General features: G+C 43.4%; 1 long non-coding RNA gene across 1 annotated transcript; it reads right to left on the bottom strand.

Annotated features, from left to right (window-relative positions):
• Nucleotides 1-16,618: 16,618 nt before the first annotated feature.
• On the bottom strand, nt 16,619-47,622 carry LOC142600761 (uncharacterized). Its single transcript, XR_012834322.1, has 3 exons — nt 47,530-47,622; nt 27,846-27,968; nt 16,619-16,776 (listed from the first exon to the last, which is right to left on the bottom strand). It is a non-coding gene; the product is annotated as an uncharacterized LOC142600761 (long non-coding RNA).
• Nucleotides 47,623-72,089: the final 24,467 nt, after the last annotated feature.

The following is a 72,089-nucleotide window of genomic DNA, read 5'->3' as shown; positions in this document are numbered from 1 at the left end:
TCTGAGAATGGAAGTGCTTTAATTTAAAGCAAAACCAACAAATTGTTTGCACAGATCTGCCTTGTATTTTTTCTGTTAGGAGCAGAAGTAGCATGCTGCTTGGGGAACAGTTATTCTGTAATCTTCCTGACTCTCTGAAAAAAGAAAAAAAATAAACAATATTTACAAATTTCTGAGAACCATGCTGGTGCTGATGCTCTTTGGGTGAGGAGAGAGGGAATAAGAGATGAGCTGCATTTCTTTTGCATGAACTGAAGGAAGAGGAGGTACTCATCAAATAAGCATAAAGGCATGAAGTGGCATTCAGATTAGTGAGTTTTAACTTGAGCCAAATTAATCAGTTGGGGTGTCCCTTGTGAGCCAGACTGGAAGCATGTCATGTCCCACTGCAGAAGGTTCCCGTGGGGAGCTTTTGGAGAGCTCTTAGTGGCGTACCCTAACTTTGCGCAAGAGTAGGGGCAGTCCTGCGGACACCAACACATTAACAGTGAGGGGGGGTGGCAGGGTGCAGCGCTTATCATTAATTTCATTGTCCTCTCAGATTCTTTTGCATCTCTATTAGTGTTTTGGGGTGGGGTTTTTTCTGTTGTTTTACTCTTTGAAGTTATTCATGGACATAAAAATGTAATATTTTTTATCAGGTTATAAGTACATAAAAATGTCCAGTGTTATCTATCTCTGTAATCCATCTGTCAGTTTCACACATAGCCATTAATGGAGTTTCCAGGCACTGCAATATATAACATTTAAAAGAGATACTACAGCCAGAACAAACATTACTTGCCTATCCACCAAAAAAGACTTGCACTAAAGTGCACTAAAGCTGAACAAAGTTTTTTTTTTCCTTCTGCTTGCAATAGCAGTGCTGAGTGGGATGCACACACAGGTTCTATGTAGCTTGCAGGACAGTGGCATGCTGCAGAGGCTTATGAAGCAGGACATTAAGGACTGAGTATGGTACCACTTGTTATCAGTGCTAGAAAATCTTTGCTTTACAGTCTGGAGACTCCCATAGTTAAAATACATTTATTCTACAGGGCATTTGCAGAATGTTTATCATTCTGTCACCATTTTGCCCAAAATGTTACATATCCCTTGAAGGACCCAAAGTGAAGTTGCTGGATTTTGGTTTGTAATTAAGTTTTGAATTAGAGACAATGTGGAAAAAAATGCTGTCTTTCTGTTATGTTTTATGGGCCAGTCTAACACCTTAGAGAACTGGTGCAGGTGTTTGAACTTTGGCATATACGTTATACCCAACCACAGCCGTGCCTTTGGATTTTCTGAGTAGTTAAAGTTATCAAGAAAGATATGAAATGTGAAGCATAAGGGCAGAGCACTACCTAGTATTGTCTTTTTATCTAACAGTTTCATTTGCCTTTATGAGGTCTTAAGCATATGCCTCATACATACCCCTCAGTATTTGCGTACAGCAGCAGAATTCATTTTTAATTACTGATTTTCCAGCTTTCCATAGTCGTGGCTCACATTACATGGAGGTAAGTAAGGTGAGAACCACTCCTCTCTCTTTGGGTACGCTTGCAACCCTCATGCATAAGCAGGCTGAGCAGACACTTTTTGTTAAGATATATGTTCCCATGGAATGCAACCTGTGAGGGGAAGTCTTGGAGCAGCTAGACTCCTTGTATGTTTGTTGACTGTAAAATCGAAAAGTACCACTGGAACCATTTACGTGACTCAGGGCTCAGTTTTCATGGACATGAGCTGTAGCTGTCACTCCCACTTTAATCCGGAGGTGAGAGATTTTTATAAGCAACTAAATCGTGCAAGGCAAGAAGGCAGAAACAAAGGGAGACCACGGAGGTAAGCTTGTTCAGTCAGTACCAGTTAGTAACAGTTTGAGGCAAAGAAGTAAAATCATCAGAGATTCAGCAGGGGGAAAAAAGCAGAAAGCCATCATTGACTTGACAAGATCTAAAACCCCTACGAGAAGAGGCAGAGAGGGGGAAGGCGGTGCATCAACAGGACTGAGGATCAGCCTGTTCTAAGGAGAAACAGAGGTTGACAGGTCTCTGCTTGACTGACAGCACCTTGGCCAGCAGAGACTCACAAGGTGACTGCCCTGTGGATACTGAGCATATGAATGCTTAGCCTAATAATGTCAGTCCTGGCCCACTGCTCTGTGTGTTAGCAATAAATAAGCCTATTTTTACATACGTACAATCCTGCTTTTGGGCCTCAATGCCAGTAAAAGATGGCCAAAACATTGAGGATTACATTTAATGGGATCTCCTGTATTGTGCAAACTGCAGTACTGGCCTCAATTAATTCCTCATTGAATTATAGCATATCTGGTTTTTTTTTGCGGGGGGGAAGCATTCTCTCTTGAGTGAAAAGTTTTCCAATGATGTATACTCTATTGTAGCCCTTGGGAAATAATTACAGTGTTTCATTATCCTGAATGTTAAAAATCTGCATGTCACTTTTATTCTGAATTTGACTGGTTTCAACTTCCAGCCAGGGAATGTTGTTATATATCTGCTAAACTGAAAAGCCCACACATTATCAAGTTTCTGCCTCCTTTTTTTGATGGTGATTAAGTAAGTCTTTCGCCTTCTTCTTGACACGCTAACCACACTCTCACCTTCAGGTCTGTACCCTAGTCATGTGCCCCGAGACCACCACTCCCCTGAGTGGGTATTTTCTGAATGCTCATCAGCGCCTTGACACCCAGAAACAGACACAGTACTGCAGAGATCATGCCAATATCAAACACACAGGAGACCCATGAGTGGCAAGAGAAACAGTATTTCCTGTTCATGTAACTGAGCACTGCAATGGCTGATGCATCACCCTGAGATGCCACCTACTGTGTCACCTACCGCTCCTCTGGGCACTGACTGCTGGGGTACCCTGTGCACCCCTTCAGTGTGAGGAATTCTCTATTGGCAAGTTGGTGTGGTTTAACCCAGCAGGCAGCTAAAACAACCACGCAGCCATCCGCTCACTCTCCCCACCCCAGTGGGATGGGGGAAAGAATTGAAAAGAAAAAAGGTAAAACTTGTAGGTTGAGATAAAGACAGTTTAATAGGACAGAAAAGGAAGATAATAATAATCATCATCATCATCATAGAATCATCATCAACAACAACAATATACAAAACAAGTGATGCACAGCACAGTTGCTTACCACCCGGAGCTGATGCTCAGCTAGTTCCTGAGCCATGCCACCTCCCAGCCAACCCCCCCAGTTATATACGGAGCATGACATCATATGATATGGAATATCCCTTTGGCCAGTTGGAGTCAGCTGTCCTGGCTGTGTCCCCTCCCAGATTCTTGGGTGCCCCCCTGCCTTCTCATTGGCAGGGCAGTATGAGAAGCTGAAAAGTACTTGACTGCTTGGCAACAACTAAAACATCAGTGTGTTATCAACATTATTCTCATCCTAAATCCAAAACAGAGCACTAAACCTGCTGCTAGGAAGAAAATTAACTCTACCCCTGCCAAAACTAGGACACAGATATCGGCCTGTATCATCATTCGCTTGTGCCCAATTTAGCAAGTGCTCCAGACCAGTGATCTGCGATCTTTATCACTCCCACTGACTCTTTTTGTCAGGGTAGGCTTTGTAATGCAGTTATGTTTCCATCCATGCCGTTGATAAAAGTGTTTGATAGCAGAAAGGCAAAAATGAATTTGTAGGGGACTTTGCCCAAGTCTCACCTCCTTGACTGATGTTACTCCACTTTAATTCTTCTGAACTGACTCTCGTAGTAGACAGTGCTCTGCTTACCTGGCTTTTATACAGCATGTCTCTTGACACCTGTTGAAGCGAACTTGGAGCCATGACAGGATAGTCCAGTCAATGCAATGCACCACACTGTAAGACAGGTGAAGTCCTGCCCACCCCTCACACCAGACCAACACGCTGTTATTGGATCTGCTGCTTCTCACATCTTTGATGTTGCTGCTCTAACCCTTAGATTGAAATAGGGCCAAGAACTGATCCTTGGAGACTGGCACTCATAACTCATCACCTAAGTGACTCCTGCTGCTCTTACATTTGCTGGTGCCAACAGGCTCACTTCAAGGTTGCCGGCTTATGTTCATGGGGCAAACAATGACTTTGTTTAATGTCTCCTGACTTCCCACTGCTTGTTCTTGCAACATCTATGTTGTTATGACATCTGTTGTAAAACCAGAATGATACATAAATGTGAAAATCATTCCTATAAACCAGCAAGCAGTATAGCAGACAATGAAGTACAGGGCATTACATGTGTATCATACAGGGAATAAATTGTATTAACTAAATAGAAACATAAATTTTCTTGGGTTTTGTCTTTTGGAATGAGAACGAAGGGGACAAATCAACAGAGCAGGGATACCCCAGTGAAACTTCACCAAAGTCAGTAGAGTTACACCAGGGATACATTTGGCTGATTCTTTTGCTAACGGCTGTATGAAAGCCTTAATATAGAGTTTCTGCATGTGTGAAGTGTATGCCAAGACAAACGCAACGTGCTAAATGGAACCTCTTGATTTATTTAAATAAAAAATATGTTACAAAAAAACAGTGGATAATTGGAGTGGAATGGATCCAGACTGGAATCGTCTGTCTCATGTCTCCAGAGTGTCTGAGGGAGGAGCGGTAAGGAATATATACTTGTATACCTAAGCAATGTAGAATATGCAGATAGCAGATAATTTCTTGAAACTGCTAAGATCCAGCAAGGGACTCAGAGCTCTTTAGAAGACAAAGGTTGTAATCAGATGTAAAACAGCACTTTTGGCTGCAGTGGATATGGACTAAGAGATTACCAAATACAGCCTGTTCTCAGCAGTTCATCAGTTATCTTTCTTATAGGCATTTGCCTCCTTCTCCCCTTCTAGTTTAGATCTGCCAGTATCATTGTCACTCCCTGCCTGACCAAAATGGTGTAAGTATTAAAAAAAAAAAAATCCTATCAAAAGCATTAAGGCTAAACAAGCTTGTTTTGCCTTTACTGGGTTGGAGTATAATCCTGGAGATGTGCTATGGATGTGGTAGCCAAGCAGTCATGTCTGGGGCTGGGCTAGAAGAAGCAATATTTTGGTGTGGATCAGCAACAGCCTAAACAGTATCTCTGAGCACAGTCTAAGTTCAGTGTTTGAACATCATGGCCTTTTTCCTTACAACCCCTAATTGCCTGCTAGCTGTGGAGGTACCCAGAAGCCTCCAATGGCCACCCTTCTGCTTATGCTGACCTGCAAAACATTTAAGCCATGTAACTATCAAGCTGCTTGGAGACCTACCTCACATCAAAGGTCTGGTGGGTTTCTCAAGCTCTGGTTTTCCTCTGACTTTAATACCTGTTACGCCCCACCAAACAGGCGCTCCCAGAGCATACCTAACTTGCACTTGAGGGCTAATGCTGGGAGGAGGGAAGAGGAGAAGTGATCGTGTATCCAATAACTTCAGGTATGAGATACACAATTTTGAAGGAACACTAGAAGGAAATCTAGTGCTTCCATGTGCACTGTTGGAAATGGTGCAAAGAAGCTTCTTCAAGACAGGAAGCTGTTCTACTTATCATGAAATAATTACGCAAATGCCTCTAGGAAGAGGTCAGAGTAATCACAAAAGCTGATGCCCATATTAGCAGCACATCAGGAACACTGAATGTCTACAGCTCCCATGAAGGAGCACAGTGGAATAAAAATCCTCAGCAAAGTTCTCAGCCAAGACAGGTCACTGTTAGGAATAATAAGGCAACTTTGTGTCTACATATGCACTCACAGCTGGTGGCAAATTATTTTAATTTTAAGGGACTGTCTGTGATAAGAAACAACCAGCGAGAGGAGAGCAAGAAACTGGAGAAAAGCTAGAACGCTCCGGGAAATTCCATCAAATCCCTGGAGAGACGGTGTCTCACGTGTTGAGAAGTGTGATGCTGCAGCTCTGGAGGAGTTATCTTGGTTACGTGAGTATTGCGGTATTGCTGTGTTTGGTGAAAGTACCTGTTCAAAGAGCAAGATGGAGTGGCAGTGCTTGCATAAATGTATTGGGATGGAAAAATACTAAAATATGGTCCATAGAAAGGATTAAAGGTGAGATTTTCAAACTAGTTTTAGACAGTTGACACTCAATCCTCCTTCATTTCTAGGGGGAAAAAGGTATCAAAATTGGACACCTTTGAAGATGCCTCCTTTTTTCAAAGGGATGTAAATTCATTTTAATTGGTTTGTATTCTTCAGCTGTTTAAGCACTTTAGAAAATGTCACCATGAGTCAACAAAGATGTGCTAATCGATTACCTCAGTGAGTTTAACATTACCATCCCAGTATTAAATTAATTCCTCAAGGTTTATTATATGACTTCTAAAAGAAGTTGTCTCCTATTAGACTGAGTTATATGAAAAATAGTAGTAACCTCGGTGCTATCAAATCCAAATGCCTTGGGGCAGTGTAAATAGCCTAACTTTGACATCCTGAAGTTTGAATACTGACATGTGAAATCATAATGTTCTTTCACAGCCTGATCCAGTATCCACGCAAGTCAGATGATAGAAAATTTCTGATGACTCCAACAGGTCTTGACTCAGGCTTTTAATATGGCTTTTTCCACCCTATTTGATGTCTGACCTCATACAGCTTTGCTCCTGTAACAAAACTCCTAGGGAATCTCATTCTGCCCAGTACCTGACTTCTGCCGAATTTCTTAGAAATAGCAAGGTTGTTTGCTAGCACTGTTGAACTCAGAACAAAGCCTAAAGGCTGGTGAATATGTAGCTTATTTAAACACATACACATCTAGACAATAAGGTTTTATAGAGTACAGGATTCATTGTTTTTTGGCTAATACTAAGAAATTCTGGTGAGGAGGTGAGAGTTCTCAGTTCCATTTCCAGTTTGTGAGATACAAGAGTTACGCACATCTTAAAACACTAAATAAGGGTGGTGCAGAATGAGGCCTGTAATAACTTCTGATTTTGGGAGCCCATCATGCAACCAAGCTCATCCATGGGAGGGGACAACATTGCAGTCCATCAGTTAATGTGCTGGACTGGGCCCTTGGACCTGCGTACTTTACTCCTGACCTACAAACCACGTTGTACGAATGACTACAACTCTGCCAGCCTGAATTTCCCTCTGTTTAAAGGAAGAGAATGATAATTTTTTTCACAAAATGCTTTGGTGCTTGCTTTGTTTGATTAGGACCAGCTTGCTTATTATTACTCAGATAGCAAGAAAAATTTGAAGAAGCAAGAGTTTTTTACATGGTGCCATTATTTTTTTTATGGCATGTTTTGCATTGGTAGCATAGCAAACTGAAAAACCACAGCTCCCTTTGAATCTCACTTTCTTCCTGCACAGAGAGTTTTTCAATTTCACAGCGCACCACTGATTCCAAAGGGGGGGCCGAGGGGAGAAGAGAAGTGATGATTTTGGCAGCGACACCGTTATGATTTGCTAAAATAGCAGCTTGGCAAATCTGGTTTCTCAAATATCTCATGTTTTGTTAATTACTGACAGCTTTGTTTTTAACTGAACGTGAAACAATGTGGAGAAATGGGCAAGTGTGGCCCCTGACTCACCACTGCCCAGCTGAGCTCGGCAGGTGGGAACAAGCTGTCTCCAAGAAGGGGCCCAAGCAGCAATTGCTGCCCCAGTTCAGGAGGCTCAGCAGATAGATGCAAGAGGAGAGGTCCTGGGACCCAGCTATGGGATGCCCAAAAGGGGCTGCTTCCACCCTGGGCTTGCTGGGCCAGAAGAAGGTTGGAAATCTAGCCAAAAAGGAATGTGAAGCAGGGTGCTCAGCCCCCAGGGTTTCCTGGTGAGGTACCCCTTTCCCCAGATGTGGTTTGATACAAGTAAAGATGAAGCATGGGATGGCTTGGGGGAACTTTGGCCTCAGTTCTGTCCTATGTGGGGAATTTGGGGGATCTGGCTGCTCTAGACCACCAGTGACTGGAAGCCTCCCTTCAGTGTGTTTACCTGGGAATACCTCTTCAGGGTAGGTGGAGCCAGGTCACCTTACCCATGTTTACTTCAGACTAGGGACCACATCTCATGAAAAGCAGCAAAGTGTGAAACGGATGTCTGAAGTAAGTGTGGGCAAAGTGGGCCAGAGCAGACACTCTTCTTGTATTCATCTGTCAGCATTTCCTAGCCACCTTGAAGTTCACATAGAATCATGGAATAGAATCACAGAATGGTTTGGGTTGGAAGGGACCTCAAAGACCATCTGGTTCCAACCCTCCTGCCACGGGCAGGGACACCCTCCACTAGACCAGGTTGCCCAAAGCCCCATCCAACCTGGCCTTGAACACTTCCAGGGAGGGGGCATCCACAGCTTCTCTGGGCAACCTGTTCCAGCGTCTCACCACCCTCACAGCGAAGAATTTTTTCCTTATATCTAATCTAAATCTACCAATTTTAAAGCCATTACCCCTTGTCCTATCACTACTTGCCCTTGTAAACAGTCCCTCTCCATGGAGCAGTATCTCCACATACTTTGATCTCCACATACTTTCAGTGATGTTCAGTCTCCCTGGGTCACCAAACACAGAGCACGCACAAAGCATGGCCCCATTAGGCAAGCTTGAGAGCTGCACTTGGACTGGGATCTCCTAGGCAGAAACATGGGAGCTTTGCATGAGCAGCTACCTGGTCTACAGCTCCTGCCCTCCCTGCTCCTCTCCCAGTGAGTGTGATGGGACTCTGGTACCACAACATGGGGAAATTCAAAGACATAGGAAAGTGGAAAATTCAAAGCTAATAATAGACAGATGATTTTTTATGCCTGCATGCATGTAACTAATCTGTTCACTGCTCCAGATCTCAGGGGCCAAGAACAGTACAGACTATTTTTTTAAAGGACCTGATACCTTACAAGATAACAAAAATATCCAGCCAGGTTAATGAATTTGACAAAAGCAAAAGAAACTCCTGAACTTCAAGGTTTATACTGATTTCTAATAAGTGGAGACTAGGATTAAAATATTCCTAGGGTGCACCAAAGGGTGCTTGTATGATGACAAGATTCTGGACTAGCAAGACTGCTGGCCATGTAAAGCTATTTGTGCATGACTATGCTCTTAATGATCCCATGGCAACTTATTTTTTGACCTATGTTTATTGTATTGGGTAAATGTCACATCCACTTTTTGTCTCTTTATTAGCATAGCTCATCAGGCACTCTGTGTGTGTTGTTGTATATGCACAACACATAGACATAATTACACATAAGCCCTTTGGTGTCACTTTTCCCAGAGCAGTGTAACACTTTGCATATGAAATGAATTTTTATAGAAATAATGCTACAGAGATAATTTTTTCCAACCATTTTTTCCTTTTTACTAATACATAAGAGAAATGGAAATAGTGAGTCAGAATATATCTGTAATCACATGGCATGAAGAGAAATTCAGTTTCAGAAATGCTGAGCTTGGTGTCCCAGTGAAGAAAGAATTCTGCAAACTTGGGCTGTGCAACACACATCACAGATCTGGCATTTATGACTGATAAACTGTTTTGAGAAGCAGCAGCATCTCAACTCTGATTAGTCAAATATAATTTGCAATTGTCCTCTCACTGAAGTTAACTGGGGCTAAGGAAGTGTTCTGAGAAATCGAGCCTGTACAGTGAAAGCAGAGTGCTGGGAATACAGGCTGCTAACTTTGGCTCTTCCACAAACTCATTGCTTGACCTTCAGCACATTATAAGAAGGACAGGAGTTCAAGCGTGATCTGGGGCTGCTTTTCCATCATTGGGCTGTCCCTCTTTAACTAGCCCTTGTTTGTCTTGCTATCCATCTGGATCATATTTCCTCAGCCCAAAACAAAAGGCGGGGGGTGGCGGGGTGGGGGGGAAATCCCCTATAAAGAGATCCTGAGTCATGAAGCACAAGCCCCGTTCCCAGAAAACCTCGCTAACAGGTTTCTCCCTTCTCGCACACTGCAGAGGAGGAAGTATTACTCTGTGAACTAAGATTTTGCTGGATGAAGCACTGAACGACGTTTCTGCTGGCAGTCAGCTTCCCCACCCCGCACACTCCCTCCTGCCCCCCCCCGCCGCCGTGCAGAGAAGAAAGCGATCGCTCCTGCCCCTCAGGCGGAGGAACCTCCTCGTCCCACCGCCCCCCGCGCCCCGCCGCAGGCCCGGGGCCGGCGCTGCACCCCCGCCTCCGCGCCCCCGGCCGTGCTCCCCCAGCGCCCCAGGAGCGGGCGCTTGCCACGCTTCCCTCGGGCAGGTCCTCGCCTTGACCTCTAAACAATGGAACTGTATATAAAGAACGAAGGGATAAAAAAAAAAGAAGAAAAAAAAAAAAGAAAAGGAAAAAAAAAAAGAACAGAAACCAAGCGATGGCTGGGATTAAAGCAAAGAAAAAAAATTACAGGAGTGCAAAGTACAAAGGGGGTTAAAAAAGGAAAGAGACAAAAAGAGACGGGAGACTTGAATAGCATTGAATATTTGAATTTCTTTTGTTTGAGAGCGGGTTTTTTTTTAAAGCCGCTTGGAAATGTGGAGAGGTTTTTTTCATACAGGTGTTGTGTATACATTTTTCCAATTAGAAGGATCTCCTTTATATATTTAGCACTATTTAGAGGGGGACGGGGAAGATAAGGCTGCTGAGGAATGCTTCGGGCTAAAGCTAGGTTCTCCAAACTGGCTTTTGTTGCGCCAATGTGAATCACTTAATAATTCATATTTCAGAATACATTAATGCAAATGATAATTTTAGCTTGCTATTGAATTTTTAAATATGCAATACAAGCAATTTATGTTTCTGTTCATTTTCCCAGGTAAAACTGTTTAGACGTTTTTAACATATGCTTGGTTTCACTCATCATATATCATCCCATTGTTTTAATTTGGGGTAATTAAAAATTAGGAGCATCACAAATAATACATGGAGCCCTGTGTTCATGGAAAAAATAACATGGAACTGATACTCAGTCTTACAATTTGAATGAAAGAGATTTTTCAGTGCTGCTGCAGTCACAAAATAGCAGGGTCCTGTATTTATGCAGACAATCTATATCTAAATAGTAATTACTGTGGTTAATCTATCTCTTTCTTTAAATCATTAGGGTTTTTTCTGGAATAATTTTTAGATTTACAAGGAATATTTGGTGTAGGAAGGACAAACATGTTGTTCCTCTCCTACTGGGCTGGCTAGATAATTAGAAGACTGAAAATCAGAGGTTATCGAAGATTCGCTTTCTTTTTTTGTTTCTGAAACTAATTGTCAGCTTTGACCCCACTTTTCAGAAATGTGGTGGGAGCTCAAGTGGCAGGCGAGCTGTGAGACCCAGAGAGCCCACGCTGGGCTTTGCCCTGGGAAGGGTAAGAAGCTCTGTGACTCTTGGATTGCCCCTCACCCCTCCAAGCTCCCCACGAGGCAGAAGCCGGTCGGTCCTGCTTGCCAAGTGACGATGGTCCAGCAATGTGTCACTTCGTAGGAATGTATTTAAAGCAGCGGTTGGGGACAGGGGACGCAGCATCCTGCAGTATCTTGCTCTTGCACGAACAGTGGATGTGCCCTCTGTGATTTGTTGATCAGAAATAAAATGTCCACGGAGAGGCAAGGGGTGAGGAGGACATCCTGAAGCCCTGCTGTCCTTTCTCTCTTCTTCATACTTCTGACAGTGGCCCTCCAGCTCCAGAGTGCCTGTGGGGATGTCAGCTTGGCCCTTGCCATGTTCAAGGGGTATGTAACTTCCTTCCCATTCAACCATGCCTGTAATGAAGGACAAGAAAGAGATTTCCACGCCCTCTTCTCCACCACTGGGGGAGATGCACCACCCCCTCACCTTCCCACTTTTCCCTCCTGGGCAAGAGATATTAAAAAATGTTGCCTTCCATCCCTTTTCAGGACAGCAAAGCCATCCTTTACCACCGATAGTGTCAGACTGCATTCAACAAACACCTTCTAGCCCCTGGCTTCCACTCGGCTGTGACTGCTCAACTGTGATAAAGTGGTAGCATTTCCTAGATATGAGATCTACAGACAGATATGACCCACCTAACTGCTGGACATATCCCTGAGCTCCTGTATGCAAATCTCATCCTGTACTTAATCAAATATCATTCATCCAGGGGGGAGGAAAAATAAAAATGAAGGCGCTATTAGAAAGGAAATGGTAATGAGAAGAAAAGAGATATCAAGGAACCAAAATAATTTGTTATAAATTAATATTACAACCTGGGGATATAAATATGTCTGGTTATTGGAACGCACATTCTCCCCCTTAAACCATTGCTAGAAGCATAAAACTTCCCACGACATGCTGTATTGGTCAATGTATCTCTGTAAGAAGGTGCTTTGTATCTCAGAGGTAGCATAAGAGCCATTAGATGTGGGTGTTGCTATGGTAACTGCTCTTTTTTTTAATTGAATAGCATAGTAAGTAGTCTTGTAAAACCCACCAACCCGTAACTTGCTGGTGCCCTGAGGCAGCATTAATGCAAGCACCTTTTCTTTGTCTTATTTCCTTCCTAGAGAGATGCAGGTATCTCAGGATAAGCTACATTCTTACAAGGGCAGTAACTGTGCCAGGAGAAAAGGTCCAACTGCCTCTTGGTAACGGGATTATAAAGAGAAGGTCAGCTTTATTCCAGGCCACTTTATATACCATGGGGTCAGGTAGACAGAAGACTCTCCCCTTCTTTTGCAGATGAGTTGGGTAGCCAAAATCTTTTGCTATTGTGCCATCTTTCACTTCTTTCACACACAAACTAAGACTGCCTCCCCACCCCAAGCCACAGTGCTGTATTGCAGCCAATTAGTAAACCATCCTAATGAAGCCTTCCAGCACACCAGCCAGTTGGATGAGATTACTTTTGTTTGGTGTAAGATTTACTGGTTTCCTCTTTCTCTTGACATGTGTCAAGTGGCCATGTGTCAAGTGTGATTCTCTCTAAATCTCCAAGACCTTCTGCTTTTATAACCCTCTTCAGAAGAGCAGTGGTCTATTTGACTGCTGAGCTGGATCACCCACCTGGATCTTAGATCCTGCCTGTTCTTACTGCTGATCATGTTTTAAGTCAGTAGCAGAGTATTTTTGTAAGTACAAGAGTATCAGCCCTCCTCTGAGCAGGGAGACTGTTTCCCTGCTTGAAGTAAGGCTTGTTTAATTTGGTGAAACACACGAATTTTTCAGCTTCAGCTCCAGAATTCCCCTGGCTACTGCTGACAGGCATGCCCTGTCACAGTTTTGCTGTGGGATGCTCTGCACGGGGCTGTATCTCCAGTTTCATTGTCCTTGGCACTTGCAGCTCTCTCGTGGAGTCACCACCAGACTGTACTTGACCTGACCAAAGTGTGCTCATATACCTAGTCAGAAAGCTGCCAGCAGCCGGAGGGGAACAGCCAACACCTCCCTCGCCCTTCCCCTCCCAGCCCAGCCCCTTGGCCTCGGCACAGCAGTGATGTTTTCGGTGGTGCTCGGGCAAGTCCTGCTCCTGGCTAACCAGAGGAGCTCCCGTGTGAACCTGGGACTGCTGACTTTTCTCTCTGAGTGTTGTTTCACTTTTTTCGTGTTTCTAATTCCCCATGACCAATCATCCCTATGCTATTCTGTGCAAGCACACTGAATAGAGTACTTCATCATGACGAAGTGGAGATAACTGGCTTTGATGCTGAAAGAATAGCTAACTGTAAGGCTTCTATTGTTTGGGATTTTCATATATATCTTGTCTGGGGCAAAGTCCACAGCTGAGATCTTGGGAATCCCCATTCAGGTGCTGCCAAACAAGGGTGGTGTTGACACAGAGTTTTGAGATAAGCATGCTTTTTTTTTTTTTTTTTTTAAAATCTTAAAGGTTTTCTGGTCATCTAGAAGTTCTGCTTTGAATATTGCATGGTTTCAGTTTTGGCAAGGCTCAAACTGATCAGATCCAGAACGGTGGGTTCTCCTACCTAAGCGTCCCAAGAAGCTCTCAAAGCACCCAACACGTGCCGGCAGGATTGAGCTGCTCACATGATCCTGCTTTCCCAGGCTGGGCAGGGCAGCCCCTCAGTTCTCCTGGCACAGTTGTTCCACTGTGGGACAAACAATTCAGCATTTATTGGGTTAGACTTTGCTCCAAGGCCCCTGCGTATGTATTTTTTCAATGGCATTTTGATGTCAAATAAAAAAAAAAGACAGAAATGATGCCAAATAAAAATCTCAGCTTCAGACAGCTGTAAACTTTGGGTACATTAGAGATAGGAGCCGAGTGGTATGGCCAGAGCCTGTGATGTATTTAATAACCAAAAGTGAGAAAATTCATCCTGCTTCAGAGAACTGAAGTGAACATTGGGTGGCACGTAAGGCTGGTGTTGCTCTGCCACTTGGGAAGTTAATTTCCTCCTAGAAGGAAGTTATGGTCTTTAATAAAAGACATCTGAAAAGTGACTCATTTTGCTAGGGTGGCAAAGGCTTCCTGATTTGTTTTGATATTTTTGGTCCTATCTCGGGAATGTCCTTTATTGGAAAAGGCAGATTAAAAAAATAGATAAAAAAGAGGAGAAAATGCTTGATGTGCACTTGAGGAGCCTGGATTTGTTCAAATACTAGCATGGAAAGTCTGAGTGATCTTCACATTCAGATCACAACTTCACTGTAAAGGAAAGGTCACTTTCGCTTGTATTCTGGGGCACCTTTTTCTCTTTTGTCCCCTTGGTAAGATCTCTCCTTTTGTATTATTATGGATGTACCTTGGTTTTGAACTTTTCCTTTTTTCTTTTTTTCTTTTCTTTCTCTTTTTTTTTTTTTTTTTTGGTACAGAGAACTGATATTTCATCTTTTAAAAGATTTACAAGAAAAAGAAATAATATATGCACCACTGTGGAAAAGCATGTCTCTGTTCATACCTTTGGATTTTACAGGAAAATATGTCATTCTTTTCAGATCCATGAATTAAGATGCACTATTTTTTGCTGAAGGCTATTTTAAATTAGGCTAATAAATTGCTGCTCTCTGCCTTGCGTGATAATGCATTACATTATCTACTGATGTACACGTATTGTTTGACTCTAATGGTGTGGAAATTAAATGTTAGACATGGGCCAGATGTTCCTATAGATGAATATGAAGTATGACTCTGTCGTAGCTGAGTCTCAATGGGACAGAAGGTAGACGGTGAGGTTTTCTGAACAACAGCAACAAAAAATCTTAAGTGGGTCACTCGCATCCACACCTAAGATCCAGCCCTAAAACTGAGCTGCTGAGGAGCATTATCAACCTGAGCTCCATTATTATTCCTCAGCCAGAGCTGGTGCCTTTCTTATTTCAAATGCTTCAGTGCTTATAAAGACACAAAGAATGGCTTGTAGAGATGGTAAATGTTTGCCGTCCCTGTCAGACTGACAGGAACAGCTCAGGGTGCATCCCTGGCTCCCACCTTAGCTACAAACATTTTGAAGCTCTCCCTCTGCCCTTCCCCCTCTCCCTGTGTATTTTCATGCAGTGGCTGAGGGGGCAAACAGATGTACATTACAGTGAATATTAATGAAGGTCCCCCACTGGCATCTCCTCTCTGGAAAAGACAGCGGAGAACAGCTTACAATCTCCCTCGCAGGGCTAAATTACCCAGTGACTCATAATCTAAGTACCAGCAGAATGCTGCTGAACACAGGTATTTAGGATATTTGATAATGATGGACAGGGGCGTTTTTCAAAATTGGTAATAAAGCAGCTTTGCCTTGGGAATGTTCTGACTCGCTACAGCCCACCAGCACCTAAAAAAAAAAATCCTAACCATGATATTAATTGAATGTTTATATTTGTGTCTGCGTATGTGCATGTACGTTCACATTGTGTGTGAGGTGGGAAGGAAGGACAATCTTTGCATTATCAGTAGAGGTCTGTGAGCAAACCAGGAGGACTTTCAGCAGTGAGTTGATAATGCGTGGATCCTTGTTCACCAAAAGGGAGAGATGAACTTACTTTTCTTTTTGCCAGCCCCGCTTGCAGGAGTGGCCCCCTTTGACCACTGAGCTCAGTGCAACTCTGCACTGAGTATTTTTTAACACTGACCCCGCATGCAGATGGCCTCAGACTGGCACGCGGGAGCAGAAAACAGCTTTGCAGCCAGGGAAATTCGGCTTGTATAACTGGAGAAAGGTGCTGTGAGGTGCCCTGAAGGTACCTGTGCTGTGAGGTGAGGGCGAGATGGCTTTGGCCGTACCACAACATTGCTGCTGAACGGGCAGTGGTGCTCAGCTGTGTCCCGTGAGGCGATGCAATGGTCAGTCATTTCTGAGGCAGAGATGCACCTGGCTTGAGAGCTCTGAGCTGCTACTGTGTCCTGACTCAGCCTCCTTTTCTGCAAAGATTTTGGGTATAAGCTTGTTTTTGTGTGCCCAAGCTGACTGAAGGCCAGGGATTGTAAGGAATTATGTTATCCCCCCTGCTGAATGTGGCAGTCACCCCCAAGGAGCACAAGGACCTGACAGCGAGCTCTGTGCTAGCCCCATCCATGCCTCTCACAGCTCTGTGAGCGATGTGGCATTGTGGAGAGAAGATGGGTACATGCAGCCATGGGCATCACCACCGGTGTAATGGGTAGAGGAATCACCAAAGGGACCTGACTGTGAACAAGCCAGAGTCCCTACCAGGGATGATGCTGCAGCGCTGACCCCAGGTGAAAGCTAGCATCAGGTCTTCAGCATATCATCTGCAGAAAGCAAGGCTCATTCCCCATCCAATTGCAGTGTTTCTTGGGCCTCTTCAGTGGCAGGTGCCATCAGATATACTGGAGAATGTTTTCATCACAGCTAACAGAGGGCTATCCAGATTGCTCGTAACTGTTTTTAGCACAGTAAACATGTAAACCGAGTGCCTGGGGAAAGAAAAAAAAAGAAAAAGCCTGTCCTTGCAGTAGCTGATCATTTTTAATTAAATCTCAATCTATCAATCTAGTTACTGTGTGAGAGGGAGAGAACCAGCCCTGAATGATTTAGGATGTGGGTGATCTGAGATGGCTGCTAGCTCTGTGGTCCTGTGCAGCAGCCAAACCCAGCTGAGGCACTCCTGCTGCCAGCACGAGGATAAGGCACAGGGGCAGGATGGTCCCACCAGCCTGGCGTCTGTCATACAGCTTGTGGGCTGAGAGAGTCTGTCAGAGCCCAGAGTGGGTTGCTGTCAGGAGGTGATGTGGTCCCCCACCTCACTGAGCTCCCACAGAAAGAAGGATTGGTAGTGGTTGGGTGTCTTTGACAGTACCACGAGAAGCATAAGCACTTCTGCCTGTGCTGCTGCAGTGCTGGATTCCCCCCTGGTCAGACACGGGATGGGCACCAGAGCACCAGAGGTCCTCCTGAGCACCCTGCACCCTTGACATCTGCAGTCACTCCTCCGTGCTTGGGGACAGAGTGAGGGGGGCGTGAGTGAGCTTTTGGTCTCTGGGCTCAGGGATTTACCCTTTCTAATGAAACTGGTCCAAAGTACTTTAAAATGTGAAGGTAGAGAGGGTTCATTTGATAAAATGTGGTATTTGCTGTCTTCACATCTTTTCTCTCCCAGAGTCAGTGTTAACCATGTTGTTCATGAATGAAGAACAAAAAAAGAAAAGTGAAGACAGTTGCCAGTTTTGATACCAGTTTTGGGTCTGAGTGGAGGCGGGAGGGGGAGAGAATGGCATGCATTCATCTGCGTTTCAGGAACAATGAACCTCAAACCTGAAATTATTTCCTATTTGAAAATAACGCTTAGATAGATTTTTATTGACAGAGTCAATTTAGCTCACTGTATAGTCCCCAGCATCTGAGCTCTTGTACATCACGTACAAGCTTCTCCTCCACCACTTGCATAGCAGTGAAAACTGTATTTCAGATTTAACTGAAGCTGATCACCAGGTCGCTGCAGAAACATCTGAGAGAAAGTGAGGGGAAGAGAGGGAGACTCAGGGACCAAAAACATGCAGAAAAATGGAGAGAAGGGTTTTAAAACCACACAAATCTTTCTTTTTATCTATCTAGCATTTAGACAGAAAAGGCTACCTAGATCAACCCATTCATATACACATGGTCACACATGTATTCACAAATCACCAGAGACAACCTGATCCAGACACTTATCCTCCGTACCATGGATGGTATTAGGTGAGAATTACTTCAGATGTGATTTGGTAGTCTAGTTTTTTTTAGTAAACTATTCCTGCCACTGAAGAGGATCATGACAGCACTAGGGTTTGTACTGAGTCTGTATCCTCCCTCCATAAAAGGAAATTTTTGCCTGTAGGTCTGACACACGTTACTTTTAACCTCTGTGGGTAAAATATATGGTCTTAGCAATCACTATGGCCTACTCACAATGTGCATTACCTCTTTTACTATCCGTTCTCATGAGTGAGCTGGCCTCAATTTCAACTCTTAGTTGTCTGGTCTGGGGTCACCACTAATAGAGGGTATGAGTGAGAAAAGGAAATTCTTCTTCAGAAGTCAGTAAAGTGGCTCTCAGCTCCATCATGTTGTTTCCCGTTCAGGATCTGTCCATACAACCAACCACACACAAGCCTGCCAGAAAATATTTGCCTGGAAAATAAACAAGATTATAAACTTTGATTTAATGTTCACAATTGCTATCTCTTCTTGAGGAGTCTAGAGTGCACGATACCTCAGAGAGAGAACTCAAGAGCTACCTGACCTCATTGGGTTAGTGATGGCAAGATGGGGAGCTCTTCCTTGAGCACTCATTGCAGGCTGCACCATGGGGAGTTCCCATGGTTGCTTCTTTCCCCCCTCCACAAAAGCCTCTCATCAAGGAAGCAGGGTCGATGTTCCCACTTTTTCAGCTGTACAATCCCTGGCACTTTTGTGATGATCTCATCACAGTGGATATTGTGGATATGGTGGATGCAGTGGCTAGTATCTACTGGGGCTTCAGTATGGCCTTTGACACTGTCTCCCATAAGACCCTCATAGACAAGCTGTTGATGTATGAGCTGGATGAGCAGCTAGTGAGGTGGGCTGAAAACTGACTGAACAGCCAGGCCAAGAGTCTGGTGATCAGTGGCATGAAGTCTAGCTGGAGGTCAGTAACTAGCAGTGTACCCCAGGGTACAGTGCTGGGTCCAGTGCTGTCTAACATCTTCATTAATGATCTGGTTGATTGGGCAGAGCGTACCCTCAGCAAGCTTGCAGATGACACAAAACTGGGAGGAGTGGCTGATATTCCAGAGGGTCATGTTGCCATTCAGAAGGAACTCGACAGGCTGGAGAAATGGGCTGACAGGAAGGTCATGAAGTTCAACATGGAGAAGGGCCAAGTCCTGCACCTGAGGAGGAACAACTCCCTGCACCAGGACAGGCTGGGGGCCACCCAGTTGGAAAGTAGCTTGCAGAAAAGGCCCTGGGGTGTCCTGGTGGACACCAAGTCAAACATGAGCCAGCAATGTGCCCATGCCACAAAGAAGGCAAATGGCATCCTGGGCTGCATTAGGAGCCAGCAGGTCAAGGGAGGTGATTTCTCCCCTCTACTCAGCACTGGTAAGGCCACACTTGGAGTCCTGTGTCCAGTTCTGGGCTCCTCAGTAGAAGAGAGACATGGACATATTGGTGAGAATCCAGTGAAGGGCCACAAAGATGATTAAGGGACTGGAGCATCTCTCCTATGAGGAAAGACTGAGAGACCTGGCACTGTTCAGCCTGAAGGGGAGAAGGCTCGTGGGGGATTTTATCATAGTATATAAATACCTAATGGGAGGGTGCAAAGAAGTCAGAGCCAGGCTCTTTTCAGTGGTGCCCAGTGACAGGACAAGAGGCAACAGGCACAAAGTGAAACACAGGAGGGTCCTTCTGAACATCAGGAAAAAGTTTGCACTGTGACAGTGACCAAGCACTGGTACAGGTTGCCCAGAGGTGGTAGAGTCTTCCTCCTTGGAGACATTCAAAAGCCACCTGGACATTGTCCTGGGCACGCTGCCCTAGGTGGCCCTGCTTGAGCAGGGGGGTGGACAAGAAGTCTCTTCTCACCTCAACCTTTCTGTGATTCTGTGATCCCAAAGATGTGACAAAAGGTGAATAAATGAAGCCTCTGAGACCCTGCTTTATTAAGTGTGCTGTTAGAACAGGAAACTGAGGCATGTAGTCATGTATCTCGGTATACAGTGGATTGGTTGCTGTGCTGAGAAGCACTAATAGGATGACTTAATGTACACCAGTTGTCCAGTTTGTTCTCTTAAGCAGCCAGAGTTTGTCATCTGGCCTTTGGCACTCATGGTCAAAATAAGGGTAGATACAGCCCTTTCTCATCTATGACAGTGCCTGAAGTGGCCTTGATTACCTATTGAGGCATCTTAGTCCAAGTAAACAAGTTTCTTATCCATCTCATAACACCTCCCTCGGTTTAAACATGACATGTGCCTTATGTATTAATTAGTTTTCCTGCAACTCACATTTCAAAGGACTGTAGCTCTTCAGCAGGAGGAAACCACAGCAAGCCAATAGGAGCTATTCAGATAATATGTCTCAAGAAACCATCAGGTTTTCCACGCTCACACAGTAGCAGGAATTTTGGCAACAGTACCTTCCATTTACTGTGGTGGAAAAAATGTCATCAATTCTTAATTCAGTGGAAATTACCAAATCAAAAATCCTTCAAGTATCCAGGGAAATTCAGGGCCTGATTCTGCATCTATCAACTGAATGGACTTATTCCTCTTGTACTCTGTGGGACCAAGACTAGCCTCTGGTTAAAGGAGCTTCAGGTTAAATACAAGCAGTATTTAGTGACAGGGGGAAAAACCCCAACCAACCAACCTAAATATTTTCCTTTTTTGTAAAGGTGAATTGCTGTCATTCTGGAAACCCTCACTTCGCTATAGATTTCTATATACAGCTTTCCCTGAGGTAGATGGGTGGCGTTTTCTACATATTTGCCTCAGAATTCTACATCCTTGCTGGTTGCATAAATTAAAGTGATATGATCACTGTCCTTTGTTATAATGATTTCTTACAGCACAAAGGGACTCCAACGGCAGCCAGACACTAATAGAAAGTGAATGTGAGTCATTTTCTATCCCTTCACCAGAAGAAGGTGCCCAATGATCCTGCACAGGAGGCTCTCTCCTATCTGTGACAGGTCTGTGATGGGCTTGCCCTCTTCTGGATGGCAAGTTGTCCACTTTGTAGGATTTTCTCCTTTACATCTGTGCTTTCATGGTCTCTGCAGAGAATTCCACGGAAACTCTTAAATGAGAGCTTGTCCTTCCTTTTTATGAAGTGGACCTGTGGCCAAGAAAAACTGGGCCAAGATCTCCAAACTCACACAGGTCACCACCGCAAGCAACATCCAATCAGAACTGATACCATACAAAGCTGAGCACATTTCATTTGTTGACCTGGCTGACTGATCACTGCTCACATAAGCCAGCCAGTTCTTATTACTAACAGCTTTAGCTGGAACTGTTACTTAATTAAAAATGCCTTGACCAGTCCCATCGCTGTGGGAAGCCAAGACGAAGAAGACTTTATAAGAAAAGTCACTGTGACTCCTAATGAAAAACCTACCCTGTCTTTTCCCTTTACTCTTTAATTCCCACTGCAGATTCACGTCCGGGTGAGTCATGACATATGCGCAGCACATATGTATGAAATAAGTTATCTCTTCTGCCCTTCCTCTGCTACAGCTGCTTCCTCACCCCCACACCTCATTCTGGTTTCTAGATCTTAACTTTCTAAGAAAGAAGGAAGGAAAGAAAGAATTTTCCGATAGCCACCAATGCTGTTATGACAGTACAAGCATTTAGTGTGGATTTAAACCTACAGCTTCAGCCCAGGACTGCGAGCGTGAGCTTTGACTGATGGTGTGAGCAATCTCTCTGCCACACTAAGCTAATCACAACAAGCCAGCTTGAAGTGTCAGTGCAAGATGGACAAATGCTAAATGGCAAAACAGATGGGCAATGATAAGTCTTTATTTTACACTATGAGCCTACCAAGAATTGTTTGCTAGTGATGAAATCTCTGCAAAACATCCTTGCAGATAGCTTGAATATGGCCTCATTTCAGAGCTGCTAAGTGAAATAGTGAACAGTGATTTCCTCGTTGCAAATACATTTTTGTTAAAAAAAAGTTGAGGTTAAACTGTTCAAGAGTACCAAGTGCTTCAGGTTGGACTCCTGTCCCCAGATACTGGAATTTTGTCCTATTGAAAGTGACTTTGACAAAATTCTCCCAAGCACCCTCCTCCTGCACCACAGGGAGGGCAGCCATGGGTACACAAATAAAAAACGGTTATATCTGAAGGAGAAAGCTCAGTGAGCTAGCATAAGGGATGCCACCAGAGCTTTGCTTGTTGTATAAAGCCTGAGGCCCTAGTTCTGGCCGAGGAAGTAAACAGAATTTGTCTGCAAGCTTATCCTCCTACAGTGCTAAAATATTTCCTTCCTGCACTTTTTCATCTCCTTATTTTTGATTAAATGCCATGCCTCTGCTGTCTGCTGCTCCCTTCTCCCTTCTCCAATGGTTCTCTTTTCTTCCAGCTTCTCTTTTCACTATTGCCTTCTCTCATTTGTTTTCCTCTTGGACATTTTGTGCAACATCCCACCATGTACCATCATGTTTTATTCTCTCTCTACTCTATAGACTCCAGCTAGTACTTGTAAGCTGCCCTGGCAGTTGTCCTGCAGCAGTGTTTCCATACTAGCACTTCCTTCATCCTTTGCCCTTAGCCAATTATGGGCATTTGTTTGCATTTGCACAAGGCACAAGCACATTCTTTTTTGAAGATCTTATCCCACAGCTATGTCAAGTTCCTAACACCATTTGCATCATCTAAAACACTGCATTCTTCACAGATGAAACGAGAACCTTCTGGCTCCTTACAGTGACTGATAAAATGGCAACCACAAGAAGTCTAAAATATAAAATTAATCTGCGTGGGCTGGTTCATGACCCTGACAAAGTATCCATCCATGCCATAATCCTTGTCTTTGGTCTACCACTGATCTAAGTGTAAAGAAATTATCAGATTTTTTTGTTACCTAACAGCACCCTTTTCTGAGAGATATATAAGGAAACTTAAATAACAGGCCTCCCTGGGAAACATATGGTGTAGCAGCAGAAAATTGTGACTCCAACAGTGGGACTCTGCCACAGTGACCTCACTTAACATGGGGAATACTGTACCTTCTCCTAGTTGGTCCACGCTTTCAACCTCTTTTAAAGAGGCAATAATTTACTCAGGAATGGTTTCAGTGGAAAAATCCTCATGCCTGCATGAAAATCCTAGTCATTGCAAAGAAAGGTCACTTTCTCAGGGCACAGCTGGACTTCAAGATGCCTGCTGAGGCTCTGCTGAGGCTCTACTCTTACAGGAGTGTGGATGGTTCCCTAGTTCATCTCAGGCTCAGAGAAAACCTGCATTCACTTTTTTACAGATCCTGTTGCTTATACATAAACTCAGACACTTGGCCAGTTTTGCTCATACAGCAGCAGCCAGCGTCTTGTCCTGCGGCCTCTATTACTGGCGCTCTCATTCTTCTGAGGGGGAGACCTGGCAGCATGAGGCTCAAGGAGGGCAGTGAGAAGAAGAAAGAGGAATTCCTGCCAGACACTGCAGGGATGTCAAATTGCCACTTTGGGTCTTGGTCTGCTCACTGCACACATGTCCATCTGTGGAGCAGGATTCACAAATCAACTCCACCCCAGGTACTTTGAGCAAATTCTTGAATTTCAGAAAAAGCCACGCTTGGATAATCAATGTAAGATAAACCAACCCATACAACATGCACCAAGCCACGCACGTGGGAATGCCAGGCAGACCTGTTTAGTATGGGATGTTATTGGTGACAGGAGAGAGATGTATGTAAACGTTTCTAGCAGTGTCTCACAGCCTCTATTGTGACAATAGTGGTGATGACTGTGGGGAGACTAGGTGTTGCTATTAGGCCTGCTCAAAGACCATTTGGATGAGATGACCCATCTCCAGTTTCTCTTCCACCCTTGATGGATGTCTCATCAGTCTAGGTGTCGTCACACACACACCAGTGACATTCAGCTCGAGTGTGTCATATTGCTCTGCAGTGGACAAAGTCTGCAGGCCAGACTGACCTGGCCCACCTGATGGATAACTCTGCTTTAGAGGACACACAGGTCACAGTTTCTACCATGAAGATCCTCCCATTGCAACACCCTGTTTTCATGTTCTCAGAACTTTACCAAACCTAATCACTTGAACTAAATTATTGAACTGAATATTTTTCTTTTCTTGTTAGCCCTCCAAAGCTAAGGATCTGGGAGAAGTTCAACCAAAATACTATAGCCTTTTCTTTTTCTTGATATTGAAATCAAGGAAAATTATTAGTTTAGGAAAAAAGAAAGCATATAACCTTCATTAAGATGCTCTAACACTGTGCTACTTGAAACTTGGTATCTGCTTTCAGGATGTTACTGTGCTTGTTTGCCATTTTAGTGGACATTTTTCTAAAATGTGGCAAACTATATATATATAAAATGAAAATCACCATATGTTCATGTCTGGAGAAGACTTTTCAAAGCTTAGCAACTGAAGTATCTGAAGAGTCCCACTTTCAGACCCTTCCATTGAGGACACTTCATCCTCTCATGCCTACAGACCAAATTACATGGTCTTGCTATCAAGTGACTTGGCATGTTCCAGCCAGCAGTACAACCTAGTCCCTCCTTGCAGTTGCTGAAGGGTAGTGTGTTGCTGTCACTGAAGCACAAAGCCAGGGAATTATCTCTCAATTCCCAGTTCTCCATCTGCTCATGCCCAGAAAAAGGAGTGAATAAGATGAAGTAGAGTTTTGGGAAAAGATTGAGCAAGGGAGATATGTCAACCTTAATTCCAGTATTTTCTCATTTTTGTAACGTGTTTGATTCTGGCATATTTGTATTCTTTCCTTATGATGCAATTATATGCTATCCATTTAAAATATCCTTTTTATTTACAGGCAAGCATAAGGGTAAAATAAATGCACCATTTTCTTTGCACGTAGCTGCATAAAAGGTTTATGAAATTGTCTGTGACAACTGTCTGTGACAGTTTCTTGACAAGGAAAACCAGAGATATTACTATAGTAACATTCAAAGGTGGTTGCAATGAAAATAAAATAATTCAAGCTAAGGCAATATTTGCTCACATAAGATGAGTAATTTGGATTGTAAATTCCTGACGATGGTAAAGAAGGGGAAAGTTGTCAAGGAAGAGTGACAATGTGTCCCCACTTCATAGTGCAGAATCCAAAGGTTCTCACTGACAACCAAGGAAAAGACAATAACACAAAAGTGGAACATACATTTCTCTTTAACAGACTTAAGATATGCACTAACAGTGGGCTGAGTTCTGCTTTCACATATGCTTTGGATTGCCTCTTATTTTCTGCATAAGTGCCTGTTTGTAGCAGTGATATATCTGTGCAGAGAGGGGCTCAGTGCCCTTTGGATCAGGCTGTGAATATGAAAGACACCACAAAGATCTTCATGACAGATCAGAGATATGCAGAAATAATCTGAGAGCAGATTTTGCCCGGCACAATAGCATGGGATCAAACGTGGTCATTCCCGCTCTGCCCCCTGCAAAGTATATGTAATAATAAAAATACATGTAAAGTCTCCGTGCTCCTGAAAACCTCTGAGCTCTTCAACAAAAAATAGCTAAAAATGATGTGCCAAATTCTGTTCTTCCTGTGCAGCTCCATTGATGTGCCAGGGATACAAGGAGTCTGACATTAGGAGATTAGCACAGTGCAGGTGGATCCAGAGCACCACAAAAAGACAAAGTTATGATTTTGCCATATAGAAAGACTGATGAGGGACTTCTGCTCTGAGTGATTCCACTTTAGATGACAGGCAAAGAAACAAATGGAGTAGAAGACTGCGTATCTCTCTCATGTGCTGTAGCAGTTTGGCTTGATACAATGGCAGCTGGGAGTTTGGGGAGATACTCCTTGGAACTGTAAAGGCATAGCGAAAATGCAGTCCTATCAGACACAGAGCCCTCCATCTCTCAGCACTGGAGCTCTCTGCCCCTAACATATGCTACATTTACTCAAGAGTGGGCAAAACACACTTCAGATTCCATAAACATGCCAAAATAAATTGTACCTTGGAATAGTAGCCTTGTCCTGTAAAACACGGAATGGCACTGATTTAAAATTGATTTGCCTGACTGCCATTCTTACCCTATCAGAAAGCCTGATTCCAGGTGAGGCAATTCCACAGGCAGCTAGGTGCTTTCGTGGAGGGGAATGACATGCATTTGTTTGGGATGGGGTGAGGATGGGGAGGAGGAGAAGGAGAAGGACAGGAGCGAAGCAAAGGAAATGCTTTATCCTCTAAAATCCAATCCTCTCCTTTTTTTCAAAATCACCTTGACAGCCAGCATTGCCAGCTCTGAAGTAGGAAAGTTCAAAGATATTGTGCTTCTATTGCTTAAATTTTAATTAGTCTGTGGCTAAACGGGGAACTTTGAAGTTGTCTACACAGCGATTTTCATGTGCCCTGTTGACTTGAGGAGACCAAAGACTCCAGCAACATTCAAAGCTGCCCTCTGCACATGTGTAAATGATTCCAAAAAGTGCAAATGTGGTGATTTAGGTCTTAGCCTGATCTTTGTAAGGATGTGCATGCTAATTCCAAAAAGAGACCTTCCACGCAGACCTGTAGATCTCCAAAGAACAGCTGCAAAGTCAGGTTCCAAAAAGCGCCGAGACTTGCAGACCTGGTACAGATTGCTGTGTCTTAGTTTAGCTCAAGATGCTCTGAGCAATAAAATAGTGTAAGCGATAAAATCACCCTGTTTGTAGAAAATCAGGTTGTGTTCATTTCAATGGAAATCCCTGCTTTGGTTGAGCTACTTTTGACTTACAGTGAGAGACGAATTCGACCTGCTCTCTCTTTCTCATCTGTTGGGCTGCAGCTGTGCCCTCTAGCACTGTATATGTATTCCAAGCTCATCTAGATGTCGAAACAAAAGCACAAATTAGATGACAATCTTCCATTCTTTCTGTGTGCTGCCAATACCTGTTTGTCACTATAATGGTATTAATCATCTTTTATTTATGCTGGAACATTGGAAGCTTCCATTTTTTCCCTTTTGATTTATTTGTAGGACAACAGGTGCACAACTTAAGCAGGTGTATGGATGTGTGCATATGTTGTGAGTTTGCTGATAGCCACAAAACATCTTTAGTAAATTATTACTTCTATCAAAGCTGCCATTATTTTTATTTCATGCCTAAACTTAATTCCACAGCTGTTAGCTCCCACAATCCATTATCTGCTTTGTATTGCAACTACAGTAATGCAACTCATAGGTGCAAGACCTCTTCTCTTGCCCTCCAAAAGCCCCCACAAACAAAATATCCCTAAACCATACACTACTTCCAGTTTCTGAAACTTGGGAAAGGTATTGAAAATGTATCAACAGTTTCCATTGGCAACTGCTGCAGAATAGCATGATACCAGTTCAACAGCTGACATGAAATGCCTTTCCATATGTAAAGCCATGCCTTAAACACACAACGGACACCAAGAATAAACTTTGTACTTTCTTTTTCTTTTGTCTAACAGCAAATGGGTTGTGAAGAAGTGCTGGATGCTTTAAAAAAATGCAGTTATAATTTTGGATCCAAGCTGTGAGAACACTCATTGGAGACAACTGTTCTCTCATGGCCTAGCCTTGAATAAACAATCACAGCTCTGTGTGATATTACCTCTTAACCAGATTCTAGCATTGAGCTGTTGCCTTGCCATGGTTACTTGCCTTTTAAACCAATGTTTCTTTTCCTTCCTTTTTGCCAAGATTCTTGCTTGCTTGGCAGTGGCTCGTTCTCTTTTGAACTTTTGCCCTATTTTAATCTCCACCAAATTTTTACTCTAAAAGAACCTTTTCACTGATATCTTTGTGTTGTTCTGAATTTCTTTTCTGCGTGTGAGAACTTACTTGGGGACACAGCTTATGGGAAAGAGCCCAAGTGACTGTCTTCTTCTGAGTATCCAGCAGCTGGCAGGCATCCGTGAGGAGATTAGAAAACAAAGCCACAACAGCAGAAGATGGTAGCCACTCCTGAAATAAAATTAAGAAGGGAAGGACACACACGTATACACACACAAACTACCAGGTCATTCACTTGGAGATTTATTTGTGCTTGTCAGCTCCTGAGCTTGCCTCACTTGAATTCATTTGAGGACAACAGCATTAAAACCCATGTAAGAGCATCACTCTGCCACGTGGGGGTCCGAGGCAGAATCTCTCACTTGTGTTGCGCCCCTGAAGTTGGCAGAGCACCGGGGTCCCGTGGATCATATTAGAGTCCTAGGAAAGGGGAACACGTCTCTGGTTGCTTTGGGGTAATTCTCCAAGCAACCTGGAAGAAAACAAACCAACAGCTTCTATAAAGAAGCTAAAATTCCTCTTACACAAGGAGAACAGGTCATCTTGAAATAGCTTGACTATTTGTTTGTTATGTGTTTTGTGGAGATTCTGAAAGGAGAAAATAAATGGGAACTTGCTGAAGGCTTTCTCCAAAATATGTCTAGCCACATAGTTGACTAATATTATTCCCACTGCTGAAAAAGAAAAAACCCACAGCATTCTCTTACTTGCTCATTCAGTTTCTTATTCATTGGAAGATGTCACTGTGTGGCTGCCTAAAAGAATGGCAAGTACATGTCTATAATATACATGTGCATATATGCATGCATACATACATATGTACAAAAACACAGTGATGGTATTTCTTACTAATATTTGTTACTGGTAAAATCCATTTTCTTATCAGAAGCATAACAACTGCCAAATTTCTGGTGTTAGTGAAAGCACAGTTATTACTATTTAGAAATCTCTCCATCTTAGGCTGTATCGGTTTTGACTGAGTTTTTAATGTAAAGTAAAACCTAGTTGAAGCCTCTAGGACAACAGACTCCCTCGGTGTGCTGTATGTGAAATGAACCAGAGTAACATCCTTCTGGTATGTGCATCAGCTATTCTGATAGACAAACCAGAGGCCAATGATTTAGTCATCTCTATTCACAGATTAATAAGGAGCTGAGTTCGTAGACTAACATATACCTAAGAGCAACTTTTCACCATTTAAAATCTTCTGACATTTAAATGTAGGAAAACCAGCAAGTTACCTCTTTCTTTTAAAACATAATCTTACCAATATTTTATGTGTGAGAAGATTTTAAATTAAATCAGACAATTAGAAGTCTATACTTGCTGACTCTTATTTATTAACTTTTAGAGAGCAATTTTCTTCACAGTAGCAAAATCAATACTCTCAGATAAAATTTCTAACAAGAATTTCCTTTCTCATAAAATTTTATTGGCAATTTAATTTTTCATCTGTATTGAAATGGTAAAATGTAAAGAACAATGCTCTTTTTTTGCTAGTAAAAAGCCTTTATTTACTTTGGAACACAAGCAGGAGGTACATTTTCAGCTGAGTTCAATCATTTTCTACATCCTTGATATCTCTTTATTTGCACAGAATCCCGTCTGACAGAAAAATCGCTAGCTAATTGACTACAGCATGCTTTATATGCAAGTATTGGTTACAATTTGCTTCTCAACTCCCCTGTGTCTGAGTTGGAAGGGGGCAAAAGCGCCCATCCAAACACAGCACTGTACTGCACAAAATCAAGCTGTTACCTTGGGGCAATTTACCCCTTAATGCCTAATATGCAAACTTCTAGTTGAATCCAGCTGAATTACTGTGTTTTGCTGTAGCATATGTACAGCAGGAAATCATTGCACTACCTTGGGCATGGAGGGGAAGTAAAAGGGCCCAATGTGTCAGTCCAGGATGGGAACACAGACATTTCTATGAGAAAGACAAGGTCCTTTTCCATAACAAAGCAGGAGACAGAGAAGGAAGGGTATTCAAAGCCTTGCATAGGGTTTGGCCACACGGTAGTAATGCTTTGCTCCATTCTAGGCTCTCCCATCTGATGATTTCAAAATTGTTTGTATAATTTGAGTCATCAGAAGATGCCAAGGTGTCCACAGGTATTATGCCCATGCTATGTCAGGAAAGCAGGGATGCAGCCAAGTTAGGTAACTTCAGTCCAAGACTCTCACTGAGACGCACACCTAACACAGCTCCTGCTGCATGCTCATTTCTTATGCTGGAACGGCTCTTCCGGCAAATGGAAGCCTCCTTTGATAGCTGGTTCCTGCGTGGTGAGCAAAGCCAGCACAAAATGGTACCGGCTGTGCAGCTCCCACCAGGTAGCAACTAGCACAGAATTTGCCCCACAACATGTAGGCACAATAATGCTAAACTGCTGGCAAACCCCCTCATTCGGCACCACAGCTATTCCTGTACTAAGTCAGGCTCGCACAGCCAGCGTAGCTTAGCCTTTGGGAAGGCGGCTTCTCCCCGTACAATGCTGACTTGAGTCCCAGTGTGGAGCATCACTTTCCCACACCGAGTAGTCCCTTGATCTGTGAGTAGTGCCTATGACTTCTACAGCGACTACTTGTGAAGGACAATGCGGCTCAGCAGGCTCTTTGTAAATGTGCGGCCACCACTCATTCATCAGTAATAATGACCCCTGTAATCATTTACAATGCCTTTGGGCCTCTGCGTGTGTAAAAAAAAAGTGCTGCTGCACCAAGCCAACGGGAGAAAAACTTGTGCAATGGTGGCGTCTTTAAAACCAGAATTGTGAAGCATTATTTGTATCAAGAGATGAAATAACAAGAAGTGGGAAGGGTGAGAAAACATGAAAGGAAATAGGCTTAGGGAAAAAGAAGCTGGAAGTAATCAATAAATCATAGAATAAAGTAAAGAGAAAGAACCTTTAAAGTGCCCAAGCTTAAATGTCAAGAGTATTAGAACAAAAGAGCTCCAAGCAGGAGAATGTGTGACAGAAGAATATGCTGAAACTCTGACAGAAAGCACGCTTGCTTCTGAGCGTGGAAAAGAGTACAGCCAACAAAGGGCAGAAGAGAACAGAATAAGAAATTAGGAAACTGCGTAGGTTCCTCTTCCTTAAATAATTTGAACACACAGAATCGATATTAGTGTTTCTAGAAGATTCTGAGGAGTAAAACTGGAAAAAAACCCCATCACAGTGGTGGAAAAGATTAGTTTCTAACTATATAATACGCTGGGAATGTGCTATCATATATGCAAGAATGTATGCCATCAATACTGTGGACTAATAAGATCTCACTTACATTGCACTACACCAAAAAGAGACAGAGCCAGCCGAGGCAGAGCTGTTATTATATTTATCCCTAGACAAATTGATACAGCTAAAATTTAGGATTTTTTTCTAATTACACTCTTTCAGTGATGCACTTAATCACACATAGCTCTAGTCACACATAGCTCTAAGCACATGTGTTTGCCCCACTGAAATCTATGTATATAAACATAAAGTTAAGCTGGTACTCAAAATGTTTTTCCAAGCTGAAGCCTATGTGCTGATGGATTACCTAGTTAGCTATAAATTGCATGGTTACATCTGGCTCAAACAGATTATCTATTCTGTTTGAAGCAAGCTTATAATGACTGTTATTCATGTCACACAATGGATCCTTCTGGCATCACACACGCGTAGATTGTGAAAACAAAATTTTCTGTTTAAATGGGGTTTGCAGTCATCTGAGTAAAGGCTGCTTACACTCTCCTCAGGAGAAACATGTATGGAAAGAAACTACCATGCTTTGATGCACCTTGAAGAGCAAAATTTGGGAAGCTCTCACCGCAGCTGCTGGGCCATGTGTGTCCCAGTGAAAGACAGACAAACCTCTGGCCCCATGCTTTAGGTGATGGACTTCGCTGAGCGTGGCAGATGTAAGGGCTCCTGCAGCTATTGTGCCACGCTGATGGGCAGCAGAGCCACAGATATTCTTAAGAGCCCTGGTGGCGTTGCCCGCTGCACAGGCCTCTTGTTTGGGCCAAGGGCCAAATAGATACCCTCTGCAAAATGTGTGAGATCTGGATATGGCTATAGTAAAAAGCCACTAAAAAACACACACATGGGTTATTTGTTGATGTGGGACTAAAGCATCACCGAAAATCCATGTGGACCACTCAATGGCAGGGGAGAAAAAGTACATTGAATTGGTTGTAAAATATTGTAAGTTTGAATCAGGTGGTGATACTGACAGGAAAACAGAGAAGCTTAGTCTATTTGAAAGAGTCTTCATTAAACTATCTTGCTCTTTTGCTGTGTGCACACAGATCGCAGTACTGATGTGGAACAGTAATGTCAGCAGGTAAACTGAGTGTCAATGCTTGTGTTAACATTGCTGAGCATGCCCACTATGAAAAAGAGATGTTTCCAAAAATCCAATGGGTCTGATGTGAACAGAGTGCTGAGTCAGGCAAAAAAAAAAGAAAAGGTTACTTCAAGTGCTCATTTGACAGCTAAGGATTTTATGGGATGCCTCAATGAGACATTTAAAATTTCACTCATAATTTTATGAAACGTCTCTCATTCAAGTTGTCAAAGCCTGACAGGCTTGTTAACAACATCAAGGGGTGAATGGCCCTTCATCTTCTTGCTCTTGCTCAACTGAAGGATCGATGAACAAACTAAAACTGACAGCTGTTGCAAAGATATCAAGAATTAAAGGAAATACAGAAGATGTTTCTACTCCTCCCTGTCTATTCAGCCTAAAGAAGTTGTTGTTCCATTCAAGAAAAGGTTGGAAAAGCAGGAAGAGCAGTCGCCTAGACCATGGCCTTAAGTCCAGCTGTTCTGCCCACTCCAAGCAAGGGCACTAGAGTGGCACAAGGCAGGGCAGCTCACGAGACTTCTGTTTCTGGGGGTCTACTTCCACCAGGAACCAAGGAGCTGGGAACCCACTGGAGGAATAAACATGAAAGGTTGTCAGAGTGTTGCCAGTTTTTGCATAGTATCTTGACAAATTTGACTCTAAGAAGAAGCTACAGCTTTTTTGTTAAATATTTCACCTCCGTTAAAGTTTCAGGACTTTTTGGTGATGCTAGCTCTCACTTTAAGTGAATGTCTGCAGTCCACATCCTAGTTTCCCTGAATTTCCCAGTAAAAAAAAAAAAAAGTGATGTACATGAAATACTGGTTTTTTCATTGCACATCAATACTTGCTGAAAGCCAATTTTGACCAGATGTACTTGAAACCTCATTCTAAGTATTAAGCAGGGAACCAAAGCATGTAAATAAATGGCCACACAGATCAGCTAAGGTTTTGAACATTAGATCAACATTATAACAAACCATATGAATGACATGCAGACCAAGAATGACTCCAGTCTCAGGATGTGAAGTACACTGGGACACACACACAAAGGGACATGGGGACACTCCGCATAGTCTGCTCAGGGCCATTTTGTGATCAGGAAGTCAGATATCATTAAATAAATGATTCCTTAGAAGTTATTCAACTCTCTCCTATCAAGCCAGCAAGGTCTACACTGAAGTTGTTGCATGCTTGGCCAACCTGGTAGACTTCAACAATATGACAACAAGCTTGGTGTATTAGGAGAGAGCAGTGGATGTCATTTCTCTCAACTTTGGCAGGACTTTCAGCATTGTCTCCCATAACATCACTTGCATAACATCCAACAAATTGATGAATTACAGAGTAAATAAATGGACAGTGACGTGGAGTGTAAACTGGTGGAATTGCTAGGCTCAAAGGCTCGTGACCACTGGCATATCCAGCTGAAGGCCACTCACCAGTGGTGTACCCCAGAATAAGACACTGGGACCAGTACTATTTATGATCTTCATTAACAACCTGAACAGTACGACAGAATGCATCCTCAGCAAGTTTGCAGATGCTTTAAAACTGAGAAGAGTGGTTGCTAAACCAGATGCTTGTGCCTCCATTCGAAGGGACCTTGACACACTGGAGAACTAGGCTGAGAGGAATCTCATGAAGTTAACTAAAGGGGAGGAACAGCCCCATGCACCAGGACAAGCTGGGGCCAACTAGCTGGGAAGTAGCATTTTAGAAAAGTCACTGGGGGTCCTGATGAATGACAAGTTGATGATGAGCCAGTGATGCACCCTCATGCAAAGCAGACCAACAGCCTTCCAGGCTGCATGAGGCAGAGCACCACCAGCAGGTGGAGGGAGGTCATCCACCCCGTCTGCTCAGCACCGGTGAGACTTCCTGGAGTGCTGGGTCCAGTTTTGGGCTCCCCAGTACAAGTGAGACATAGATTTACTGGAGCAGGTCCAGTGAAGGACCACAAAGATGATTAAGGGTTTGGAACATCTGACATACAAGAAGGGAATGAGAGCTGGAACTGTTCAGCTTGGAGAAGAGAAGACTCGGAGGGATCTTATCAATGTGTATAAACACCTGATGGGAAACAGCATGGAAGCTGGAGCCAGACTCTTCTCAGTGGTGGCCAGTGACAGGACAAGAGGTAATGGACAAACTGAAATACAGGAAATTCCTTTAAACATAAGAAAACCCTTTTTTACTGTGAGGATGATTGAACACTGGAGTAAGTTGTTCAGAGAGGATGTGGAAGTTCCCTCCTTAGACATATTCAAAACCTCAGTGGACACAGCCGTGAGAGCTGCTTTGAGGAGGGGGAGTGGAGCAGATGATCTCCAGAGGTCCCTTCCCACATCAGCCATTCTGTGATTCTGTAACGGCCACATCTTCATCTGCAGCTTGCAGATATTGGTATACTGAATGTCTGTTACTTTTACTCTAGGGATGGCATATATAACCAGTGATTCTTCTAGACAGTGTATCAGTTTATTGTCATCTCCTTGATATACAAGCCAAATTTACAACTCTATTGCCATCCTTATTTTTCCTGTTTCTTACTTCAGCTTTGAAGAGTGTTCTCTAATGAATAAAGTCTATAGTGTATCTCACACAATGAGAAAAGCCAAGAACTGATTACCCTTTATTGAGAAAGAGCTATTTTTAAAGCTGCATTTGTTACCTAGTTCTGCTGAGTCAGCATAAAGCTCTTCTTTCTTTGTGTGCAGTGTATATACCACAGTGTCCTTTGTAAGCATGCAGTATTTAAGGGCTGGTATTACTATCCTGGGGTCAGCGACTCTGCATGGTGCCACTGTCCCAAGAGAAACTCAGAGACAGAAAGATGCTTTCAAGAGCTGCAGTTTCCTCCTATTTCATAAGGTCAGCTGTCCGTCTCTGGCTATCACCAATGGTGGACATTTCTTTTGTGCCTCTGCTGGCTCCTTCTGTATCTGTATAGAATGCAAAAGAGTAATTTCCTACTCTCAACTGTGTTGTTTTACTACAGGCAGATGCTATTCCTCAGTGTGGTGGCAGATCTCAACTCAAACATGTATCTGTTTCCCCTGAAATTTTAGGACTTGGGACAATCCACAGGCTGCACTCCTAATGCTGTTCTGATTCAGATATGCCCCCGAACCAGTATCTTTCTCCATGTCCCCCACGGTGGGGGGGGAACACAGTTGTATAAATCTGCAATGTTGCTGCAACTGTGAAACCTCATGTTAATTCTGAAAAAATTGCATGACTACCACGCAGAGATCTCAGCTACCTCCCAGAAAAAAAAAATCTCACTGAACTTCAGATAGAATTTGGAGTAAAATTGACACTTATGTTTGGAGATAAGAAGGAGACACAGACAGCAGGTGAGACATAAGTGCTCATGAAAGACTTCAAAATGGACGGAATTCATTCTTGCTGATGAGAAGACCTTGAGGAACTCAACCTACAAATTATTGCATTGTTGCAAGAACGAAAGAAAAATCACTCATTACTACAAAAGCATCATAGAGCCATTCAAGCACACTGAAAGCTTTTCTGAAAACATGCCTTCTGTGGAGCTATAGAGTCACAGGAAATTTTTTTCAACTTTATCCCTTTATAATTCAATTTTCCCTGCTATGTTACCTGTTATTTAATGTGATTATACATATATAAATGTAAATAGAAATATAAATATAAACGTGTGTGTGTCTATGCAGGAACATAACCATATGAGCATATGTTTGTTTATTTCTGTTCTGTATGTGTACAACTACTGTAGCAAAATACTTTAGATGCAGAAATGTTTTACAATCCATTAATTTTTGCCTTCTTCCTGCATTTGTAATGCCAGCACCAATTAATTTACAGGGATTACTTCTAGTGCTAGTCAGTGGCGGTGGTCCCCAAATGAGGTAGCAGAGAGCTCAGAAATAATTTTAGGCCAATATATGGCCAGAACTGTGTGCTAAAATAAATGCAGGGCATGTGTATTTGTGTACTACGCTCATCCTGCCCTTCACTGCTGCCCAGTTGCTAAGTAAACAGTCCCTGGCCCTTTTCCCAGCATGAAGCAGGATGTTCGGGAGCAGGGAGGCAGGGTGCTCTTCAGCACCGCATGCAATTCATCTAGCAACAAGTAACACGTGCTCTCTGCCAGAGCTCGATACTGGTCATAGCACCTGTGTGTTGGGAACTGGAGACCCGGTCACACAGGCAAGGTTGGGGCTAAGCCCCTCTGGGCAGCAGTGTCCCACCTGGCCCCGAAAGCCACCCTGCTCCACCCAAGGCTTCAGGGTGGCACATGGTTGGAAGCATCGCTGGTGGGCAGGGAATCAGACAGAGTTTGAGGCCACCGAGCCCTCTTAAGCCCTGCTCCGCACGTGTGCTGAAGTTAGTCACTACCAGCAGCTGCTATATTTATAGAGGTATGTCGTAAGTTTGACGTAAGATACGATTTGTTTTTTCTCTACAGCAGGGCAAAGGTGCCTTTCTCCTCCCCTTTTTCAGTTTTTGGATAAACCCTTACTTGTTTTCACACGAACGTTAGCTCAAATCTGCTGCTACTGTGCACAGCCGATAAAACTATTACTTGGAAAGACCATATGTCACATGGAACTGCTCAAGAGGCATGAAGCCCTGCTTTTTGCGATCCTTTAAAGATACAATTTTGTGCTCAGTTAAAATGGAAAAGAGCATTACGTTTAAAGATAAACCCATTTACTGTGCAATCTCTTTGCTAAATTCTGTCACCAAATTACTTGTTAGTAACACATTTGGACTGCCTGTTTAAAAAAAAAAGTTGTTACACATCTCTTTCTCCTTGTTTATCAGTTGCTATGACAATGCTAATGACAATATCATCACAGACAAGGACTAAAATCTTTTACTAGAGGCAAGAAAAGACAAAATCAGTTCTGAGGAGAAAGTTCCCTTTATTAATATACTTCTTGTTACCCTCTTTGACCCAGGTGGTTAGCCAATATTCAGGGTCCCTACAGGTTGTTTCTGTTTGGAGAACAAATGGATGAGGGAGTGAATTGGGCTTTTTAATGCGCTTCTGTTTGTTTAGAAAGAATGTACACAATGTCCCCTTACTCTGGGCACAGCGGGAGTCAAAACAATAGGCAGTGCTTTCTCTTTTCACAGTTTCAAGTTTCTTTTGAGGCAGAACTCAAGCTCGTTCGCTCTTAGCTTTCTCTCAGGGTCAGGCTACAAGGGTGTGTCCTCGCTACTTCCTCTGTCTGCTTCTCTGATGTGTCTGCTGGCACTTTCTGAATCGCTCTGTTTCATCATATGCCACCTTGCCCCCAGCGTGTGCAGTTAGATCCTGGAGAAACGCCTCGGCCCCCACAGTTCGGCACTGCCAGGCACGTGTGGTGCGGTATGTATGATGCGGTATGTATGGTGTGGCTCCTGGGTTCTCAATGAGCGTGTCCCACAAAGAAAGTAGTTCTTAGGCTTTTCCTCAGGGAAGGGATGCTTTCTCACCCACCATCTTCACTGAGGTGTCAGTGATGACTTCTAGCATAACACCAAATTTATTTCCAATAGTGTGTTTTTGCTCCCTGTCAGATCAGTTTCTGTACAGTAGTGCTATGAGATGGGGGAGCAGAAAATATGTTACTATTTCCTAACAAAGCAGCCTCTGATGCAACTATAATAAAGTTGTGAAAAAGACCTAGAGGAGTTAAACAGATTTGATAGCATTTAATTTCCATAAATTTAGGACCTGATCCTGCTTTTGTTTTGCTAATGAGTACTAGAGGGAGATATTGCATAAGCTTCAGACAAACTAAAGACAGAAATAATGGCCCAGCTCAGCAATGAAAGGCAGGTGTGCAATGGAGCTGTTGGGGCATTTTCATGCCCAACAGAGGTGACTCTAGTGTTCCTGCTCTGGGTTCAACCCATCTCTGCTGTGACCAGTAAGTCTCCTGTCCAGGCCTGACTGAGCTACAGAGATACTGCTTTTGACAGCAGCTCTGCTGCTGGCCATTGGGACTTTACTCTTTCATTGGAACAAAGGTTGCATATAGCATAATCTCTGCTCAGGCTGGGCAAAGATCTTTCATTTTCAAGAGCAAAAACTCAGTTGCATTTTCTTTTGCTTTTAAGGAAACAAATGCAAGTTTTAATTTTAGATTTATGCCACAGCTATTAACATGGCCCACTCAACACATAAGGAAGCTTCTTCTAGTTGTTCTCAGGCAAGACATCTCTGGTTTCTATATACTTTTTGTCATTCCTTTCACAAACCCATCTACTACTCCTCACCTCCATATCTATGTAGGTGATGGGCTGTGATGATGTTCAGTATAGACTATGAATGGAAAAGATCCTCTGGTATGACCTCACACACGTACAACTTTGAAACCAACTCCTTTGCTACCGCAGATCATAGAGTCGTAGAATCATAGAATAGTTTGGGGTGGAAGGGACCTTAAAGATCATCTAGTTCCAATCCCCTGCCATGGGCAGGGACGCCCTCCACTAGATCAGGTTGCCCAAAGCCCCATCCAACCTGGCCTTGAACACTTCCAGGGAGGGGGCATCCACAGCTTCTCTGGGCAACCTGTTCCAGTGCCTCACCACCCTCACAGCAAAGAATTTCTTCCTAATATCTAATCTAAATCGACCCTCCTTCAGCTTAAACCCATTACCCCTTGTCCTGTCGCTACAGTCCCTGATCAACAGTCCCTCTCCATCTTTGCTGTAGGCCCCCTTTAGGTACTGGAAGGCCACAATTAGGTGTCCCTGGAGCCTTCTCTCCTCCAGGCTGAACCACCCCAACTCTCTCAGTCTGTCTTCATAGGAGAGGTGCTCCAGCCCTCTGATCTTCTTTGTGGCCTCCTCTGGACTCGCTCCAACAGGTCCATGTCTTTCTTGTAGTGGGGACCCCAGAGCTAGAAGCAGTACTCCAGGTGGGGGTCACACAAAAGCCAGAGGGGGAGAATCACCTCCCTCGACCTGCTGGTCATGCCTCTTTTGATACAGCCCAGGATATGGTTGGTTTTCTGGGCTGCAAGCACACATTGCCAGGTCATGTTGAGCTTCTCGTCCACCAATACCCCCAAGTCCTTCTCCTCAGGGCTGCTCTCAATCCATTCTCTGCCCAGCCTGTAGTTGTGCTTGGGATTGCCCTGACCCACGTGCAGGACCTTGCACTTGGCCTTGTTGAACATCATGCGGTTCACACAGGCCTACCTCTCCAGCCTACCAAGGTCCCTCTGGATGGCATCCCTTCCCTCCAGCATATCGACTGCACCACACATCTTGGTGTTGTCAGCAAAATCGCTCAATCCCACTGTCCATGTCACTAACAAAGATGTTAAACAGCACTGGTCCCAATACCAACCCCTGAGGAACGCCACTCGTCACTGCTCTCCACTTGGACATTGAGCCGGTGACCACAACTCTTTGAGTGCGACCATCCAGCCAATTACTTATCCACCGAGAGGTCCGTCCATCAAATCCATGTCTCTCCAATTTAGAGACAAGGATGTCATGCAGGACAGTGTCAAATACTCTGCACAGGTCCAGGTAGATGACATCACTTGCTCTTCCTTTATCCACCAACGCTGTAACTGTTGTAGAAGGCCACCAAATTTGGCAGGCACTATTTGCCCTTATTGAAGCCGTGTTGGCTGTCACCAATCACCTCCTTATTTTCCATGTGCCTGAGCATAGTTTCCAGGAGGATCTGCTCCATGATCTTGCAAGGCACAGAGGTGAGACTGACTGGCCTGTAAATGAACCAGTTAAAATTTTCTAAGGGCCTCAGCAGAACAAATGGGTGTCTTTGGCTACATTCACAGCAGTAATACTTTGGCATTGATAAGACAGTTGAAATCTGTCTTTCTAGAGTGCATTGCCACCCATGAAATTGGGGGGCACAGACCTGTCAGCACTGGTGAACTTCATGCCATGAAAAACCTCTGAATTCAATAGAACCTAATTTAAATGGAAGTTCACATGCCAGAACAGAGGAAGCTTGCAGCTTTAATTAAAAATCTCAGGCCATCCACTCACCCAGCCAGCCATTAATCCCCAGGAAATGCCCTTTGCTACCATTATTTCTTAATTAATATACAGTGAACAGTATATATTTGGTTTAGCCTTTGAGAAAGGGGGCGAGTTTTCTCCAAGCACTGGAGAAGGTAAGCAGCTCTTTGCATGGAGCATCCAGTTATGGGTACATGGTATGTAAACTAAAGTGCTTCATTCCACTGAGTCCTCAGCAGAAGATGGAGTCTGGGATTGCCAATTTTCTTCTATTTCTGTTGAAAACCACAAGCACTCTGAACAAGAGGAAAATGGATTGGGGGGCAGGGGATCCATTTTCCTTTAAAACTTCGAAGGAAACAGTTCAACAAGCTCTAGTAAGATCGTCACATGAGAGACAATACGTATTCTCAGGTTCATGTCTTGTTAATTTCTTCCATATTCAATAAATTGGCAGTCAGTTGATCAGAGTCTGAACAAAAGATCTCCCCTCTCGAGCAAGTACCTTCAATAATCCTCTCTACAGTAAGTGTTCTCTGTCCCAATCACTGTCAGAGCAAGGATGTGAGAATATGTCTCCCACCCCTGAATCTATGGATCGATCCTATATTTATACAAGTCGGTACATATACCAGCACTACCAATCTGATCCAGGCCAGAGGGGACACTCAAGTTTATTCCTCTTGAACCTGCCATGTGACTGATCATTATGCTGCCTCTATCCTTACACTGACCTTTTGCTGGCTCCAAGACAACAGCCAGTCTCAGTCAGCATAAAGCTGGGTGTTGAAGATAACCCATCAACATTTTTGGAACCATTGTGAACACAGTGTCAGTACTTGCAATACAAATCTAGCTGGGATGTATTTGATCATATAGGAGGAGACCTGGAACTGGATTTACTGCATTGAACCACAACCTCAGAAGCGTGCGAGGAGATTGCCTTAGGAGGCCATTTTGCCTCAATCTCTCCTTTTGGATCTGTTCCACTTTGCTTGCAATGCTTGCATATTCACTGAGTTAGAGAGCATGAGAATAACTCTTTAGTGAAGGGCTTAGAGCACTTGCTTGAGAGGGGAAACACATGGGTTCCAGCATGGACCAAAGCACTTCAGCAAAGTGGAACAGTGTCAGCAGGAATGATAAGCCACCTTCAGTCCAGTCCCATAGTACTCACTGGCCTGCTTAGCCAAAGTCACACATCATCTGAGGAGGACAGACAGGGCGTTTGGGGTATCGATATCCCCATCCCCTTGCTCTAGTTGTGACTACTGCCCATGTGGGAGATGGATACTCTCTCATCCTGTCCTTTCCTACCCAGCCACTGCATGTGCATCCAGTTCTTTTCCTGTGGGAGCGGCAAGAGCTCTGTGGCCTTGGGCTTGTGCAGGAACCCCACAGTGAGGGTCCAGCTCACAGCACTGCTGCTGCCACCCAGCTCACTGCACCCTCCTGCTGGCTGCCTGCCTCCTGCCTACATTCTCCCTCCATAACTGTTTTGCTCCATTTATGGCACCTGGCTTAAGGCTGCCACGTACCCTGGGAGGCAGTTTCCACCAATCCTAACCTAACTGGTAGCACTTGATGGACAGAATTCATATATCAGGTCATGATCTCCTTCGCACCATCAGCAAACAAGCTGCTGGGATTAGTTTAAAGCTCCACCATCTTTAAAGAGGACAGATAGGTGGTTTATTCCTTCCTTCGTCCTTGCACCCTCCTCCCTTTCTGTCAGGCACACTTTTTGCTGCTGAATCAATGTTTGCAGCAGTCAAGCATCCTTTTTCTCAACAAAGTGACCTGGGTCTTGCCTTAGTACTTCCATCATCCCATGCAAGCAATCCTACCCTCAGCTTTGTTAGGAGTGATCTAGTCCCAAGTTTTTATTCAGCCATCTATCCTCAGCTTTGCTCTTGCTGATCTGGTAATTGAGACGTCATCAGTGGCTTTTTGCTGAGAAGCAATACTATCGACACTCTGCTAAAGCTACATCTTTTTTAACCCACAGGCCAAAAGCCACCTGAACCAACGGCTGTGACCCCTTAACATGAGGTTAGACCGCACAGGTTGTCTACTGTCATTAGCTATAGTCATGCCTATCTTTGGAAGTAAAATATTAACACATCCCTGTGGGAAAGGAAAATTCTGATTTGATGATAGCATTTTATGCTTTGTAAACCAAAGGCAAGGTAGAGCAGAATCTGCTCCTTCTTCTTTTGCTTAGCTATTTTTCCTGACTAAAAAGTTTCCTCAGAAAGTCACTGCAAAACTTTTTCTGGCCCCATATGCCTAAAATCAATTACTGTTTTGAAAAACTGACATCAACTGCTTGCGACCTGCTTTGTTGTCTACATCCTTCTGAAGATCATTAGCAAAAGTTCTAGAAACCCCAGTCCTGTGGCATATATTTTCTTTCCCTGTTCAGAACAGTTCCATTATGCCACTTTTGAAGGTTTCAATATTTTGTTCCTAATCCTGATTTAGAAGCATCTGCTAATAAATTGACAGGTTGTGACACATCCCAGTAATTTAGAGCTTTTTCACCTTAGATTCAGAGTGCTGCTTTTATGGTTTCAGAAGGCTTTTTATTCACACAGCTTCCATCTTGAGTAGCTCTTTGAATGGGGTTGTCAAGACAGGTATGTTTGGCGTACATTTTTCCTGGAACTGGAATCAGTGTTGCCTATAAAATTACAATTCTTCTGTCCACAGCAGGTTTCATTTTGCAATGGCTAACTTTTGATTTATGTTATTTCTCTTCTTGCTAGCATTGAATATATTCAGAATACTTACATAAGGAGCTTATTTTTATTGGTCGCACTTGAAATTCATCCACTTCAGCACATTACCTTCTTTCACTACAAACCTAACAAATCTGGGCTCATCATTTGCTCTGTGTTGTGCCCAATGCCTTCGGAAATAGAAGGTTTGAATATCTGCATGTAGCAAATGGGAAACCAGTAGTAGTTAGGGCTTAAGTATTACTGCTTAACATTTGCATCGTGGTATTACTTGGAGGCCCTAGTGACTAAAGCTCTATTTAGTTTGGATCAGCACGTATCTATACTGAAAAAGCAATACGTACTCTAAATAATTCACGGGTGAAGAAATAATCCTTTGCTGAATGTAGCTTGCCAGCACTGTATTTTTGCTTGGTCTAAGATGGGAACCCCTGTGTATCTGCTGTCTCCAGTAACATCTCATTATGGTGAGGCATTTTTTTCTATCCTCACTTTGCAGATTCCTGCTCTATGGCTTACTTCTAAGGGAGGTCTGTGAAAGGTGACCACGACGAGCAAGCCCACTCTCAGCCTCCGAGTGTAAACTGGCCACACAAGATTTTATACTTGCTTTAGCCACAAATTTGGAAAAAAAAGAAGGTGTAAACCCACTACTTTAAAGACTGGACACACTGTCTTTATGGAAGTCATAATTTCAAATTTTAAAAGATTTTCTTTTTCCCTGTGACATAACCAAAGACAACAAGTAATTGAGAGCATCTAACAACAATGGCCCAGAGCACAAAGAGGTTTAAAAGCAGTGTCCATGGTTCTCTAGTCCTAGAAGTCAGGCAAAAATGGTGGGCGCAGGTATGGTCTGATTTTTGGTTCTGCATAACAGTGCTTGAACCTGGGCAAACAGAGGAATGGTAACCCACTGATTCTTTCCTAGGGCTCACTGAGGCTTACCTGATGCCCAGAAGCCTAAAATCTGTGCTAGGCATATGTCTTTTCCCCAGCCTTCTTCCACAGGTGCACCTGCAGTTATGGAAATGGAAGCCCATCTGCTGGGACAACCAGACCATCCCGCATGGTCCACAAACCAGTGATCAGAAACAGCAGCCTTTCAGCCACAGGTCACCTGGAGGCTGTTTTGAAGAGGGAGCCTGGAAAGTCAGGCATATCACCCATTCCTTTTAAAACTCACATGTGGCAAGAACTAGTGGGATCTCTCTTTATCAGAGATTGCTGGTGATACAGTTCTGGGGAAAAAATAATCAATTTTCCACAAAATTTTCTATTTCTAAATGCAAATATTACACACATTTTAAAAATGTGAATGTTATTTTAAAGGCTAATTTAAAATGTCATTTTAATGGCTAAGTTTTATACAGACCTTTTCACACTGTGTCTTCCCATGTTCATAGCTATAGTTCATGGCGTACGCACTATTATTACCTTTGTGATAATAAGACAGTTGAAAAATGGTTTAATTTTACTGTCATATCACTAAGGACTCCTGCTATCTAGTACCAAAACAACTGTACTGCTCTTATGTCTCCTATTTGTGTTGTAACGAAATAATATTGACAGTCTGAGCATTACAACATAAATGGGAGACACTCTGTACTGGGAAAGAAGAGTTATCCTAAATGGATATCATTATCTGTCACTACTAGTAATTCTTAAATAGAAATTACCCTTAATATTTTTTAAAAGAACACTGAAATTAAAAAAAAATCCTTCTCATCTGTGAATTATACTTTCAAAAATTTTATTTTTCTTTTTCCTAAATTAAAAAAAAAAATATTTTGCTTAACTATTTCCAGTGAAATATAAACTCTGAACTTTCCTCAGCTACAAAGACAACAAAGATTTTCAGTAGCATATTGCTGATCTTGCTACCAATCATATTTTTGGTTTGGTTTTTTTTGGTGCCACCTGGAATAATAGCTTATATTCTTAATGCTTCCTTTTGGAATAACATACCAGGCCAAGTCATGCATTTATTATGCATTATGCATTTATGCTAACTTACAGGAATTTTTGGGAAACTATACATGATAAAATTGGGACAGGTTTTGTAGTCTCCTATCTCTGTTTCATCCTACCTTCCCTTTTTTTCATGACTTACATTAAAAGAATCACCTTAAAAAGACCACAATATGGTGAACTCTCACTTGTCTTTTTTCTCTTCTGGGCAAAGACTTCAACAATAAAATGTGTGGTACAATTTTGTTACAGACCTCTAGTAAACTCCCTTGCAAAGCACCAAGATGGATCAGTTCTATCATACTCTAAGCCAGAGAAGTTGGGTAAGTTTTAGAAGCAGCTGAGAAGTTGTTTCTTGTTTTGGTTTCTATTACACTTTTATGTGGCGTATAGATTATTTATGTTATTTGTTCTGACACTTTATCAAATTATTGCACTTTCCCATGTCTTTACTTTCCCTAAAGCTCTGCAGAGGGTTGTTTGACCTTGTACGATATTCACCACTCAAGAGCGGTGTGTGAGACAGGACAGCTATATCTTATTCTGCATATGGAGGGGGGAATTCTCTCTCTCGGTGGCTGTTGTGACTGTTGACAAACACTGACAAGGGCAGGCCTAACCAGTTAACCTTTTCCAAAGTTATGCCAAACCAATTGCAGAAGTCCCGTATGAAGCACTCGTCTTCAGCCTCCCAAGTGCCAAACCACTAGAATATTTTTCCCCAGGTATTTTCCTAAACAAGCACACCATCCAGGTACAAGATAACTCACTAGTGTATCTTGATGTTCTGCACACCTTTTCTGCTAATATTTCCTCCTTGCACCAACTACGATTGTTTTCCCAATGCCCATACATTTTAGATGGGATCTGTGGTTGACAGCTGAAAATAACCCAACCTCCAATTGCTATTTATGATATGATTAGACAGGTCAAGTTTAATTTCAGCATTGTGCATGAATCTGTTATCCAATCATTCTAATGATACGCTACTCAAACCAGCAGTGGGGCCGAGGATGGAAAGAAAACCTTGATTGTAACTTGTCTGCCAGTGATTGGAGTTTGTTATGAAAGAACACTAACGCAATCGTCATTGGCACCCTTCGCCAAAGGTAGGGAACATTCGTATCTCTCCATTGTCACTGTCCCTGTAGCTGCGTGACACATGACAAAAGGTATGCCAGAAAGGATGTAGTGTTGTGGGAGGGATTGCTTTTCCTCAGGGTTAAGGCAAAAGTACACTTAATCAAATTAGCGCCTTTAAGAAAATACCACCTTTCAGGTAGAAGATACAGCTGAATATTGCTCTTCAGATTACAGAATCCAGCCTGCTGAATCCAGAAACCACCAGTGGCGGTTTCAGCTAGCTTATTTTGCTATTTCATCAGTAATTGCACATGCTTGAGAAGCTCCCATAGTTGAAGGAGCCTCCTTGCAGGGGCACAGCTTCCTGGAGGGCACACATGCCCTGCCGCACACCCCGCCATGCCCTGAACACCTCATTGCAAACAGCCCTCCAGTCAGCAAGATGTAAGGGACGCAGCACTGCCAGACCAAGACAGCCACGGTGAGATGCAGGAACGGGCTGAATCAGTGCAGTCAGATCAAAATGTCAGCGTAGCCATTGCATGAATTCGTCATAATGCATGCTAAAGTTTCTTGCAGGGAATTGAAATACCGGGAGGACGGATTTATTTGCCTCTGCGTTTTCATAATGCCAGTCTGGAGCTGCTCTGTATGTGTGCTTTCCTCCCTTGAGGCTCTTTGGGATGCCTATCAGCCATGGGAAAAAAAATCCCTTTCCCAACACCGACTGTGAGCAGAGTCAAGCAGGAGGATTGAAACACTTGGCCACAGCGAAACAGCCGCCCTTATGTGTAGCTGTCCTGTGTCTGCATCCCCCCACCCATTTCCAGAATACCTCCATGCCCTTGAATGTGCCAAACACAAGATTTGGCTCTAAGAGCTGTTCAGTCCCTACATAACTTCTGGGAAAACTTAAATTGGCAGATTATATTTTGTTAATAAACCCCACTTACTCTGTTCTCCCCAGAGCCAAGCACTGGTGTGCAGTCACCTAAGAATAAAACAAACTCTTGCCTTTTAAATCACGTGTCATTTCTGTCCTGGGGTTGTGCCAGCTATATAACCCCAGAGCTGCTTTCAGTGCACTCCTGTGCCCACCCTGGCCCTACCCACAACAAACCCCACAGGCAATACGTTTATGACAGCAAAGCTCAGCCCTTCAGCCTCTAGGAAACAGGCCCAGACAATGGCTGGCTCCAGTCAAGGCTCTGCTGGGGCTCCGGCCCTGACCTTGGGCAAATCTCCCCCACCCCAGCTTCCCCAAGGGTAAAATAGGCTCCAACGCCCTAACCCAGCTACCTGAGCAAACCTAATTGTCTCGTAATACTCATTCATTACTTGTACTTTTACTGCTACTTATACTTAACAATTTACTCTCCCTATAATATTTTCCATCTGTCCCACAATGGTGTGGCAAGAACTAAAGACGTGAAGCGATTGAATCTGTGACCACTTTTTACTGGGGGGAGACAACATACCAACCCACACCACCTCAGAAAACCGAACATAAATATTCTGCAGATTCCCTAGTGTCACCCCCACCCCCCCAAACAATAAACAGCTCAACACACAAGATTACTGCAAAAACCCCAAGTGAAAACTGTTATGTTGCGTACTTGAAATTGCTTGGCAAGCAGGGATGTTTGGTACAAGGCAGCTGAAGCGGAGCTTTCTCCTCAGACCTCCCGCCTTAAAGAAAGGGGGGGGGGGGGGGGGGGGTGAGTTCCCGTGCCGCCCTCCTCTGCGATCTGCCTCTAACGGCCCGCGCTAATGGCGCTCGGCTGCCCGCGCTGCCCCCCCCCCCACCCCCGGGCCTGCCAGCGGCGGTTGAGCGGCCAACGGCCGCCGGGCTCCCCCTAGGGGCGGCGGGGCACGGGCCGGCGGCGTTGCCGGGAGACCGGCGCGGCGGCGGGAGTGGGGGGCGCTTCAGGGCTGGCTGCTTCCCCGCGACCCGGCAGCCCCTGTGTGGCGCAGCCCGGCGGCCGCTGTACCCCGGCGGTAAATTAATGATCTTTCCAGGAGCTGGTCTTCAGGGAGGGCTCCGTCCCTCCCGCGTGGAGGTGGCGGCGGACTCTGTGCAGCAGCGGGCCGCAGATGGAGGCGTAGTGCCCACCAGGAAAGCAGGGTGGCGAGGGCTGAGCCACATCGGCACAGCCCTCAGGGGTACACGAGCTTCACGGCTGCTCTCTCAAGCCAGGATGGTCACTCACTGGTTCAGCATCCGTTATACTAACACTAGGAATTAAATTCATCAGTAATCATTGCGTAGACATCCCCCTTTAAAAAGGCAGAAGGCTCAGGAATAATGACAGCTACCTCAAATGATAGCTACCAACACACGGGGCCCATTAGCTCAAATATGATTTCCCCTGAAAAGCTGATTAATGTAGTCCTCCTGCAGGCACATTTAGATCTACAGGAGCTTTGCACACCCGTGAAGTGCAGGATCAGGGCTCTGTGGCCATGCTGCTGTTAATGGCCAGAAAAGGCCGACCTTCTGGTGTGTGTACCATGGTGACTCGTTGAGTGATGGAAGCGTGCCACTGCTCTCGAGTTTCACCTCAGCCAGCGCAAAGCAAAGGAGACATGTGCCTTTGCGGAAAAGAGTATCTGTGATCCGTTGTTCTGCTGTTTAAGAGCGGCAGGACGCCGCTGACCGTAAGAATTGGTCGCAGTTACACACATTAGTGGGTGGTGAAAAGCTTAAAATAAAGGATAGACTTCATCTTAGAATATATCTATGTTGTAAATAAATAAAGGAAAGATTTGTTGTCTGACACAAGCTGCACATGAGGGTTTAGGCTGTCACAAGCCTCTGCAGTTTGCTCCGGTCTTACAAAAGTGGGACCTCAAAGTGTGTCTCAGAGATTTCTGATAGGTGAATTTCTGTTATCGGTGAAGCCCCGTCTACTTAGGCCTTGAAAACTTAGTACTAGGTCTGGAATTGGCATGTGAGGGTGCCTAAGAGCCAGTGAAACATATACCTCCTGCTTTTTCTCGTGCTTTGAGATGTACTACCATGTTCTGCTCAGAGCAACGTCTGTGTTGCCTCAGACTTCAAATTCCATTACAGGTGATTACAATAATCAAGAGATAACAAATTCACAAATCATCCTACCCAAGTCCTTGTATGAAAGAAAGGGCACCATTTCCAACAGACTGGATGTCGAAAAATTAATTTCCTGGCATCCAAACATAAGAACAGCCATGCTGGTTGAGACAAGTCCATCCAGCCCAATAGCCTGTCTCAAACATAAACAACAGCTGATGCCTGGGGAACAGCATAAGAGAGGGGTAAGCACACAGTGATAGTTCCCTGGCATGCTGTCCCAAACTCCAGCAAGCTGTGGCTCAGGGACTTCCCTGAGACAGATGTGGTATCTTTAAATTTAATAGCCCTTGATGGATTTTTGCTTCCATGAATTTGTGTAATTGCTTTTTGAACCCATATCAATTTTTGACATTGCAGCATCCTGTGACAATTAGTGGCACGCTCCAACAAAGCAGGGTGTAAAGAAGGGCCCTTATTTTGTTTGTTTTGAACAGGCCACCTAATAATTTCATCTGATGCTCCTAGTTCTCGTGGTATGAGAGTCAATTACAATCATTCCCCATTTGCCTTCTGGGTGCCATTCATGATTTTATAGACTTCTCTTGTATCCCTGTCACATTTTCTTTTTCCAGACAGATGCTCCTAACCTATTTTGAAATCCTAATACAGAAGCCATCCCACAGCCTGGACCTTCCTCTGGCTGCAGCGTCACCATTTTTGAGGTAGTGGGCTTGAACGACACCCTCTTCAGGGTGCAGGCACATTGGACGTAGTTATACTAGGCCATAACGGTGTTTTCAGTTTTGTTCCTTCCATACTAAATCCTAAAATTTTATTTGCTTTTTTGAACTCTGCTGAGGATGGATCTGGCATTTTCATAAATCTAGCTTTCACAGCACTTCAAGGATTTCTTTTCTGAGAGCTAACAGCCAGTCCAGCACCCTCAGCTCTGCACGTAAAGTTGTCTGCTTTGCCCACTGGCATTACAATAGACATATCTACGCTGCATTTCCTCCTTCATTTTATCACCCAATTACTCAGTATCATGAGATGATGTTTTTGTCATGTGTCATGTTTTTTACTACCATAAATAACGTGGTGTCACCCACAAGTTTGCCACCTTGTTGTTCATCTCCTTTCTAGTGTATGAATCCTGCAGATGGATTTGATACCTACTTAAGATCCCGGCAAAACCGGAGGGGTGCTGGGGGTGTGTTGGAGGAAATAGTGAGTACCTTGACTATTTCTTCTTTTTCCATCAGCACGTTTTACAACTTGCCTAGATTTGGATTGAACCAGCTGTTCCTCAGGGAGGTGCTGGCAGGCTCTTTTTGACCCTGCAGCATATTTGGAGGGATGCTGGCGAAGGCCCACCGGCGTGCGTAAGGCCAGCTGTTCAGCTGACATAACCGATTTATGCTGGCCAAGGATCTGTCCGAAGACATGGAGTCACGAGTGCTAGTCAGCCCATCGCAAGGATAGGGACATTGGAGACAGAGGTGCGGTGGCCTCGTCTGGACACTGCGGTGGAGGCAGGTGGGGTGAGTGGAGTCTGTAGGTTTGAGGGTGCGCCTGTGGAGACATTGCCCATCCTGTGCCTACCTGGTGGTGGTATCATCATACTTCCCTACATGCAAAGCCTGACAAGTATGTTTATTATTAATAACGAGCAAGGCTTTCGGAGGCGGGCCCCGTGCTTTCTTGCTGCTCGTCGGTGCTGAGCGAGGCCGGGCAGAGCGTGCTGTGAGTGGTACATGCACAGTCAGAGCTGTCCCCGGTGCGTCCCCATTCCAGCGTGTCAGCCAAGCGTTTAAGACACCTGCTTCTTTTCGCTCCTGTGCTGGCCATGGACTAATAGGGACAAACAGGAAGAGGACCTAGCAGAATGCAGAAAATAATCGTCCTGTGCCAAAAGGGAATGTATGATCAAAACTACAATGGGCAGGCAAGCAGCGAGGCAGTGACCCGAGGCAGCGCAATGTGTCAGGAAGAGAGAGCAGCAGCCCAGGGACAGCAACAGCCCAGAGCCTCAATTTGTAATGACTGTGTGGACCACATGCCAAAAAGTCTCTCCCCACCTCCTTGCTCCAGGGAGCTCTCCTAATGTTCTTAGCCACTTGGACATCATGAGAAAAAGAGCCTGCGTGTTTCCAATGCATGACCTAAGGCATCTGCTCAAGCAAAGCAGCACTGCCGAACCTGCCTCTAACTCAGAGTGCTCCAAACACCTGTGAGTCAGATGATGGGAAATTCTCCCTGTCTTCAAAAGCACAGATGAGTTTGAACCTTCTGGGCATTTTAGCAGTTTACCATCTGCACGTATAACCTTTTTTCTGAGCACGTGGAAGTCTTGTAGGAGGATGTTAAATCCAGGAACCAAAATAAGGAAACATGTTTACACCTGCTACATCTGTTCAAGAATTTCCAGCCTCTATTACACTTTTGACTTTCATGTTCCCCCTCCTCCTCCCTCCCGCCACTGTGTTAAAAACAATCCTGTATTTTTCCCCCAAGTCTCACAGACTTTCAATCAAATCTTGTGAAAACTTACAGCAAAAGAAATAAGCTGTGAAATGGTCTAGCGATAGAAGCAAGAGCTGGCTGCAGTATCTCTTGCTTATCCAGGATTGTCTGGATACTGGGATTCATTGTGAAGAAAAATGACATTAACTACATGAAATATGGTGATTTTATTTTTTTAAACTAGAATAAAAAATGAACGGCCAAACCATTTCTGATACAGATGAAATCTTCCTGCAAGCCAGGTGCAATAAAACAATTTAATGAAAAATAGGTTATGAAAAGGATTATAGCACACACAAAAAATCAGCACAAAAAAGAACATCTCTGTTAGGAGATGCCCCAGTCAATTATAATTGGCTTGTTATAGAAGAGAAAACACACTAGTATCTGTTGTCAGAGGTGATCTGTTTCGCTAAGAGAATTACCTGTGTGATTATACCTACCACAAAGTCAGGCCTATAGATATGAAACATTAATGAAAGGGAAAAAAGATCCTTGACTTGGTGGGGGGGGAATAACAAAATAATTTCTATTGAGCAGAATTCAAAGGATATTTATTTTCACAATTTTTACAAAATCTTATGTTAAGATTGTTACTGAAAATATTATGTAATATTTTTCAGTGAAGCAAGTGCTTTGATTAAAATAATTTCAAGAGTGATCAGTAGCATTTTTATAACCATTCAAATTAATGTATTGATAAAGATGTTGCAAAATAGAGCAAGAGATGCAAAAGCTATTGGATAAATTCAGACATTTTTCTCTGAGTAATCTATTTTTGATAATGGCTTTTCTCTTGCAAGACTTACACTGGCTTTGTGACTACGAGCTGGATTATTAATAATATGGGCAAGGTGGCAGTACTGGGAAAAATCTTCTGCTCCCCGTCATTTCCTAATAAAGCCCAGTTAATGGAAGAAAAATGCCTTCACGGGTCAACAGGTAACTAAGGAAAGTACCATTTAGCGATTGTGGCATTTGATGTTATGATAGGGTGTCTGTTTCTTTGAATTGCCGCGTGATGCTTGTGTGAAGCATGCTTTCTGAAACAGCAAGAGAAATTAACAATATTAAGGTCACTATAGGACATATCTGGGAAGGGTTGAGGCAAGTCCTGTGGTCCTAACTCAGGCAAATTCTCACTGACAGGTCTTTGCCAATACAATCTGCAGGTGTCCACTTTCTTTCAGGATTTAGCCCAGTATTCAACCAGAAGAAAACAGTTCAGTAATTCATTAGGATATGATCATGCCGGGCTGGTTACTAATTGTTCAAAATACCATTGGAGGCACTCCAGGATGCTGCACAGCACTCCACAGCTGGCAGCCATGGTACACAGGCGGGTACGCCACCCAAATAGAGCTGAATGGCACGGGAGCCGCGGGAGGAAAGCAAAAATCCCTTGCTTCCAAGCCCATGGGAACCTTCCTGTGTTGTGAGGAGGGGGCTGCAGGTGCAGGGGGCTGCAGGCAGAACGAGCGCAGTGCGCAACCCCACTGTCTCATGCTGAAAAGAAATGTTAGCGGCAAAATAATTTTACTCCTGGCTGTCAAATGGGAACTGCAGGGTTCCTCTCCTAACAATGAAAGGCAGACTACTGTGCATTAACAGCCCTGCCGGTGCACAAAGTGGCCTAGCCTGTTATTAAACTGTACAGCTAAAGCTGTTGTTCTCCACTTAGCTGAAAGTGAGTTACCATATTGCAGGTCCCCTAAGACGTTCCCTACCCTTGACATATCCTCTCCCTCGCATGAGTGGTAATGACTGGGATCAGATCCCTCAGGCTCCTGCCTGGGTTGCTTTACCTTGCTTTAGAGTGGCTTCTTTGAATAACAGAGAGCTGGTCTGTTGTCCCCCCCTTCCCTCCATTTCCCCCCACCCCAGCCTTTATTCCTGAAACTCTTTAGTGGCCATAAGGTTCTTTCTCTGCAACAAATACAGCTAAGATAACTCAGTTGTCCTCTAAGCAGGTTGCAGGTGGGGTTCCCATACACATCGTAGATTGGATTGTAAATGTATGCAAATAAGCATTTGTGTGCTTGACCCCGTGACACAGAAGCATCAGGATTTACTCACTGACAGTTTTTCCATGCACTTTTAAATTCACATTTGCAAGTTTGGCTCTGGAACTAACAGAACTGAAGTAATAACAAGATTCTGACATCCTGGGAAATTTCACAGCCATACGGAGTAAGCCTAGAAAGCTGTACGAAGGAGATGTAGATGTACTTTGTTATATATGCATTACTTTTTTTTTTTAAAGGAAAAGATTTGTGTAGTATTAGTCTCACTTCCTCAGGATAGACTGGATGGCCTTCACACGCAGTGCCATAACAGATAAAACCAGCCATTTCCCTAGCAGCCTTTTTGTGTCACTGCTTGGCTTTGCTTATGTTGTGTGTATCTAGTCTTGATCTGTCACTTTCTCCAAGGCCAGCAGAGTAAACTTATCCTCCTGACTCATAGCTCCAGATGGATTCAAGCTCCAGCACACTGTCCCCCTGGAATTTGGCATATGTGGGTTTATATGCCCTAATCAATCAGGCTGATTTCAGTTAATCCTAATCGTCCTATTAGGGTTCCCAGATAGCAACAACAGCAGCTAGAAATCCCCAAGCAGCCTAATTGACTTCATCTAATTACTTTCCTTCTTGAGATTTCCATTAAACTACCCCCTGAATTCATTACAGTGGTTGACTTTAGGTTTCCATGACTTCTTAAAAAACATATGCAGCTATTGGGATAGCTCGGTTCCAGAGAGCCGAAGTAGTTACTATATATAAAATCTTGCCACCTCCACATAGCTATCTGTCAGTCGTCCTGCTCTAGCATATATCAAATGTGCCATCTAATCACTGTGGGGGATACCAGTTTTGACTCCTGGCACTTAGGCTCATTTCTGCCGATGTGCCGCCTGTGCTTCTTTCCTTGTAGCACTGAACGAACCACGCGAGTCAGAGACTGCCAGCTCCTATTAACCTCTCGCATAAAGGATTTATAGATATGTCTCATTATAAGGTAAGGAGCTGACATTCATCTCCAAAGCAGTTAGCTTGGAAAAGAATGCTCTTTTGTCAGTATTCACCTTCCTCTGTGCTCTTTCTGTGGTAGTATATTGTAAACTGCTCAGTCGAGGTGATGTGTCATAGTTACGTTTCTTTGGCTAATTTGATCAATTCTTCCATTGAAGTAATGCTTTGGCTTCCCAAATGTTGCTAAGCTCTCAGTTCCTGCCTTTTGCAGAATGCAAAAATGTAGCCCTGAAAAAAGGAATGGCTATCTTCCACCCTTGGGACTTAAAAAGAGGAGACTTCTCGGGTAAGGCTAAAATTGTTGAGCCCAGTCTTGTTTCTTCTGTACATGCAATAGAGACCAGCTTCCATGAAACCTGGGGAGGCTGGAAGCAAAGGATCCTTTTCATAGGTGATTTTATATACAGTATGCATGTGTACCGATGCTTTAACTGGAGTTCACTTAAAAATGAAAACAAAATGCACACTAGACACTGGAAGATAGGCACTTTGGCAACTGTCAGGTTGGAAAGTGCTTTATATGTAAGACAAGCCATTGTGTTCAGTCTGTTTGGAAACTGATGCCACTGCTCACTTTTACGGACAGTTCCTCTAGGTAGGAATGACACCGATATCATTCACACAGAAACTGCCAGATTGATGTCAGTAAGACAGCAGAGCGTTCAGGTTCATTGGAAGGAATACAATATCTTTGCTAAAATAAAATCCTTGACCGTGCACAGAGGGAGCAGGTCAGAAAGGAACAAACCCTTGCCAAATGTTTACTCTTGCATCTCTGCCTCATAGAGGATGTGTTCCCTTTCGAGGCAGAGCCAAGGACAGTTGAGAAGTTCTGTGTGAATAATACCTGATTGTTGCAGGAAAAGAGCTATGTAATTAAGCCATAAACAATGTATGTGGTCATTTTAACTAAGTTTAAGTCTTTGTAAATCACAGAGTCATAAAGTGATGCTGGGGGGAGATTATATTTTACAAAAATATTGATGTTTACACTAGATTAATGGTTGCTTGCCTGTAGAGATGAACGGTGAACAGAGTATCTGTCCAAGGTCAGGCTGTGTCTGAGTTGCAGACACAATAAGTCACTAGAAAGTTTTGTGCAAAAGGATTTGGCCTAAACAGATACTTCTAAGAGCTGGCTAAGGTTACTAATTATTTTCCTGAATAACTTTGAATGGATGTTTTCTGAATCATTTTCATTCCAGAGGGATTAGTAAATCTTTTTAGTAAAAGGAACACACACCAAAACTTATAAAATGCATTTACAAAAATTTTCTATAATAATTGAGTGCCCGTTTTAGGCTACTTTTCTTCCTTTTCTTGTTCTATTTTGGCACTAACATGCAAAAGGAAGCTCGGGGGGCCGGGGGGAGGAGAAGAAAAAAAAAAAAAGACAAGGTAGAAAAAGCAAAAAAAAGAAAGATAATGCAAACTAGAACTGAAGAAATCTTAAGTGCCTTCTCAGAACTGGAGACATCAGTGACATTGCAAGAGATGCAAACAGTCAGTACTTTGTAGGCACTGGGAGAAGTGAAGACCTAATTCCTGCACTCACTAGAGGCACTGGCTGCAGCTCTCTCTATTGTTTCAGCAAACACGGGCAGTATTTCTACTACTGCAGTATATGTTTCAATGCAACTCAACCTTATGTAAACAACTTGACTCCTTACATTAAATACTATGCTCTCCAGATTATTTAAGTGACACAAATAAGGGAGGATCTCAGTAATTTTGGGGGTCAGTTTTAGACTCTGTGGGAAAACACACTTCTGTGCGGCTGACTTAAATTTTAAGCATGCTGACACGTTTCTCCCACTTGTACACAGCATTCCACATCCCAAACTTCTTCCTTTTCACCAAATGATATGGTCTAACCATGCGTTTCTCCCTCCTGCTAAAATACTGAACCATAGAGGGGCACGGAAAACACGCAAGTAAAACAAGCTCTTGAAATCATGAGGAGCAGAAATGGGCTATGTTCAGCTAACACTTCCTTTGTTAATCCAGTCCCAATTTCCACCTCTCTTTGTGGACCCGAGCATGTGTGGGCACAGGCAGAGTGTGCTTCTGCAGCGAGGCTGGCTTAAATAGTGGTGCTAGAGAAACAGAAGGAACTGGAAACAGAGGAAAGTTTCCAGTTGCCTTTTCTTGGGAAGAGATCTTTGAAAACGTTAACACAATGAATCTGCTGAAACTGAAAGTTTGTCAGTGTTGGGTTTTTTTTAAAAGAACATGCTATTTGTAGGCCCCCTGTGGTCAGCTGGGCATAGCTTTGGGGGTCCGAAGCCACATTAGGCAGAAGTGCCTAGATGCTTCGGGAAGCCTCCAGATTACATGTCATCCATACTACCTCCTGCTGGCAGTAGGACAAGTTCTCTACCTGTTTCTGGTTCACCACTCACAGCTGTGCCTACACTCGCAAGCGCAACATAGCCGCCGACCTGCGTGTGGGGAACAGCTGGCTCCCCAGGAAGCCCACAGAAGTCAAGGGGAGGACAACATTAGTGAATGACAGACTATGGGGAGGTCCCCAAAGTGCACTTTTGTTCATCTAGTCAGCCATCAATTTCACCAGCTCAGCGTGTTGGCTGGCAGCTCCTTGAGGTTTGCAAAAAAACAGGAGGGCACATTGATGCTTTCTGTTGCACCAACTGAAACAAGAACTGGAAATGGTGACATTCCTGGTTTCACGGACACACTGCTGCCTTCCTTCCCTTACAAACACAGGGGCTGCACTGTTTGCTTACAGTAATGCTGAGCATGTCATGATCTGAGAGGGCTAGAGATACGGAAGGGCTTTGTTTGGGCAGAAGCCAGGGCTTTCTGGGAGAGTGGTGGGAAGCTGGGATGCCTCATATATCTGACAGTGGATGCTCAGTGTGACCTTGAGATCAGGTGTGGTTCTGCTGAGGGGGCCTGGTCTGGGGGTAGTGCTGTCAGACCATGATGCTTTGACCAGCTGACCAAAAATTCTCAGGGTGAAAATTAATGCTAGGATTTGTTTCTTTTCAGTTGGACTGTCTATGCAACAAATGCCCCGTGTGGGGGATAAAGGTGGGCCCTACAGTATCACTTCCTTCGCCTGTCAAATATTTTCTTTAGCGAGAGAAGCAGGATGAGAGAAAAATCTCCTGTTCCTGCAACGTGAGCTCAGGCAAAGCTGATCTCACTGTGAGAAAGCATTAGCTTCTTAATTTGTGCTATTGAAACTGTTCTGCGGACTTCCATTTGGTCGGGAAAGGAACTCCGAAGTAAAACAACTGCCATGCAGGGGAGGCTGCAGATGGCTCAGTAGTAACACACATACTGTACACCTGCACATGTTTGGCACAGAAGGGTTTGAGTGCAGATTTGTGAGCTAGCCAAGGGAAGACAGATTTATTTTTTTGAGGAGGCGGGAAGATCAGATCACCTCCAGGTGCTACCCTGATAAACACTGAGAATAACTCACCAGTCCTCTACAGTTCTTCTCTGATCAACTTCATCCTTGAGATAGGAATTAGAGGGACAGATATGTTATCTGGGAAGTTGTCCAGATTCATTTCCAAGGAAGTTAGATATTCAGCACAGGCCTGCTATAAGTAAGGCTTTTGGGGTTTTATGGTGGGTTGTTTTGTTGGTGGCTTTTTTTTTTTTCCCCTAGGTTTGTTTGGGGGAGGGGAGTGTTGGTTGCCTGTAACAGCATCATAGGTAGTTGGGACATTAGACACAGCTCAAACTCCCCTGACTCTTCCATGACTGCAAATTTTGGGGACCTGGATATAATTATTAATAGGCAAATCTTTCCTTATTTTGCTTTTTAGGTCTGCTCTGCGAATTGAAATTCAAAGACATTTTGTAAAATAACCAAACACTCAACCCTCTCTAGACCATTCTCAAGAGACAGAGACCTCCTCCAGAAGTCTGTCTGCATTAGGGAGGAAGCTCTGAGGGGATTTTCCACTTGCTCCCAGAGGCTCTGAGTTCAGCCTGTGCTACAGGGAATGGCAGCAGGTGTCCTACGGTTCCTACCCAGAGCCCAGCAGTCAACAGCAGAAAATAGGAGGTCAGCAAGATCAGTGTTAAATGCTAATCCACATTTCCTCATGCCATGTACCCCTCAGCTTCCGTGCAGCCCGCAGTCCTACCTTTTAAAGTCATAGAATCATAGAATCATAGAATGGTTTGGGTTGGAAGGGACCTCAAAGATCATCTAGTTCCAACTCCCTCTGTCATGGGCAGGGACACCCTCCACTAGACCACGTTGCTCAAAGCCTCATCCAACCTGGCCTTAAACACTTCCAGGGATGGGGCCTCCACAACCTCTCTGGGCAACCTGTTCCAGTGCCTCACCACTCTCACAGGAAAGAATTTCTTCCTAACATCTAATCTAAATCGACCCTCCTTCAGCTTGAACCCATTACCCCTTGTCCTGTCACTACACTCCCTCATAAACAGTCCCTCACCATCTTTCCTGTAGGCCCCTTCAGGTACTGGTAAGCCACAATGAGATCTCCCCGGAGCCTTCTCTTCTCCAGGCTGAACAACCCCAACTCTCTCAATCTGTCTTCATAGGAGAGGTGCTCCAGCCTTCTGATCAGCTTCGTGGCCCTCCTCTGGACTCGCTCCAACAGCTCCATGTCTCTCCTGTACTGGGGCCCCCAGAGCTGAATGCAGTACTCCAGGTGGGGTCTCACAAGAGCCGAGTAGAGGGGCAGAATCACCTCCCTCGACCTGCTGGTCACGCCTCTTTTGATGCAGCCCAGGACACGGTTGGCTTTCTGGGCTGCAAGCGCACACTGCCGGCTTGTGTTGAGCTTCTCATCAATCAATACCCCCAAGTCCTTCTCCTCAGGGCTGCTTTCAATCCATTCCTTGCCCAGCCTATAGCTGTGCTTGGCATTGCCCTGACCCACGTGCAGGACCTTGCACTTGGCCTTGTTGAACTTCATGCGGTTCACACAGGCCTACCTCTCCAGCCTGTCAAGGTCCCTCTGGATGGCATCCCTTCCCTCCAGCGTGTCAACCCCACCACACAGCTTGGTGTCATCGGCAAACTTGCTGAGGGTGCACTCAATCCCGCTGTCCATGTCACTGACAAAGATGTATGACAAAGTCAGGTATAGCCCAGCTTAGTTTGGACATATCACTGCAGGAGGCATCCCACTTCATACAGTCCCTGAGCTACCTTGCTTGGAGCAACTACTGCTACACACTGCTGAGTTGTACCACCTGGGTGTGTGTTTTCTAAAAACCTATAAAACAGAAGAGATGCGACATATAGATGCTCCAGTCTCTAACCTATAAAATAGAAAGATCTTGTCATGGTTTAACCCAGCAGGCAGCTAAAACAACCACACAGCTGTTTGGTCACTTCACCCCAGTGGGATGGGGGAAAGAATTGAAAAGAAAAAGGTAAAACTCATGAGTTGAGATAAAGACAGTTTACTAGGACATAAAAGGAAGATGATAGTGATAATAATAATAATAATGATGATAAAAGAATATACAAAACAAGTGATGCACAGCACAATTGCTGACCACCCAGAACCGATGCTCAGCTAGTTCCTGAGCCATGCCACCTCCCAGCCAACTCCCCCAGTTATATACAGAGCATGATGTCATACGGTATGGAATATCCCTTTGGCCAGTTGGAGTCAGATGTCCTGGCTGTGTCCCTTCCCAGATTCTTGGGTGCCCCCATCTTCCTGCTGGCAGGGCAGTATGAGAAGCTGAAAAGTCCTTGACTGCTTGGCAACAACTAAAATATCAGTGTGTTATCAACATTATTCTCATCCTAAATCCAGAACACAGCACTGTACCCACTGCTACTAAGAAAGTTAACTCTATCCCTGCCGAAACCAGGTCAGATCTTGAGAGAGATGCATGCAGAAGGAGAAAGCTAAATGCTCATTGTTTGTCCTGTTTCAGTTAAAGCCCACAGGCAACATGACTGGGGGTAAAGCAAAGCCCTTTCTTTACAAGGTATTCACAGTAGTTCAATATAAGTTATTTTTTAAACTAGTGTAAACCACTGTGTGGTTGCTCTCAGTTCAATTTAACATTGGCTGGCATGCATGACAGCTTGCATTGATTCTTGTCTGTCTAATATAAATTGATATAAGCCTGATTTAAAATGAACTAAGCCTGTCTGAGGAGTGTTATGCACTTGTTTAAGTTCTTGAATTTAAAAGAAAACCATTGAACAAAAGGCTGCAGGTTTCTCACAAAGACAAGACTCACAGCTCAATACTGATTTTGACAGTTCTCCCATTAACCTTCACTACAGACAGCTGAGGAAAGTTATTTGGGGAGCGGGATGGTCAATACTTTGCCTAAGTAAATATATAACACAGACAACCTAGAAAGAGATACTTATTTTGTGTGACAGCAATAAGAATGAGAAATAATGGGCCAGAGAATTCACCTAGATTACTTTCTTCATTCTAAGTAAGCTTCTCTATAGATAAAATGAACACCAAAGTAAACCTAATGCTACATGAAAAGGCAAAGACATTACTTCTATCCATGTTTTTGCACTGTTCTTAAACCCTTCAGAGCACCCAGTTCTGGCTCCTTTCAGAAACAAGGTGCTGTGCAGGACAGACCATTGATCTCACCCAGCATTGTCACACATCTGGGGCTGAAGGAACCAGGCAGTGCTGAACCATACACATAGAACTAGAGTGAAGGAGAAAGTAAGCAAAGAGGAAATAGAAGCACAGAGGACCAAGAGAGTGAGACTGCAGAGAAAGTCTTCTCAAGGGTTTGATTGGTAGCTGATGTGCTTGCCTTGGGAGAAGAGAAGTTGGGAAATAATGAGGACCAAAAGCTGTGGTGCACAGAAGTTCACGTTCTGTGCAGTGCTTGTCTGCTTGTCTGCCAGTGTTCAGGCAGTGCCTGACACAGACCTCTCTGGGCATCGGCTGTCATGTGTCCACTCCTTCCACAATTTGGGAGACCCTGAAGCAAGTGCCTCTGCCCCAGAAGCAATGTAGCCAAGTCAGCTTGGGTTCAGCACCATGATATTCATCCAGCTGGTGGAGGAGACAGATTACTCCAAACCTGGTTCTCCACTGCATCTTGCTGTGATGTCCACATGGTCCCACAGGGGCAATATCCTCTAGGGGACCCAACATCTGGAATTTCAGGCACTGGCTTTCACCAAAAACATTTCACCTGTTTCATTTCCTTCTGAAAAGCAGAAGGACTGATACGTGCATGTGCCTCTGCAGAGGGGAGAGCCAGCTGATTCAAAGTCACATGTGTATGTTTTTTAAAGGAAAATAACACAGTTAACTTCTCTTTACAATTGGTTTTAATATTTTCCTTTCCAAGTGCTTATCACATGTGTTGGCTCAAGGTCACATAATGCAAAAATTGCAAATTCTTCACAGTGCTCAGCCTTCCATGCACATTTATCAAGCACAGCCTGGTAAAATGCAACAATGAGCAGGAAAGAAATCTCAGAAAAAAATAATGTTTTCATACCTTAAAATTCCACTGGGGAGAGGGGAAAAAGCCTAAAAAGTGCAAACAGGAAACCTTTCTGTTCACCACAGCTGTGTTTCAGCAGGCTGGTAGTTTCCACAGCATCGAGAAAGGTATGGTAACCTGACAGGGAAAATGGCTACCATTTTCAGATGCCAACTTACGACCATCCTTGTGGTTTGAAATCCAGAAGTAGAGTGCTTAATTAAAGCAGACAACTCTGCTCCAGCCTGGCAGAAGTGATAAAGTACATAGTGGAACTTCAGAGAGTGAGCTCCTCTCTTTCTCTCCTACTCCCCTTTTTTGCTATATTTTTCCTCTGGTGGGTTGAGGTGCCCAGTTGGATATCCCAAAATAGAGGAAATCCAGGCAGAAGAGCCTATCCAAGTCTGTCAGCCGCCTGTTATGTTTCACTTCATCAGCAAAGCTTTTCCTCTGGGCTGAGATGTAAAAATTCTTGGGGTTTTGCACTCCTTCCCCCCAGTCTTGGCCTGGTTCGTACTTTTGGAATAAATATGGAATAATGAGCCTGTCCCTTTAATGCAGAGGCAGTGAGAAGGGCAAAACTGTTCCCAAGAAGTCAGTAAAAGTGGTAATGCCTATTAATGATTGCAGCAGAGAGCTTTTCAGTTGCCCTATTAAAGGAGTTCTTTGTCCTAATAAATACCAACGAAAAAGCTTGCTCTCAGAGCACCTTCCCTGTACTTTATTTATAATGAGTCTTCTAATGAGTACATAGTGTTTATGCTTCCTTGAGAGACTCATCACTCCCTCTCTTAGTCTGTTATTTAACATACAGTACTCCATGAAGGTGTCCCACTTCATCCCCAATGCCTCCACACCCCCTCCCACACACAAACGTCCACGTACTGCTGGTTTCAAGGGCGTATGCAATTCTGAAGGAAAAGTGAGCCCTGGCAGAGAAGCAGACATCCCAAATGTTATGCATGACGTGGCAGGAAGAGGAGCAGGAGACCCAAATTGTCAGCATGGCAATGCGGGTCTGCTAAGGACAGCTCTAAAGCAGTTCCTATGTGTATGTCTTCAATCAGGAGTGTGCTTGCATTGGTATTTAAACAGGTCATACGCTAGTGTGTTACACCTGGTAAAATACCTAGTAAACCACAGTAATTTGACTGTGTCAGCTGGGTGTCCTAGCCCTTAGTAGCTACTGCTGACTAGCAAGACCTGAAGGCACTCAGCCACTGAGATTTGTAGGTATCCTCCTGGTAGCAATATGAAAAAGCAAACCTGTTCCTCTTTGATGGGAGTTTTAGGGGGATTGTCAGGACAAAGAGCTCACTTGTCAAGTAGCATTTTCACCAAAGTTCCTCATGGCTGTAATTTGCCACAGCACGTTCTGTATCTGACTGTGTCCGGGTCTGACACGAGTTGAATTAATAACTCTGTGAGGCTTCACGTGGTTTTCTGTTGCCATTCGGAGTCATGCCTTGAGATCGTGGGATCCTACATGACACATCCCTAATGTGATCTTGTGACAGAACAGAAGTAATTTATGTTACCAGGGTGCCTGAGAAAAAAAAGGAGCCTATTACAGGGTTGTTCCATTGCTTTAGGCCAGAAGATAGACACTGAAGACTCTCTTTTATTCTCTCTGGTTTTCTTTTAAGCTTTGAAGCTAGGCATATTTCCCCATCCTTAAGCATATCAATTCCCTATCCTCTTTCTAAGCCTCTACAATGCCTGTTTCCACAGGAGACCAAAATTAGTCAGATTACATAAGGAGACTTGGTATCAATGTTCGATATTAAGATGAATCTTAAGTGTTAGACTGTCCATCATCATCAAAGCCCCATCAACATAAAATCACAACAGCAGTAGTCTTTGTGGTATCTAGTACCTTGGCATTTAGAAAGTCAAAATTGTGTTTGGGATTGAGGAATTCATGGGAATAAAAGGGCTCTTTGATCTGGTAGCATAAGAGAAAGACGCTCCTCAAAGATGGTTTTTCAGTGCTTCATGCAAGCAGGCAGACTCACGATTCACTTGATCTCCTCTGGAGAGTGCTCCCCTACATAGCCAGGCCCCAGTGGCAAGGAATGAGGGACTCCTAGTTCTCTCACACGTCATCTTGGACTTTGAAATCTGCACTGACCAGGTCCTACACCAAACTGGGGTGTCCCATGTACCAAAGGCTTGAACCTTTTGTTCTTCTGGAAATTAAGAACTGGAAGCTGTCTAGGAATCAGTTAGGGAAAGATTTGAGCACAGGCTTAAACCCTCCAGAAAGTGCACAGCCAATTTCTATACCAGCCAGAACTTGCATACTCTGTTCACATTCAGCTTCAGATGTGACACAACTCAATAATCCAGCCTGGAACTGACAAAAACCATCTGATCCTTGTCTGGACCATGTTTCCAAGCAAGCAGAAGAGAAAAATAAAATATTTTGAGAACAGATGATACCTTGCTGAGAAAAGAAGGAATTATATCTGTGAAGCATCTGCACTTCCCAGTATCTGTTCACTCACTCTCTCTCTTCACTTTTCTCTGAATGAGAAACAGGTTTCCAAAGAAACAGAACACAAGAGAGCTCACCTAGACAGAAGCAAAGATAACCAGATTTCTTTATTTCTTATCACAGAATTGGCCACCCAAAATGGGACCTTGAATTTTCGTGAAGGACCGGTACAGGAAATCAACAGGGTTCAACAAGGTGTGAGGGAGCAACCACTCCATAAGGCTCAAAACAATAGCCATCCTGGGAGCTCTAGTGGCTGTTTCAAACTTAAACTATGTGCCTCCTTTTTATAACTGGAAATTACTGTTGCCTCAGAGATCATGAGGATGAAATTAGAAATAAGATACACCATCAGTCTTGATCTGGGACCTTTCTCTCTCACATTTTGAGAGTTGTTACACCCAGGGATGTTTGGATTGTACCCAGTGCTGTATGAAATGATGGCTCCAGGACAGCACTTGAGGTGCTTCAGTCCCCTTCCCTTAGGAAAACGACTGTGGTGAGCAAAGCCCTGTGAGCTTTCAGAGATCCCAAAATACTGTTTTGCTTTATGATATCACAGAGAGGTAGATACACAACAAATAAGTACACTTAAAGCAAAGTGTGTTTCCTATTCACTTTACAGTTAGGCATATCTAAGGGTCTAAACCTTGACATTAAGTTTAGCCACCAACTAGCTTTTTAATATGCATTGCAAAATAAAGAGTTGAGCACTACTTTCAGAGCCCACTAAAAAGCCATAAGCCCATTCCTATAATAGGGGACATCATGATTTTGTTATTAATTTCAACAGAATTAAAACTGTGCCCTAAACCAGTTGTAGAACAGCACTTGAGCATAATACATGCACAGTAAATGTATATATGTTTTAATCATAAATCATACAAATGAGTTATGAGACTAAAAAAAATAATCTTTTTTTTCTCAAGAACAAGAAGGGCACATTCATGGCTAATGTTTTGTTTGGCCATTATAAATGGCATTTGACTGTAGGCGTGAGCATACACACATGTATGTTTCTGTGTGTAATGATACATTCTGAATCACTGAAATCACATGGGCAAGTCTCCTACCTCCCAGCTTTTCCCCACAGCATGTTACCGCACAGTTCCGAGAAACTTGCCAAGTCCTGCAATACTTGTATACTAGTTATTCTTTCATTACAAATACACTGCTTGCAACTAATGATTAGTTTGTCTAATGAGTGAAGACCGTAACCAGTACCTAGGTCCCAGAATAGCAAGAAAAATTACTTTGGTGAGCTGCTTCAATGTGACAACATTTACAGTCTCTGCCCAAGAAGATCTGAATTATTAGTAAGGCTAAATGCCTGAAAGAAAGGAGCTTGGATTATCTGCGTTGAGCAGATCATGTATTCACAACAGCAGAAGGGTGCTGCTTTCTTACAGCAGCTTTACCAAATGTCCAGTGAATCTTCTACACAGTAAATAAAGTTCTTGCTTGTAAAGATGGTGCTCGGAGGAGTTTATTTTATCTGGCAATTGCATGTCAACTGTTTCAACTTATCAAGAGAAAAAAGCTGTCTTAATTGCTGTACTAGCTTACCCAGGAGGAAAGCATCCATTTTAGCATCCAGTTTTACGCAAAATCATCTGTGGTGGTTCTTCAGGCCAAGATAGACCTTTTTGTATCTAACTACTACCAGAGGTTGTTTTTTTCCCCATCAATTTACATCTGTTTCATCACCTACACAAGCACTCAGTAGTCTATTTTTTTAAAAAAGGTATGGGTTTTGCCAGCGCCTTTCATCTTGTCTGTTTTTTGCATGAAACAATGCTTTCTGCAGTTCCTCTGGAAGGATGAGAAGGTAGTGTGGAACAAATGGAAAGGACACAACACCACCAATTTGATTTTCATCCAGCAACATGAAGCACTAGAAGTAACTATTCCAACTCTGTCTCTCTGTTCATTTCTTGCTGCTTGGGTGGTTAAGTGATAAGAGAGAGTTCTTGTTTTTCCCTCCTACTTCTATCTGGCTGAAAGGGTTATATTTAAATAATGGATCCCTTAGTCCTGTCTGCTCTGCAAGCTGATGCTCAAGTGGCTGCTGCTTTATTGTAAAGTTGATAACACAATTTTTAAATGCAGAGCCCTCACAGCAGGCAGCTGAATGGCTGGCCAGATGGCTGGGTTGTTATTTGGGAGTCCCTGAGCTAGCAACTCCTTAGTCATCAAGGTTCTCCAATTATTGTCATCTCCCACTTACATGTGTCTCAACTGATTCATATCAGTATCACAAAGGGCCATTTGTTGGACTTAACCCTAAGAAATAATGATGGCAAAAATGTGTGGGAATAGCAGTGCACGATGGCCAGAAGTGGCCCCTATCATTGGAACCAAGGTTTGCTGTTGGTTTTGTTGTTGTAGGTTCAGTAGTTCACAGTAAATGGCATTCAGCTTCACTGGGGACCAAAAAAAAAAATAAAAAAATATCTCGGCAGCAAGGCATTAGTACAGACTTCTAAAAGCAAGACTGTCAGGGAACCACTTCTTAATCTCATTTGAATTCAAATGCAGCTTTACATGTGTTGGATGCATATGGTTTTTCACATTAAGATGTAAAGTTTATACAAATCCGAGGTGTGAATGGTTCCCCTGAGTACTGATGACAAATATTCCAGTATCAACACTTAGCTGCTAAGCTTACCTTAAAACTTGCTAGGGTGATAAGCTGCTGGTAATTTCTTTGCCAGCTTTAGACAGGAAACAGCAGAGCTTCTGTGCACTTCTCACAGAGACTAACTGGAGCACAGGGCATGTATGAACTATCCTTCTCCTGCTGTTCCAGCTGGCTGGTAATTCATGATTAAAGATCTACAACATGAGAAGCCAGAGCCCAGAATCATTGAAGGAAGCTGAAAACAAAAAGCTTGGAAGTTCTGTGAGTAGACAGCAATGGTCTTAATGCAAAGGAACCATAAAAGTCAATTAATCCGTCTTGACTTGGAGTATAGATACTGATTTTTCTGTTTAATTACCCCAAATATTCTGTCAGTAAGAGGAGTTCCGACAACATTTCTATAAAAGAAATGGCAAAAGAAGTGAGAAACAAAAAAAAAAAAAAAATTTAATTTACATCTATTTTTAAATGTCTCCTAGATTTCTTGGTACTTCACTGATGGGTGTAACAGTGATAAGAGAATGCCCAGTTTCCACAGATAACTTTATCTGGCATAGTCACCACAGTGATCTCAGAGCAGACAAGGAGAATAAACAATTGAACTAATCGGGTTCTTCCCTCTGCAACTCCTTTAACTCCTGATGATCCATAACACTTCAGTGGGAATGACTGGGGCTTTTTGTTAATGGAAATCTAAGACAATTTTGTGAATGAAAACCTAGGGGAGTTTAGCCAGAATCACAAGAACCCAAATTAATTCTCTGTATAAGATTTAATTACAGGAAAGCTTACAGTATTTTCCAAAGTGGAACCTGAAAGAATGAGTCCAAGCAACAGTTTAATATCAAAATGTCAGTAGAAGAGGTTTTAAAATACATCATCAAAATTAATAGTAAATCTCTACATTCAGGTGATGTTACCCAAAGTTCTGAAGAAATTCAAATATTGGAGACTGGTAATGGTAGATGGTGGTGATGCCACTATTTAAAAAAAGGCTCTGAAGGGTAGGTGGTCTGGAAAACTAGAGACAATTTGTCTGATTTCCACATCAGATAAATTACTTGCAACTATGAAAAAGAAAATAATCAGTTTATACATGGATTAATTCAATGTAATGCCATGGTCAACAAAACTTTTGAGGGAAGTCATACCACCAAACTTTATGAAGGTCATCAGAGAGAGAACACATGGAAAAGGGTGATCTCACTGATACAGTTTATTTGCATATCCAAAAAGTTTTTGATGAAGTCTTATAGCAAAAGATAAGATTCTCACATGTAGCAGCAAATTGGTAAAAGGAAGTAAAGGAGTATATGACCTGTTTTCGCAGTGGAGTAAGCTCTAGTGGAATCACACAGTCAGGTGTCTGGGACTATATTCATACAATAAGAGGAAAAACTGGGTAAATAATGAAGTATGCTGATGATACTAAATAATTCAAGGCAGCAAAAATGCAATTTGTCTGCAAAGAGTTCAGAAATATCTCGTGATATTAAGTGACTGGAAAATAACAGGGCAAAGTAAATTTGATTCTGACAGTTGTGAAATAACATACATTAAGAAAACAACATCTATGTCTGTAGAAATATACACAGTGTGTTCTGGTTGAGCTCTTGTCACTCAGGAAGGAGATTTTGTGTCATGTGGACAAGGCTCTGAAAATGTCAGTCCAGTGCCTATAATCTGCTAAAGCAGCATACAAACTGTTAGGAATTAGTAGGAAAAAAATCAAGGGCAAAAGAGAAAACATAATTATGGTATTGTATAAATGTTTCGTGTTGTTCTTATAACCATAAAGATGCATTACAAGACTGAGATAAAGTGCAGAGCCAGCAACTGGCATGACTGGGAGTTAAAGTTTCCATACGGGAAGAATAAGGTCCAATCTACATTAGAAAGTAATTGGGTGCTGAAGGGCGGACTGACAGACCAAAGCAATTGATGCTGAGAGCTCTACACCTGAAGGGATATAATTTCAGGCTAGATTTAATTCAGTCACCTGGACCAAATGTCTTTATCACACATGGGGTCCAAAGCTGGCTGTGAGACCAGTCATTGGTTTGGATCCTTCTGTGTCTGGTAGGACTTGGAACATGTGTACAGCAACCCTGCAGCAGAGCTTCTAGTTTAGATCTGAAAGGCACCTGCATGGTACGCCCATAAGGAACCAAACACTGAACAGTAAAAATGAAGGTAAGTGGAAGACTTGCTTCGGACCTCACATTGAACAAAAATGCTGATGTAGACATCAAGTAGTTGTTTTTTTTTAATTACACAAGACTTTCTTGTTCGAAGCAGAAAAAAGGTGGTTGGAAAGGGCTATAATAGAGGTCTATAAATTGAAGATTACTTGGGAAAGGTTGTTCTGGTTTATGGCTGGGATAGAGTTAATTTTCACAAGAAGTTGGAAGGGGACACAGACAGGACAGCTGACTCAAACTAGCCAAAGGGATATTCCATACCATATGACATCATACTCAGTATATAAGGGGGGGAGCTGACTGGGGAGGAGGGGTCGCTGCTCAGGGACAGGCTGGGCATCAGGTTCCAGGTGGTGAGCAAATTGCATTGTGTATCACCTGCTTTGTGTGTTCTTTTATTAGTGTTGTTGTTGTTATTTTCCTTTTCCTTTGCTGTCCTATTAAACTGTCCTTATCCAAACCCACGAGTTTTACCTTTTTCTTCCAATTCTCCTCCCCATCCCACTGGCGGGGATAGAAGCAAGCGAGCAGCCGCATGCTGCTTAGTTCCTGACTGGGGCTCAACCATCATAAAGGTAAACAAGGAACAATTCCTTCTTTCTTCTAACATAAGAAGTAAGGATACCAAATGAAATTATTAGGCAACAGGCTAAAAGCAAAAGGAAGTACTTTTTCACACACTGCATAATGAAATTGTGGAACACATTACACAGGATGCTTGCAAGGCCAAAACCATAAATGAGTTCAAAAAGAAATTATACAAATTAATGGAAGAAATGTCCATGATGGGTTAAACCTGATGATGTAGATGCAATTTACAAGTCAGGAAGAGTCTCAGATTTTCTGAAGCTAGAACCACAGTGTACTGTCCTTATTCTTTCTCTAGGTATTCACTACCAGTCACAGTCAGAGACATGATACTGCACTTGTTGGATCCTTGTTCCGGCCTTATATTCTTCTCAGGAAACCATAACCCGAAGTTGCTGTGAGCCTGGAAAACCCAGCCTGCAAAGCTCAGGCACAAAAACATCATCGGAATTAACCCCTCACACATTTGAGGTCTGTTAACAGCAATTGAGTTCTCCTTTTTGATGCTTTCTGATTTTAAACTCTCTCTGATTATCACTGATATGTATGCATCAACTACTCTATTGCCAGTGTGCACGCTTCTAGTGATTAACCCAGGCTTCACCTTGGGTGGAACACCCTTCAGACACCTTGGTTCAGTTGAACTTTCTAAACCTGAGCAGCAATCTCTGAGAGGAGCGAAAACATAGAAAAAGTAGTAGCAAGCACCTTAGCAAGCCGTGGCAGCAGCAAGTATTGTGGCCAAAAGAGCATCTGTAACGGGGAATAAATTGTGCTGAGGGTCCCATATCTGCACTTTATGTGTTTGGCTGGGGGTTAATTTAAACTAGCTTTAGTTTGGTCCCAGGGATATGAATACTGCTGGCAGTTGGATCACACTGAGTGCACTGCTAAAGCACATACTGCAATTGAGTTTCGTCCAAAAGGAGTCCAGTTTGCATGTTCCAAGACCACTCCACAGTATGAACCAAAGCATAGTAGGAGTGTGGGGGCAGCCAGGAGATTTATTGCAGAAATGCATGCCTGATCCAAACTCGAATGCTAATGTAGTACACCCACTGACTGCTACAAGAAAGCTTTGTAAGGGGCTATTGTCAATGCGCCGTAGGGTAAGAATTTAACCTACTGTGAACAATTAAACTTTTCCAAATTATTTCCCTTCTTCTCCTTTCCCCTCCCTACAATTTACATTCTGATTGAGTCAACCCATTTATTTAGCAGTTAATTCATTGCTTGTAAGTCAAGAAATATGGCTCATTGATCTTATAGACAATGATGTCATTTATTTTTCCATTTTTTAAGCAAGAGCTTGAACTGTTTTGTCTTCTTTTTAAATAAGGCTTCCTAGACATCATATGTGGTGGGGCACACCCATGAGATTACATGATGCCACAACCACAACATGCAGCTCTCAAGAACCTTTATGCCTGACCCATAAGGCCCTGGGAGCAGGACGCTTGTATACCTTTGCATTCAAAATGGTGGTCCTCTCATGCAAGTTACTGTATCTGTATATTACACAATAATGTGCCTGCTTTCCAGAGTTATGAAGGTGGGGTAAGATAAGGACTGAGCAGCCAGAGCTGAGATTCACCACATTCACTTTAGGGGCCAGTGTGCTTGCCCCGAACAGAATTCAGCCCAGGTTTCTGTGGGTGACACTCTCACTGGTGATGCTTGTTAGCAACAGCAAACCTCAACAGAGGCTGATAAACCATTGGGAATCTGCCTTAATTTCAGAACAGGTATGTTAATGACATCAAGTTTTGGACCCTGCATCAGCAGCATTTTTTATCTCTTTGCATGTACAGGCCAATACATAACATCTCTGCCCCAACCTGGTCTTAGAACCAAAAAAACCATCACCAAATAGTAAAGCGAAATAAATACTAGACTAGCACAATGTCTACATAGGATTCTAAATGCAATATAGAACAATTATCCATCTATTTATTTTTAATTGAAGAAGGTATAAGAAAAGCAGATACGCATGTAAAGAAAGCATAATGCATTTTTACTTCAGTATCTCCTGGTTTGCAATATTTAATATTTCCTAGAAAGGGTAAGATGTGACCAACATGCTCATATGACATAAACAGTGGGGGAAATTATAGTTCCATAATTCAGTACAAATGAGCCTAGTTCAGAGGCAATGGACAGGCTGATGACCTGCAGTTTACTGGGGAG

The sequence above is a fragment of the Balearica regulorum genome, chromosome 2, assembly GCF_011004875.1.
Source record: "Balearica regulorum gibbericeps isolate bBalReg1 chromosome 2, bBalReg1.pri, whole genome shotgun sequence".
NCBI classification, from domain to species: Eukaryota; Metazoa; Chordata; class Aves; order Gruiformes; family Gruidae; genus Balearica; species Balearica regulorum.
Note: the sequence above shows the minus strand (reverse complement) of the source record. Positions and strands in the feature narration are given on the sequence as shown.